Source organism: Amblyomma mixtum, chromosome 7 (genome assembly GCF_055824585.1).
Source record: "Amblyomma mixtum isolate Tamu chromosome 7, ASM5582458v1, whole genome shotgun sequence".
Classification (NCBI taxonomy): Eukaryota; Metazoa; Arthropoda; class Arachnida; order Ixodida; family Ixodidae; genus Amblyomma; species Amblyomma mixtum.
Genome location: NC_143018.1, coordinates 105,181,036 through 105,252,891, shown reverse-complemented (window position 1 = coordinate 105,252,891; position 71,856 = coordinate 105,181,036). Strand labels below are relative to the sequence as shown.

General features: G+C 50.5%; 1 protein-coding gene and 1 pseudogene across 1 annotated transcript; both read right to left on the bottom strand.

Annotated features, from left to right (window-relative positions):
* Positions 1-26,719: 26,719 nt before the first annotated feature.
* LOC149337094 (uncharacterized) lies at positions 26,720-46,850 on the bottom strand. The gene is made up of 5 exons (XM_089553313.1): positions 46,747-46,850; positions 43,302-43,357; positions 42,789-42,881; positions 39,763-40,052; positions 26,720-26,811 (listed from the first exon to the last, which is right to left on the bottom strand). The coding sequence occupies exons 1-5, from the start codon at positions 46,784-46,786 to the stop codon at positions 26,808-26,810; spliced, it is 483 nt and encodes a 160-aa protein (XP_089409439.1). The 5' UTR covers positions 46,787-46,850; the 3' UTR covers positions 26,720-26,807.
* On the bottom strand, positions 33,266-35,259 carry LOC149337095 (uncharacterized; annotated as a pseudogene).
* Positions 46,851-71,856: the final 25,006 nt, after the last annotated feature.

Sequence of the window (71,856 nt, the reverse complement as noted above, 5' to 3'; positions counted from 1 at the left end):
TACTCTAAGCATGGCAAGCTTCGCACAAACATACATAATACGTAGATGACGATGTATGCAATTATACTGGCATTTTTCACGTGGGTTGGCAAGTACCGGTACCGACCGAACGAACGCGGCGTACGTAGGCGAGAAGTAGCATTCAGCAGACTAAAACACGCACTTTCAATCGTGTAAGCGATTTCATCTTCGTAGAAGGTGAGGTTGCCACGGTCTTTCACGTGTGGTTGCACCGCCCTTATGCTGCTGTCGTCCAGGCGGACGAACTTCGGACTGGCGAGGCTGCGCTGCAACCGCTCGATGTATTTTCCGTCAGAAAATGGCGTTGTGCATTTGAAACGCGCACCTTCTTTTGTAGCGAGAGCTACACTACGCAACCCAGTCGAGCATTTCACCGTGAACCTGGGAGGCCGATAGTGCGCATGCGCGAAATCAGAGAGGATCTGCCGCAGGTGCGCGGCGCATGACGTCAGAGTTCGCGGCGGCGAACCCTGACGTCATGCGCCGCGCGAGGAGCCGCTCCGGCCCGAATAGGCCCGCCGGCGCCGCGCGTGAATGCGCATGCGTGGCAACCGGAGAAAGGCGGCGCTGAAGCCACAGGCCGTCGGCGTTCATTGTACACGGTTCACTGGCGTTGGAATTGACAACGTTTTACACTCCGATCATTTTAACGAAAGGAAGTGCGCATAACTGGCTCCCTGTGTCAGTGGACGCCTGAATCGCGCCTATTGGTACAGTACGTGGGGGTGATGATTCACCGAACACTTCTTCAATGTTTAACATCATAGTCACAACAACAAGCTCGACAACATGCGTAACTAAGGGGGAACTGTAACTCTCGCTACATGAATCCTGTCAAAGCTGAGCTAAGCCGCTGCCAATTTTTTTCGCCTGCTAGCGTACACACACAAAGAAAGCGGTGTAGAAAGTGTAGTTCTCGCGCTACACTACGCGTAAAAGAAATGCGCCCGTGTAGTGGGGCGGAGCTACACTTTTTCTGCCCGATGGCAAAAAATTGGAGCTGTCCTACACTGGCTACACTAGTGTAGCCAGTGTAGGAAAAAATTAGGTGCGGTTGCAGAAATCCGCCAGCTGTACCACGACGCCACATTGAAAGGTCATGATATAATTTCCAGGGGCTGCTAGGCCACTTAGAGATTCATGGGAATCACCGGCAGACGAAGCTGCGCGTTCAGCCTACAATGATGGAATTGCTGTCAATATCCCAGTAACGAGAGCTGACGCAGCGTGTGGGCTTCGTTCTTTGAGGCTGGAGCTCACACTTTCAGCGGGGAACACGGGAGAGTTCTGCAACCGTTGCTTCAGGGAATTGGATCCTGGACTTCGCCTCCGTAAACTATGTGATATAGAGCGTCGTGAAGCAATATTAGTGTGCCGTCTATAGCTCGGCGTTGCTTTTACAAATCAATATGCTATCCGGATCACGATGGCCGACAGCCTTCTAGTGTAAACTGTGTGTGCGAAGAGACAATCAGTCGTCTCCTGTGTGAGTGCCCTGTTTTGTGAACGAAAGGCGCAAGCTGCGTTGTGCTCCCCCGCCCTTTCACAGAGGCCAAGATCCTCGATCCGTGGCCACAACAGTCGACTGCCATCAAGGCTTACAAGGCACTGTTTTGTTTTTTGCGAGAGACTGCCTTGATTGACAGATTGTGACTGTTTCCCGTTCCTTCTCTCTTCTTTCTTTAATCCCCTCATTCCCTTCCCCAGTGCATGTTGGCGAACCGGATACCTTTCTTCTGGTTAACATCCCTGCCTTACCCTCCTCTCTGTATCTATCTATATCTATAGGTTCGGTTTAGCAACTGCTTAACCTGGTACAAAGCGAAAGCTATGGCGTATGTGCACTTACACGCGCCATGGCGTCTGCAACGTTGAGTGCGTTCCAGACACTGGAAAGGCAGCGCGCCCACCCTGCCACCCTAACAGGAGGCAGTTAATGGTTCATCGCAAGAGTTCGCTCACCCTCTGAACGCTGCGGCCTATTGCTACAGTGCCGGGTGTCTGCCACAACGTTGTCAGCGCTAAAGCATGCAGCCTACATCGCTCTCACCACTCCACGTACCACAAAGCGCGATTCAGGCGTCCACTGACCGAGGGAGCCAGTTATGCATCCTTATTTAAAGTCATCGGAGACGGAAACGCTGTCAACGCCAACGCCAACAACACAATGAACACCGACGGCCTATCGCCTCGGTGCCGCGCGTGCGCCACAACGCTGTCAATGACAACGCATGCAGAGCACATCTCTCACTGCCACGTAGCTACGACTGAGCTGCCCACTGTCCCAGGGGGCCAGTCATGAGCGTTTCCTTTGCTTTCGAAGCTGCCGCTCTTCATTGGTTTCGTAGCTTAAACCGCGATTAAGGTGTCCACTGCCCCCCCTCCCCCCGGAGGGGGTGGGGGGGGGGCAGTTAGCTCCTTTACTTTGGCCCGCCGCGCTAGCTCAATGGTTAAGGCTCTCGTCTACCGAGCTGGTCTACTCGGAATCTAACCCTACCGCGGCGGCCGCGTTTCAAAGCAGGCGAAGTGCGAAAATAGCCCGTGTGCTGTGCGATGTCAGTACTCGTTAAAGATCCCGAGGTGGTGAAAATTATTCCGGAGACCGCCACTACGGCACCCCTTCTCTGTTTTTTCGTTCACTCCAACCTTCCTGCCTTCCTTTATGGTGCGGTTCAGGTGTCCGCCAAGGTATTTGAGGCTGATACTGCGCCGTGTCCTTCACTCAAAAACCAATTTACCTTTCCTTTGCTTTCGAAGCTGCTGCACTCCATCGGTTTCGCAGCTTAAAGCGCGACTAAGGTGTCTCCTGTCCCAAGGGGCCAGTTATGCGCCTTTCTTGAACTTTCGAAGCTAGCGCTCTTCTTCGGATTCGTTAATACGCTTACAGAGCTCGCAGAAGCAGTCCATACATCACAGCTAGAGAGACGCAGCATAACACATGCGGGAAGAGCCACACTAGCCAAAGTCGAACTCAAAACAGACAGGGGAGGTAGACAGAGGGAGGATATCGACATGGAGATTAGGAGCAATCTAAGGATTCCCCCCCTTACCCAAGAACATGCACCCAGAAATAAACAAAGAAAGAAGACAAAAACGGGCAGAGGTGATAGAACGCATCTACGGTGACAAGCCTCAGGAGGAGGTCGCCTACGTAGACGCAGCAGGCGATAGACATAGTCAGTACACGACCGTCGTGGTAGTGAACGGAGCCGGTAGCCCCATCACTGCCGCAACTATTCTAGGGACAAACACTGAGACGGCGGAGGAGGTCGCAATAGCACTAGCTTGCGTCGGCTCCAAAGCTAAATACGTCATAAGCGACAGCAAAGCTGCAGTCCAAAATTTTAGTAGAGGGAGAGTCTCTCCCCTCGCTACCAAAAGTTTAAGACAAGCGACATTGAATAGAACAATCAATATAATCTGGACCCCCGCGCACGAATCTGTCCGTGGCAAAGAGGCGGCCCACGAGGTAGCTCGAGATCTCTACCACCGAGCTGCACAAGACGGGTCACCGCTCGCAGATCACGGGAGAGAAGGACGACTAATTTCCTGTCAGGAAGTTACAGAATATTACAGACAACATCGCAGGTACTTTCCCCCCCCTTGCATAACACTCAACAATCAACAGGCGGTGGTGTGGAGGCGTCTACAGACACATGTCTACCCACACCCAATTCTATGCAAACATATCATTCCAGAAATAGAGGACGATAAATTCAAGAAGTGCGGAGCTAGGGGGTCCCTCGACCACATAATATGGGAGTGTAGCCAATCTCCAGGCAGGACAAACAACATTAATAGTAGAGACGCCTGGGAGACCTTGCTCCGGAGCTCGGACCGCGAGCTCCAGCTCACCGCCGTCCGACTGGCCGAAGAGGCCGCCGGAATACAAGAGATCCTGGACAGCATCTGACGCGACTACCCCATGCGGCCAGATCTCTCCCGATCCTCCTCCCTCAACTGAGGGTATAGGACAGGGGAGGTCTGGGTGAGGTAGTACAATAAAGGTATTTCACTCACTCACTCACTCACTCACTCACTCACTCACTCACTCACTCACTCACTCACTCACTCACTCACTCACTCACTCACTCACTCACTCGCTCACTCACTCACTCACTCACTCATCGGCTTCGTAGCTTAAAGTGCGACTAAGGTGTCCCTGTCCCACGGGGCCAGTTATGCGCCTTTCTTTTGCTTTCGAAGGTACCGCTCTTCATCGGCTTCGTAGCTTAAAGTGCGACTAAGGTGTCCCCCTGTCCCACGGGGCCAGTTATACGCCTTTCTTTTGCTTTCGAAGGTACCGCTCTTCATCGGCTTCGTAGCTTAAAGTGCGACTAAGGTGTCCCTGTCCCAGGGGGCCAGTTATGCGCCTTTCGTTTGCTCTAGAAGGTACCGCTCTTCATCGGCTTCGTAGCTTAAAGTGCGACTAAGGTGTCCCTGTCCCACGGGGCCAGTTATGCGCCTTTCGTTTGCTCTAGAAGGTACCGCTCTTCATCGGCTTCGTAGCTTAAAGTGCGACTAAGGTGTCCCTGTCCCACGGGGCCACTAATGCGCCTTTCTTTTGCTTTCGAAGGTACCGCTCTTCATCGGCTTCGTAGCTTAAAGTGCGACTAAGGTGTGCCCTTGTCCCACGGGGCCAGTTATGCGCCTTTCTTTCGCTTTCGAAGGTACCGCTCTTCATCGGCTTCGTAGCTTAGAGTGCGACTAAGGTGTCCCCCTGTTCCAGGGGGCCAGTTATGCGCCTTTGTGTTGCTTTCGAAGGTACCGCTCTTCATCGGCTTCGTAGCTTAAAGTGCGACTAAGGTGTCCCTGTCCCAGGGGGCCAGTTATGCGCCTTTCGTTTGCCTCTAGAAGGTACCGCTCTTCATCGGCTTCATAGCTTAAAGTGCGACTGAGGTGTCCCTGTCCCACGGGGCCAGTTATGCGCCTTTCTTTTGCTTTCGAAGGTACCGCTCTTCATTGGCTTCGTAGCTTAAAGTGCGACTAAGGTGTCCCTGTCCCAAGGGGCCAGTTATGGGCCTTTCTTTTGCTTTCGAAGGTACCGCTCTTTATCGGCTCCGTAGCTTAAAGTGCGACTAAGGTGTCCCCCTGTTCCAGGGGGCCAGTTATGCGCGTTTCTTTTGATTTCGAAGGTACCGCTCTTCATCGGCTTCGTAGCTTAAAGTTCGACTAAGGTGTCCCCCTCTCCTACGGGGCCAGTTATGCGCCTTTCTTTTGCTTTCGAAGATACCGCTCTTCATCGGCTTCGTAGCGTAAAGTGCGACTAAGGTGTCCCTGTCCCAGGGGGCCATTTATGCGCCTTTCGTTTGCTCTACAAGGTACCGCTCTTCATCGGCTTCGTAGCTTAAAGTGCGACTAAGGTGTCCCTGTCCCACGGGGCCAGTTATGTGCCTTTCTTTTGCTTTCGAAGGTACCGCTCTTCATAGGCTTCGTAGCTTAAAGTGCGACTAAGGTGTCCCCCTGTCCCACGGGACCAGTTATGCGCCTTTCTTTTGCTTTCGAAGGTACCGCTCTTCATCGGCTTCGTAGCTTAAAGTGCGACTAAGGTGTCCCCCTGTTCTACGGGGCCAGTTATGCGCCTTTCTTTTGCTTTCGAAGGTACCGCTCTTCATCGGCTTCGTAGCTTAAAGTGCGACTAAGGTATCCCCCTGTTTCAGAGGGCCAGTTATGCGCCTTTGTGTTGCTTTCGAAGGTACCGCTCTTCATCGGCTTCGTAGCTTAAAGCGCGACTAAGGTGTCCACTTTCCCAAGGGGTAAGTTATGTACCTTTCTTTTGCTTTATCTGAAGGTCAAATGAACCTGAAATCACGACACGGTGACCTTTGCTTTACCTGTAAAGTTCTCGCTTAAACAAATTGTCGTAATATATAAAGTAATGACTTCAAGCCAAGGACCCGTCACAGGAGGAAGAACATTTTAGAGAGTGAAGATGTCACACCCAACCTGAGTCACATTTTCTGAAACGTGGAGACTGGAGAGAGGAGGAACGGTGCAAAAAGACGCGCGGCGCAAAACCGTGCACCCTGATGGGACGACACTGTTTTGAGCAGCAGATATCGCTGGCGCGGACGTTTATTTATTTATTTATTTATTTATTTATTTATTTATTTTTTGCCCCGCCGCGGTGGCTCAGTGGTTACGGCGCTCGGCTGCTGACCCTAAAGACGCGGGTTCGATCCCGGCCGCGGTGGCTGAATTTCGATGAAGGCAAAATTTCGATGAAGGCCCGTGTGCTGTGCGATGTCAGTGCACGTTAAAGAACCCCAGGTGGTCGAAATTTCCGGAGCCCTTCACTACGGCGTCCCTCATAGCCTGAATTGCTTTGGGACGTTAAACGCCAATAAGCCAAAAAAACTATTTATTTATTTATTTATTTATTTATTTATTTATTTATTTATTTATTGAATGAGGGATTGTTTGATTGACATTTATTTCCGTCTTGAAGGACGTTTATCCCCGCCCCCGGCATGCAGGCATGGGAGGCGGGGAGTTTCGCGCCCGCGTTTAGAGGCTGGCTGGCAGTCCTTGACAGGTAGCGGCTTCCCCAGATCGACAATGCAGCAAGCGCACACGCTCAAGGACCTGCGCCCCAATAAGGAGCGCCGGCCGGCGGCGTAATCGTATGCAGGTAAAGAGAACAATGAGCTGGACACCCCCTCCCAGTTCCACCACCTCCGGGCGGCCTTAAGCAAGATGAAGCGGGGCACTGCACCCGGGCGCGACAGTGTTACGGTGAAGCTCTTGGCCAACCTTCCCGGCGCAGCCTACACCGCGTTCCTCAAATACCTCAATAGTATTTGGAACGGAGAGACTCCACTCCCTCTCGACTGGAAGTCGGCTCTCGTGACTTTCGTCCCGAAGTTCGGCAAACCTATTGATGTGGAGAACCTTCGCCCCATCTCCCTAACGTCGTGCGTTGGCAAGCTGATGGAGACAATGGTGCGCGACAGACTCTCCGATTTTCTCGAAACACAGCACATTTTCATGGACCCCATGTTTCGTTTTCGCCCTCACAAGTCAGCACAGGATATACTTCTGCAGCTCTACCGCAACATCTTAGATCCTGTTAAATGTCCCCACAACGACAAGGTGGTCCTGGACTTAGATATTAAAGGCGCATTCAACAATGTCCACCATGATGTAATCCCTAACCACCTCAGTCACACCAACTATGGCCGCAAAACATTCTATTACAAAAGACAATTTATTACAGACCACCAAGCCTGTATACGCACACTAGTTGCGGAACACGAGCCATACACCATCGGCTCGAGGGGAACACATCAAGGCGTAGTCCTGTCTCCCCTACTCTTCAATTTGGCAATGCTGCATTTCCCCTCCAAATTGTCTTTTCTGCCCGGCCTACATCACGCTCTTTATGCAGATCACATTACAATCTGGGCCACTCAAGGTAACCGGGGCCGCATGGAATCCTGCCTGCAAGCAGCGGCGACCCTAGTGGACGACTACGCGGCCTACAGCGGACTCCAGTGTGCCCAAGATAAATCAGAATTTGTTCACGCACGTCCCTACCCCCAGGGACACAACTCGTCTTCGCGTCAGTCTTCCCTCGGGAATAATCCGGGAGGACAAGCAGACCCGCGTCATTGGCCTCTTCATACACCACCAGCGCAGGGTCGACACCACCCTGGCCAAACTTCGCACGGTAGGCGACCAGGTGGGCCGCATGGTCCCCCTGCGTGCAACTGCGGAAACACGATGATGGCCAACTGGAGGTCATCAACCGGAAAGTCATCAAGCGGGCTCTTGACATCCCAGTCTTCACGTCCAACCAGAGAATTCTCGCCTTGGGCGTGCTGATCACCATCCGGGAGTTTCGAGAAGCCGACTTAGTCAACCAATACATTCTTCTTGCATAGACCACGTGCAATCGCCGCCTCTTGGACCGGCTACATATCAAACACGACTACCACATTGAGGAAATGGAGAAAGTGCCAGAACCCTGGAGGCGTGCCCTCCGGGTCCGACCCCTTCCCCGCAACATGTCCAAAGAAGGCTACAGCGGTCGTCGCCAGGCGCGTGGGGAAGCGTTGCCGCGACACTATGTTCACCAACATTCCGCGTATTACGTGGGCGTTGCAGGCCCACTCCACGGGGGGTGGTACACGGCCGCAGTCGTACATAACACAAACACATTTAACGGGCTCACTTTCAGAGCCTACAGCGCCACACACGCGGAGGAGATTGCCATTGCTCTGGCTCTCACTAATCCCAAGTAGAAACACATCATCACCGATTCGCGAGGGCACTGTCGGAACTATGAGCTGGGCTGGGCTCCCCCGCTTGCCTGGCGCATACTGCAATATAGCTGCCGATGCGAAGATACAACTCCACGCAACCTGGTTTGGGCCCCCGGCCACTAGGGACTCCAAGGAAACGATCACGCTGATCAGGCCGCCCGCGCACTCTCTCCCCGGGCTATCTCCCTGCCCTTGGAAGCTTACTCCCAATCAGAAAATCTGGCCCTTACAATCAAAGACATCGCCGATTGCTACAAGGAGGAGCACCGGCGCTACGCGGCCGCTTGTAAGGGACTGGATCGCGGTGACGAGCGCCTCCTCATCAAAATTGTCACTGACACTGTACTGTTCCCGGCGGTCCCTAACCATTTCAACACATCCTTTGATGGCACGTGCCAGTTCTGTGCGGAGGTGGCTGACACCTTCCACATGGTTTGGGCGTGTCAATCAAACCCATCTATCCCCCAACCCCACCAGAGAGCTGGGAGGCGGCCCTGCTCGGCTGTCAATACCTTAATATCCAAAAGGCCATGGTTCAACGGATGCGGGCGGCGCTGCTTGCCAATGGGGCCCTGGAATAGGGGCTCACGTAGTATTGTGAGGGAAAGGGCCAAATGAGCCCTACCCCAATCGCCTCTCTGTAAAAATATAAAGAAGAACAATGTGTTTCACCACCACCAGATGGATGGTAGCCAAAATTTAAAACAAAAAACCTTAGAGATCACTGCAGCATCCGCATTGGAGGAACGCGTAAGCAGGAGCTCTCAGGCTTCGCGCCACGCTTCGTTTTCAAATTTGGCGCCATTCGTTGGCTTCGCCCACACTACCGGTCACTTGGTGGCACACTTACGGTGTTTTCAAATTTGCCGCCACTTTTTCTCCGGCTCCACCAACTTTTTAGCCATTATTGGCTTTAGCCAGATTACTAAATAACCCACCTGCACCCCCGATTTCACGTACGAGATTTATTGATGCTGTATCCGATGGTGCCATTCTTTTTCGCATAAAACCAGTCATTCGGACGTAATCGTGTGGAGAAGCTCGTGATGGCACGACACCGCCCACTTTTTGGACAATTTTGACTCTAAATAATTAACTAATTAACCCACCTCAACCCCCCGAATTTGCCTAGAAAATTGTTTGATTCTCTATCTGGTGGAAGTCTTGTTTTTCACATAAACAGATTATAACGAACGCAATCGTGCGAAAAAGCTCCTGATGACACAAAGTGGCCAAATGTTTGGACAGTTTTGGCTCTAATTAATTAATTAAACCAACTCATCCCACCCATTTCCCGCACGAGATTTTTTTATGCTCTATCCGATGGTACCATTTTTTCGCATAAACGCATTCGTTCGGACGTAATCATGTGGACAAGCTCCACAAACATAGCCATAGAATACTTACGCATTAATAATAGACAAGCTATCGCGTGGAGGCGGCTACAAAGTAATACACTCATAAACCCGGTATGGCATACAACATACAACGTGAAGACAGACCTGAGGTAGCACGTTAGATGCATGCACTGCGGAGCGAGAGGGACCGTCGGCCACATCATTTGGGAGGGCCCAAATTCACCCCGGGTGGGCAAAAATATTGACAGCAGACAAGCCTGGGGGACCCTGCTGAGAAGCCCGGACCCTTAACTCCAGCGCTGGCACAGACAAAATATCAGCGATATCATCACTGGTTGACTTCAATGTGGTAGTGGGTGGTGGTGAAAACATTTATTAGGAAGGGGCAGGAGGTATGTTTGGATCAGCCCGTAAGGGACCGATCCTTAGAAGCGCTAGGTGGAGGTCCCTAGTTTGGGACCCCAGTGGCGGTGGCCGCCGCCCGGGCGCATCCGACTAAGGCTTGTTGTGTCTGTAAGTCGTGGTTGCCGACTAGGGTCGCCTCCCAATCCTACTGAGTTCGCTTGGGGATTGGGGGAATAGCCGGTTTGGAGGGGGAGGCCCACATCATGTGATAGGTGTCAGAAGACACCCCTTTACATGCGGTGGCAGCATCCCCAAATGCATTCGCCAAAATTTTGAGCAACCGTTCGTCATACATCATGCTGAGTGGTGTCGTAGCATTTCTCTTTGCATATAGCTTACATATTGTAGTCAAGCTGGAGGCTAAGACAGGGGTTCGGACGGATGACCTATGCACCTTCAATTGCATGCTTTAAGGAATTGTTGACGTGTCCACTGGGATGTCGAGATCATTGCGGTCTACTATAGAGTAAATTTCATCATCATCATTACAGCAGACTCTGATGTAATTGTATAAAAAATTCATGAAAATTTTGGTGAAGAAAAGATGGTGGTTTGGTGGTTCGCCAGAAAAGCACTTGGCAACAAAAATACCGTTCCTTGAACTTCTTATATTTTTGGTGTGGCCAGAGAAAAAGAACTTGCAGAGATAATGACACAACAGGAGTTCTTGAGCGCAACGATTACAAGGCATGGTGGCTGTGGTTAAGGCGCTCTTCTAATGACCTGAAGTACCCGAGCTCGAACCCGATCGCTGCGGCGCCGTTGCGATGGAGATTGTCAGGTTGCGATGTCAGTGGAGGTTGCGATGTCAGTGCATGTAGAAGGTCCAAAGGTGGTCGAAGTTTTTCAGGAGACCTCCACCTGTTTCTTCCTTTCTTCTTTCACTCCCTTCCTTATCCCTTCCCTTAAGGCGCGGTTCGGGTGTCCTCCGAGATACGTGTGACAGTTACTGGGCACTTTCCTCTCCTCAAAAGAAAAAAATTTTCAATTTTCGTTTTGATTAAAAATGAGAAATTGCGTGCAATCAAATCCGTGTCAAATTTCTTTTTGTCCATCTCCAATTTCTAAAATATTAATATTAGTGAGATGAAGATTTTGGCCTCATCAGTAATGCTTTGTGTTGAGCAAGGTGTGGTTGAGGGTAAATTGGTAAACTGGTTTTAAGAACGTTAGCCAGGGTTTACCAGGAAACGAGGCCGCCCAAATGGGCCACCCGCGCACTCACTAAGCGCGCCCCCGACGTAGACCCTCCCGATCTAGATCAGGACACCTGTTCTCTTTGAACATTAAAAGATACATCTGCTCAACACCGGTACTCGCACCGTCAGTACCCGGTCCCTGACAAGGGCCTGGGAAAAGCGGACGAAGAATACTTCTTAGTCTCTTTACTAACACTGTACCGTGCCCGGCAGTACTTAAAAATTTCGATCCTTCCTTCTCTGGCCTTTGCTCTTCCTGCGGGTAGGAGGCTGATACCTTTCACATGGCCTGGGCATGCCAGCAAAATCCTTCTCTTCCACCCTTAACCCATTCCCCTACTCGAGAGGACTGGGAGGCGGCCCTGCTCGGCTGCCTGGACCTAACGGACCAGCCAGTCCTGTTTCAGCGAGCTGTTATGGCGGTCCAGATCAGTGCGGTCCCTGAATAAGGGACTCTACCTAGTTTTGTAAGGGGAGCAGCCCATTAGAGGCTGCTTCGCTGTCAACCTCTGTAAATATTATATCATCATCATCATCATCATCATTTATTTACCCTTAAGGGCCCTTGGCTTAGGGCATTGTATAAGGGGGGGGGGGAAGGTCGTTTCATAATCAGTGGTCAGTGAAATCAACAAGAAATACAAAGTACAGGGTACATGGTCAACATTAACATATGCTCTTCAGCATCCATCCAAAGGCGGCCGCCGCGGTTGGGTTCGAACCCGGGTACACCGGCTCTGTAGATGGCCGCCTTAACCACTGAGCCACTGCGGCGTTTGGTTCAGGAGCATTAGTAGTGTTCGGGAATTTCCGCTTTTCATGTTGCAACGTATTGAGCGGAGTATAATATTGGCCAGAAGATTGAGACAGGCCAGGCAGTAATTTCGTGGGCCCGTCCACTAATGAAGTCATTTCCCTCTGTGCTCCCGCAGCCAGGACAGGGATAGGAAAGCGCTGTTAGTTTCGGTTTCAAGTTTCTAATAGATCTGGGGTTTAAAAAATGGCTGCGTGCGTGAATTTTAATTAGGTTTTCTAAATATTTTTAATTTTGATTGTCAATTTTTCTTGATATTTGCATTGTTAGTGTTCTGTTGGTCCATCAGATTGGTTGAAGTCAGTAGAATGATATTTGTTAAAGGTGAATAGTAGAAATTTTCGTAGGATCTTTTCCAATATACGGCCACGATGGTGTAGTGGTTCTGGTGCTCCGCTGCTGATCCGAAAGACGCGGGTTCGATCCCGGCCGCGGGGGCCGCACTTTGATGGAGGCGAAATTCTAGAGGCCCATGTACTGTGCAATGTCAGTGCACGTTAAAGAGCTCTAGTTGGCCGAAATTAGCCGGAGCCCTCCACGGCGCCATGCCTCATAGCCAGAGTCACTTTGGGACGTCAAACCCCCATGAACTGAACGAAAATCTTTCCAATGCCTCCCTGCTACTGTATTTGTGACTGGATTTGTTGTTGCAGGGCTTCTTGGCATTTTGGTTTGATGTCAAAAAGAGAGGCGAATTGGTTCATGCGTGTCTCAAGGGCCTGCGTTCAAGTTGAAGCTGAGGTAGGGTATGTGGTTTAGCGGGTTGTTGTGTGGAGGTGACGCAGTAGCCTTGGTGCGGCAGTGGTCGCTAGTTTGGGCGCCAGAGAGCATTGTGTTGATGGCCGTGAAGGTCCTTGCGTGACATCTGCATAGAGTCTTAGTGCCAGTGTGAATGGTGAAGGGAAGATGCTTGCGAGAGGAGTGGTTTGGAGTGTTTGCGGGGGTTTCAGAGCTGTTGCCCGAGAGATGGCTTTGCGGTGGGTCACGAGGTTTTGCCTTTGTACTGGGTACGGAGCGCTGTAGGTACTGCAAGCAGATTGACAGTGTCCGTTGGGTCGTAATTCTTTTTGTAGGGGACACCATCGCGCTAGCAAAACGATGACAGTCCGCGCTTGAAGAGGTCTAGGAGGAGATGTAGAGGTTCCTTCGATGTACTCAATGAGGGGAAACAGTTCGGAATCGGCTCTCTGTTGGCGGGCAAGAGCGGACGTGGTGACAGCCCCGGTGAAAGCGGAATCGTCGTTGAACTCGCCCGTGGGTCAGGGATTAGGAGCGCGGGATGTACAGTCGACATAGCTGTGTTTCCGGCCGGACTTGTGCCCGATGTTGACAACAAATTCTTGTAACCGAAGGCTTCATCGAGCAAGCCGCTCCGAGAAATATTTCAGATTCGCCAGCCAAAACAGTGAGTGATGATCGCTTACAACCCGAAATGGGCGGCCATACAAGTACGGACGATATTTCGTAACGCCCACAGCCAACACCACCTAGCCACAGCAAAGCCAGACATTCCTTTTCGGTGGTGGAATAGTTAACTTCGGAACGGGGTAAAGTGCGACCGGTGTAAGCAATCACGCGTTCTAGAGCATCCTGCCACTGAACAAGGACCGCACCGAGACCAGCGTTACTGGCATGAGTGTGTAGTTCCGTGCCGGCCTCCTCGTGGAAGTGGCCAAGTACAGGCATACATTGGAGACGGGACTTGAGTTCCGTGAAGGCTCTTTCTTGAACCTGTCCCCAGAAGAAGTGTTCAGCGTCTTTCCTCAGGCGAGTCAGAGGCTTAGCTAGCTTGGAGAAATTATGAAAAAACTGGCAATAGTACACGCAGAGGCCGAAGAAACGACGCAGGCTCCGTTTGTCTGGGGGTTGGAGAACACAGCCACTGCGGCCGTCTTTTCGGGGTCTAGACTAACGCCTCGAGCGCTGACAATGTGACCAAGAAACTTCAACTCGTGAAACGCAAAGTGACATTTTTCTGGCTTGAGAGAGAGACCAGCAGAACGTATAGCCTCGAAAACAGCATGTAATCGTTTCAGGTGCTCATCGAACATGTCGGAAAAGATCACGACATCGTCGAGATATACGAGACATGACGGCCACTTCAGGCCAGACAGCACGGTGTCCATCATTCGTTGGAATGTGGCAGGGGCCGAGCACAAGCCAAAAGGGAGCGCCTTAAACTCGTATAAACCGTCAGGGGTAATAAAGGCGGTCTTCTATTGGTCGCGTTCGTCGACCTCTATTTGCCAATACCACTGCGGAGGTCAAGGGACGAAAAATAGGTGGCGTGGCGTAGGTGGTCAAGGGAGTCATATATGCGTAGCAGAGGGTACACATCCTTTTTCGTGACGTTACTGGGGCGCCTGTAATCCACGCAGTACCTGAGGGTGCCATCTTTCTTCGTGAAAAGGACAACAGGAGATGCCGAGCGGCTCGTGGACGGTTGTATGACGTTGTCCTCGAGCATTTGTGGAATTTTGCGGCGGATGGCGTCACGTTCTTTTGAAGAACCCGTGAAGCACGCTGACATAGTGGTCTTTGGTCGTCAGCAACAATAATTCGGTACTTGGTAAGCGGCGTCTGTCACACCATGGAAGTTGATGAAAAACAGTCGCGAAAGGAATAGATGAGGTTTTCTACGCAGCGTATCTGACTGGCCCAGAGGTGCGGGTTTACGTCGGTCGGAATGGCTGTAGACATCGCCTCGTCGAGGTCTGACGCCGTGGACAATGAGCACTGCCTGGTGCAGACTCCACGCTCCTCAAAATAAGCGACGACCTTTGCCTTCGTTAAATGTTGGGGTTCACGGGAAAAGTTGGTGACTAAGATGTTCTACTAGGCTCTAGATGTTCTATTAGGCTAAGATGCTAAAATGTTCTATTAGGTGACTAGATGTTCTACAAGTTAAACTAGGCCTACAGCTACACAAATTTGCCGAGCGAGTAGCAGCGACATGTTCGCTTTATCGTTTCCAAGAGTGCCGGTGCTGTCATTACACTCGACTGTGACGAACTTGCTGGCTCGCGGAGGGATCGTTATGTGGTCGACACATAAGCGCACCATTACTCTGCTGGGCTCGGTGTTGGTGTCAACGGCTCGCTGGGCGCGAAAAGATACCATGAGCTCCCAAAGGTCGATGACCGCACCATTCTCTTGAAGAAAATCCGTGCCCAGAATCAGATCTTTGGAACAGTCACGTAATACGGCAAAGGAGCCCGTCAAAGTAAGACCGCGGATCTGGATGCGAGAGGTGCAGATGCCGATCGGCGTCACTACGTGACCACCGGCGGTGTGGATCACGGGTCCACACCGAGGTGTCAGAACCTTAACGAGAGTCGTGGCGAGGTGGCTGCTCGTCACAGAAAAATCAGCGCTGGTATTGACGAATGCGGTCACTTCATAACTGTCGGCGGCTACCAAAATTTCGGCAGAAATTTCGCATCCTGTCGGTGAGGTCGTCGGATCAGGTCTTCGCCGCTGAGCCGTCGCGTCGAATCGTCGGGTGGAGGCTGTTGAATTTGTACAGTTGCGGTGGCGCTACCCCAGGAGAACGCCGTATTCAGTTTTCCCGGCGAGGGGACGTCCGTCTGAACTTACCAGAGGTTGAGGGCCCACTGGGCGAAGCAAAGCGCCTCGGGGATGGCGATCGCGATTGGCGCTGCTGCATGGTGGGGGCAGCACGTGAGCGGCGAGGGACTCCTCTATGTCCTGCGGTCTTTACCGTAGCGCGGTCGAGGCGCGTGCGGTGGGAATCCTCTCAAACCCATATGCCGGTATGGGCAATTCCGCAGAATATGGACAGGCTCCCAGCAGTGATAGCAGAGCGGGCGATCGTTGGACGTGCGCCCCACGTGCGCTTTGCTGATAGTAGGCCGCAGGTCCTGCTTCTGCCCAAAGCGGTGCAGGTAACGGTGGGGTGGTCGTGGTCCGGCAACGGAGCGAAACGCTTGCGGCACGGGTGCAGGTCAGCGCAGGGCATCGCTGTAAGACATGACGTGCGGCTCCGGTAGTAGTGCTGGCGGTGGCTGCCCCGCTCACTGGACTTCGTCACGAATGACGTCCCCTGTAGAAGGTATGCTTGCCGACGGAGCATCCAAACGGAGGTGTCGGAATTCTTCGCGGACAATGCTCCGTACAAGCTCTCGCAGCGCCTCATCCTCGAGGCCTGGCCAAGAGGCGCAGTGGTGAGTGGCTGCTGCATTTGCCCGAGGCCGTATTGGGCACTCCGTTCCTGCAATAAACGTTCCATGCTTTTAGCTTCCTTGGCGAAGGCGGCGACGGTTCGCGGAGGGTCGTGCATGAGGCCAGCAAACAGCTGATCTTGCATAAGATGCCGTACCTTTGTAGCTTCGAGCATGGCAAGGTCGGCCCGACTGCAGGGGCGTGTCATGTCCTCTATAAACATGGCCACGCTCATGTTGGACCGCTGTGACCTGGAGCGAAGGGAAATTTAAGAATTTTCCTTCAGCTCGCTCGAGCTGCATGTGGCGAGCAACCCACGGCGAAAAGCTGCCTAGTTGGAGAAGGACGCTGGTTCTCAAACCAAGTTTTCGCCGAGTCATGCAGTGCGAAATACACATTCCTCAGCTCCCGCTCGTCGTCCCACTGGTTGAATGCCGCCACACATCCTCTACATCCTCTTCTACATCCTCGAACCGGTCGCCGTGGAAGGATGGTGGCGACCGAGATGCGAGGAGGACGAACGGCGGGGCACTGCCGGAGTACTGACCTCTCTGGCTGCTAGTGGTCGACGTCATAGTTCTCACAGGCCTTGTCAGTGGTTGAAACTCGGGTTGCAGGCCTCGCAGGTGACGGCTGGCTTCCTGGACGGATGTGCCGTCCGTGCGTCGGCGAGAAGCGTCACGGCTGTCGCCGGGGTCAGCGTACATGGGATGGTACAACGCACGGCTCCACCAAATGTCACCGACAAATGCAGCAAGAAGCGGGAAGCACAGCGAACCACCAAGCTCGTTTAAGACAAAGACGCTCGGCCACGCGTTAGGAGACAAGGTTCGGCCACCAGGTGACGCCGGCAGGGTGTCAGCAGTGTGGCAATATGCAGCGCATCAGAGATAGTTGAAAACACCTCGAGTCTAACGCATGCCTGAAAACGCAGCCTCACTGCTGCAATGGAGTGCGCAATTGATAAAAAAAATTAACCGTACCGGCAGCGAGTACGTCACTATGGTCATGCTTCCACTTACACCGTAAGTATGGCGCAATTAATGAACCCCAGTGCCGCCGAGTGTCCACCAGTGACACATTGGGTACAAGCTGTACCATGGCCCTGGTGCTTGGCTCTTTGGTGGAATGATTGCAGAATGGGCCTTTTAACACACCTGGAGAAGTAAGAAATACATTTTTGCCATGGCGCTTTTTTGCGAAGCGGCACTTACGCCATTAAATCCATCATCATCATCACCATATTTGTTAATGACCACATGGTAATTCTAAGAGAGATGGAATTTCCCAAATAATTCAGATTTTTAATATTGCTGATATTTTCCATAACAGCCTCATTATCAACCTCACTACTCCCACTGCAGCGCAAAGGCCTCTCTCATGTCTGTCAATTAACCCTGTCTTTTTCCACCTGGGACTACCCAATCCCCGCAAATTTATTAATGCCATCCGCCCACCTAACTTTCTGCCACACAGGCTACGCTTGCCTTCTCTTAGAATCAACTCCGTTACCCTTAAGGACCAGCGGTTATCTTGCCTTCGCATTACATGCCCAGACCAGGCCCATTTCTTCCTCTTCATATGGACAAGAAAGTCATTAACCAGCGTTTGTTCTCTCACGTACTCGCGCCCGCTTCCGGTCTCTTAACGACACACCTACCATTTTTCCTTCCATTGCTCGCTGCGTTGTCCTTACCTTAACCAGAACCCTTTTCGTTATCCTCTATGCTTCTGGGCCATAGTTGGGTGCCGGTAAAATATAACTGTTGTATACTTTTCACTTGAAGGATATTGGTAAACTGCCAATCATAACCTGAGAGAACCTGCCATACCACTCCACCTCATTCTTATTTTCCTTGTTAATTCCCTCTCATGATCCGGATCAGCTGCCAGATGTGCACATTATTAAGACGCCAATAGTGGATTTCGTTTTCTGGAAATGCTGTGTTCATTTCAGGAGGAAATAATCACAAACGACGTCATGGCAAAAGGAGCGTTTTCGCGCACTCGCAACTTTATAGCAACGTAAGAGTCGAGATATTGAACCCATGATGGGTATGATTTGGCGTGGTAAGGGCAGAGGCAAGAAAAAATATGTCAGGTTTTTTTGCGCCATTTTAAGAAAGCTGCCGCTTCCTAGAAAAAAATTCTATTACGACGAGAGTCTGAAATGAGGCAATATTCACGAATTTTTTCTTAGCAAATGACACCTCCATCAAATTCGCAGAACAAAAGTATTTAGGTTCTATAGGAGTGTAGCGAGTTTCGCTTTTATATAATATGGCCAAGCTCAAGAAACGTTGGCCAAAATTAGGCATTTTTAACAGAAATGTTTTTATTTGTTTTTTTTTTAGAAAGGAAAGGGCGGAGTATTTGTCTCACATTTTCGTGGATACCCGAATTGCATGGTAAGGCAAGAGAGGAAGGACGGAATGAAAGAAGAGACTGAAAGAGATGCTGTAGTGGGGGTGCGCTCAATAATTTCCTCCACCTGGAGATTTTTAACGTGCGCTGACATCGCACAGCACACGGGCGCCTCTTGCTTTCCGCCTCCATCGAAACGCACCCGCCGCAGTCGGGTTCGAACCCGGGTACTCCAGCTCAGTAAATGTAGTAGTTTTTTCCACGCACCAAGGAAACAAAATACATCTCCAATCATCTTGAACACTTTCTTGAAAAGCATCTTGAGGCATCTTCGCCTGAAAAAGGCTCTACTTCCTCCCTAGAGGGGGCCACAAGGTACAGCCGGCCAAACCTTCAGCTGGCGTGCGTGGCGGCCGCGTTTTCCTTGCTCCTGTAGCTTATGACGGAGCAAACTTGCGAAAATATCCAATCTAAGCACAGGCTCACTAAGCCCGCGCTAAATATTGAGCTTTCCGCAAGTTTGCTTTGTCCCAAAGCACAGGAGCACCGAAAAAGCGGCCGTCGCGCACGCCAGCTAAACATTTGGCCGGCTGTACATCTTTACTTGGCTGGCACTGAACTCATTCGGGCTCCCGATCGACCGTACTTTTACTAGAATTAGGCGATGCCGCTCTCTGGCTCCACTCGTAGGAGCCACAATAGGGCCTGTCCCTAATCCGAAGAATCCCCACCGCACTAGAGGTGTTGGCCTACGCTCAGACGGAACCTCACACTGGCAATGCTCATTTCGAAGGCACGTTACGGCGCAACTATCTGCCATCTCACAAAGGCCCAACTCGAGAAAATCGAGCGCCTGCATCCGGAGAGACTCAGAGAATCAAAAGCAACTCATCGAAAGAGTCCGGACAGCAGCCTACGCCAATGGGGTTCCGGACTGAGAGCTCCAACCGCCGCTACAACCTTCTAAACTGTTTCATTAAAATGTTTTCACCACCAGAGTGGCAAAGGGGCTCACGAAACGCATACGCATTGAGGAACTAATTACTCTTGAATCCCAAAGCTGCAAGAGATTATAATGTGCTAGCTAAGAGTCTCACGTTACCGCACCTACCGCCGGTCTCACATTTTGCCAACTGCAAGATGGCAACTGCCATTTTAGCAGGTGCGAACAGCCACCTGCCAAGAACACGGAAGATCCAGCTGCGAAGTGCCACGGTTGGCAGTCGGCAAGGTGCCTGCCAAGGTGGCTGTCACCGGAAAAACCTGCTAAGGTTGATACACAGAAGAGTCACCTGCGGCCTGCTATGGTGGAAAAGTGGAGAGAGAGAGAGCAAACTTTACGTTCTCTAAAACCGCCTGCAGAGCTCCCGTGATTGGATTCTCATTCCAGAACTCCCGCGATCTTTATTCCCGGATAGCATGTTCGGCCAGCCAGAGTTCGCCTTCCGATTCCCAGCTGGACAGCGCAGCAGTCTCACACTGCTCTGGCGTGGCATTGTGGATTACGGGTGCTGCATCTACTTTCTGAGAAGCCCATGCGGTGGGGTAAAGTGTGCTCCTATACGCACCAGGGACACGTGTCCCAGGTGGCTGTATCTTCTTGCACAGAAAGACACATGGGTATGAGTTTGAATCAGGCTATGATGGATGGATTTAAAACTTTATTACGGAAGTGAGTTTGAACCGTGCAAGGTCTCAGGGCCACTGCACAGCCCTCACATTGCGCGTATGTGTCCAGGCCACGTAGGGCCATGGCAATCGCACCCCGGCTCACACAGCGAAGTTCCGTGTCCGGGTCCTGCGACGCAAGGAGGGCCTCCCATTCCTCCCATGTACCGATGGCGGGCTGTCTCTGCGGGGAAGGATCGGCAGGGCAGCCGAAGAGGATGTGGTCCAGGGTAGCGTGCGATTCTCCGCAGAGAGTGCACTCTGGGGAAACATGGCGGAAGTAGGATAGAAGCTGAGGCGTAGGAAGATTCGGGTCTGTAGTCGCCTCCAGATGATTTGTTGGGAGTGGGATAGGCGGGGGTGGGGAGGGGGGTAGAGTCGACGGGCAAGGCGTGTTTGTCGAGCCAGTTCTGAGAACGTGTGTGCCCGCTCCCTCGAGAAATCCCGGATGGGGTCGCCATTTGCCCGGCAAATAAGTCCTCGGGCTATGTTATCGGCGGCCTCATTTCGAGGATTGCCAGAGTGAGCTGGCGCCCACACGAGCTCAATACACCTTTCGGAATTCAGGGTGCACATTCTGAATATCTGCCACGCGGCGGGATGGACGCGTCCGCGGGCGAAGTTAAGAATGGCTTTTTTTGAATCGCTAACTATATAAGCCGCATTGGTTTCGGCAATGGCTATTAATATAGCTGCTTCCTTTGCTTTTTCCGGGGTACAAGGGGGGTCTATGAAATGGGTAAGTGGTGGGGCTGCTGGATGGTAAGCCACAGCTACTGAACGGCCTGGACCACACGCGGCGTCCACCCAGCGCACATCCTCTGAGGTGCCATATTCTTTATGGAGAGCTTGGGCTCGCGTGACTCGGCGGGATTGGTGGTATTCAGGGTGGACATTCTTAGGAAGGGGTTTGAGGATAAGCGCGGTGTGTATGGCGCGAGAGAGAGAGAGAGATGAAGTCTGTAGTGTGTGCGGGTAAGCGAATTCCCAAAGAATCCAGTATATACAATAACAACTAAAAGTGTTATATTGCCTTTTGTTATTGACCTCTTGTGACTATCAAGTGTGCGTGCATTAATTTTGAATATTGTTCTTTCTGTGAGTTTTTTGTTGTTGTTGTTGTTGTTCTATTGCTGCCTGCTTTGTAGGGAGGCTGCGGGCTTCAGTCAAGTCGCTTGTTGTCAAGCGGCTTTTATCCGCAGTCTCCCCCATCACTGATGGAAATAAACAAAATCATTATTAATTAATATTGTCCGCTTTCCGTTCCAGCCAGACGAAGGTACTGTGTGTAGCGATGTGCATCTATTAGTTCTTGTATAGTGTTGTGCATTCCTAACTTTAAGAGTCTGTCCATGCTAGTGCTCTTTGGTAGGTTTAGCGCTGCTTTGGTAGCCATACGGATTAGAGCATTGATCTTATCTTTATCCGTACAGGAGAGGTTCAGGCAAGGAGTGGCGTAAAGAATGCGACTAAGCACAAAGGCATGCAGCACCTTGAGATTGTCTGCTTCGTCTAGACCGGCTCGTGAATGTGAAACCCTTCTAAGATGGATGACGGAGTAAGTGGACTGTTTTAGGGCTTTCAGGGTAAGGTTGTTTTTCCCCGTGCCCTGTAAATGTAGGCCAAGAATGCGGAGGGTAGGTGTTTGCGGAATGGGAGTGTCATGCAGGTAAATCGTGATGGGGGAGGCAGGGACGCTCCGCGGGCGGATTATGAGGAGTGCTGACTTTGTGGGGGAGTATTCAAGTCCAATGTTTGCCGCGTGAGTAGCTATAGTTGTGGCGGCTTCCTGAAGGGTGGATTCTATGTCGCCACCCGAGCCGTATGTGGTCCAAACTGTTATATCATCCGCGTAAATTGCGTGTGCTAAGTGCGGGATGCGCCTGAGAGCCTTGGCCCGGGGGATGAGGGTGAGCTTGAAGAGGAAGGGAGATAATACCGCCCCTTGCGAGGTACCAATGTTACCAAGCGTGAAGGAGGGTCAGGCTATGAGAAACGCCGTAGTGAAGGGCTCCGAAAATTTCGACCAGACTGGGGTTCTTTAATGTGCACTGACATAGCACAGTCGGGCCTCTTCAATTTCGCCTCCATCGAAATTCAATAGCTAAGGACGGCATCGAACCCGAGTAAGCAACCGAGTGGCGTAACCACCCATCCACAGCGGCAGCGGATAGGCGCTGCCATACACAGACCTGCCAGGTACTTACACTTGCACAAAGCAAACAACACGGTTCAGGTGCCCCCAGAGATGCGATACAGATACAGCGGCAATTCCTTTCCTCAAAAACCATTTTTTTTTTCAGTTTCCATATATAGTTCCCATTCTAACCTTGTTCGCAGTCTAAACCCTCTCGGTTTTGAGAAAAGAATAGGCGCATAACTAGTTCACTTCGTCGGTGGCCGTCTCTAGCGCGCCACGAACGTGGACTAAAAGCTTGAAGTCTGAATTCGTGGCGCGCTTGAGACGTCTGCCGAGAAAGCGAACAAGTTATGCGCATTTCATTTTCTCAAAAGCTAGAGGGTTAAGGCGGCCACTCATGAACTGCTGGCGAGTATCTTAAAGAACAAGATAAAAAGAATGGGTCTTTTGAGCTGATATCTGTATAAAACATTTTTGTAAATGTCCATTCGGACGCCGAACACAGCCCGCACCAGCTGTCGATCAATGGGGTATTTTGTCGAACAGAAGAAGGTTTAGGAGGTTGTAGCGGCGGACAGACGCACCCCACATCGGCTCCGCACAAAGACAGCGGAATTCGCCAATCGCCAGCATCATCGGCCCAAATTTCACCATCCACTGATCTACGAATGTGAGTGCCGCACGCCATCACTTTTTGGCCCGCCTAAGCCATTTTTCGGGCACCCACGGCCCTTTCTTTGTGACCTCTTCGCCTGAGCTAGGCCTCGCTCCGCTGGGAGCTAGGCCTACTGCGTCGGACGCTTCCGCCACCAACACCATCATGGAGGTGCAGGTGCAGGGAGAGGTTCTTAACCCCCACGACTACGACCCAAGGGACTGGACGCACATTCTTAGTGTGCCTGCCCGCTCCAAGGACGTCCTTTCACCATCCCGAAGCCAGGAGGCCGCAGCCTCTGCTACCGGTGCCCCCAAGTCTGCGCGCCTTGACAAGTCAGCGCACCTACAAGCAACGCGCACAGCTGCGCAGCGTTCGCGGCAGCAGCCGCCGCTTCCTGCTGCAGACTACAAGGTCGTGTTCAGATCACGAGGCGGGCTGCAGCTGGACCTGCTTCCACCCCGACAACTACGGGAAGCCATCCTTCAAGCGGCGTCCCAGCTACACGAACCAACGCGTACCCAAATCAGGGTACACCCCGTAAACAATACGTGCACCGTAAGCACGCCCATAAAAGCTGACGCGCTTGCCCTGGTTAGCGTAACCAACATCAAAAACCAAGGCAAGGACTTCGCCGTCGCAGCTTACATAGCCCCGCCGGATGGAGCGGTACGCGGAGTCATCTCCAATGCTTATTACAATGAGACCCCGACAGAGCTCCTGCAATACCTGATCACCGGCAACCCAGACGCCCTCATCGTGGAAGCCCGCCGAATGGGCTCCACGCGTTCCATCCTAATCACTTTCCGAGCTGGACCTGTCCCACGCGCCGTCCTTTATGGAGGAGCCCTCCACAGGTGCACACCCTATCGAGGGCATATAGACGCTTGCACTAACTGCCGCGTCCCTGGTCACCGGGCAGACGTGTGTGTCCACCCAAGATCCCATAAATGCCCCCGCTGTGGCAGTCCCACCCAAAGGAAGATGTGCCCTCATGCACCCCCAGCTGCATTCTCTGCGGAGGCCCTCATATGACCGGCACCGGGAACTGCAAGGGACGGGGCCGCAAACTAGCGTCCCCGAAGAACGCTCTCTCTCCTCCGGGTACATCGCGGCTTTCCCGCTGCGATCAACCAGGCACAGCCAGCAGACGCAGCTCGACGGCTTCCCGGTCGCCTTCTACAAGCCGGCAGAATGGCAGCAAGAACGCCACGCGTCTCACCTGGGCAGACCGCGTTTCCGGCAAAACCACCCGTCAACCCCCATCACCCCAGTCCTCCCAGGCAGACCCGAGAGACCAGGAACTCAAGGCCTTGCGTGACGAGGTAAGCCGCCTTTCCTCTCTCCTAAGCACCCCCGCCCCCTCCCTGCCCCCTAAACCCGCACCCCTGTCATTAATTCGAGCTCATCATCCACAGACACTTCGAGCACCCCTCCTGCAAAGAAACAGCGCACCACAGACGCCACAACCCTTCCCGTGCCCCCAGAAATAGACGCTAAATTAGCAGCACTCGAAGCAAAATTTGACCATAAACTAAAGGAGCTAGACGCCCGCCTCGAGGCCAGATTCAATCACCTTGCCGCCGCCCTCACCGAAAAACTTGAGCAGCGCATGGACGCTCACCGTCCCACCATGAGCAGCGCCGCAGAGCCCGTGCGAAGGCACTCCATCGAGCGTACGGCCCCCAGCCGGACGCCGTATGGGTGGACGCTGCCTGCACGGGTGATGAAGCGACAGCAGCTGTGGTGGACTCCTCTTCATCCACCCTCCTCACACTACCTCTCCCTCCAGATACGTCCCCAGAGGCTGCAGAGGAAGCCGCCATTGCACTTGCTATAACCCGCACGGAAGCCCGGTATATTTTAACTGACTCTAAAACTGCGATTCTAAATTTTGCTCGAGGCCGAGTTCATGTCCCTGCTTTTGGCATACTGGACTCGCCCGATGCACCCCCGCCCCGCCAAGTGGAGCTGATATGGGTGCCTGCGCACTCCGGGAATCCCGGAAACGAGGCCGCCAACCTTTTAGCCCGAGGTTCTTTAAACCGGGCTCAGGTGGCCTCGGATCGGGGATTCACGAAGGATCGCATGCACTCATTCAGTGAGCTGACCCAGGCATACAGAGCCTCTCGCCAGCTCTACCCCCCGCCCCACCCCTCCCTAGATAACAGACACGCAACACTCTGGCGCAGATTACAAACACATACTCTCCCCTCACCCCTTACCCTAACCCACTATCATCCCTCCTTCCCCACTCCTGCTTGCGCCCTATGCCCAGAACCCTTCGCTTCTTCCCTCCACATCCTTTCCCTCTGCCCGGCGGACCCTCCCCCGCGGGGCCTAGAGAACCTCAAGACCTGGGAGGACTGGGAGACCCTGCTGCACTCGGAGGACCCGGCCGTGCAGACCATCGCCACCGGCCGTGCTGCCAGTGTTATGGGCCTCAGGAACATAAACACTTGAGTGCAGTGGGGTCGTGCGGGGACCCTGGGGCGTGCCCCGAATTCCTTTGTAAATAAAGTTTTCTCTCTCTCTCTCTCTCTCGAACAGAAGCTTCTAGAGGAGTCTCAAATGCTGCCACGTGCGCTACATTTGATAATAAAGTCGTTGAAAGAAAACTGCACACAGCCGTTCTCAAGCACTGTGACATGAAAACGAAAGCACTGCACGTTTAGGGTACCACTTAAAATGGCTCGCCTTACATGTATATGGTAACCTTGGCATGTGTACCTATGTAAATAATTTTTTTTAGCGTGAGCTACATTGTTCACAGTCTCACCGTTTCGCATGCTTTCTTGCACGACCATACTGCGCATGCGCGAGGGTCACGTCACTACGCAAAGCTGGCGTGTCTCGCCGCACGTGCTCGCCGCTGCGGGCTACCCACCCTGCCACCCTGGCAGGTGGCAGTTAACTGTTGATCGCGGAAATTCGCGCACCGTAGTCAGCGCATGGACGCTATGCTTACCAAGATGATGGAACTCGTGGAACATAATCTCACCCATCGCTTCACCCAACTTCAAATCCCCTCCACTACCCCCATCCTACCTCCGCAAGCACAAACCACATTTCCTGAACAACACATACCAATTGACACCCGTCTTATTACCATCCTCAATCCCCCCACTATCCAATACGTCGGGGGGAGCACTAATTATCTCCCCATTTTAACATGGAACTGCCGCGGCTTGCGGGCCAAGCGCGCACCTCTGCAACTTCTCCTTCCCACCATAACACCCACGCCCCACATACTTCTTGTCCAGGAGACTGCACACCGGGCAACCCTCCCCAGCTACACATCTACACACTCAGATACCACTAAAACACCCAGGGCGTCCACACTCATCCACCGCAGCCTCACCTACAAAACTCATCAAATCACGTCTCGGACGCCCTGTGTGATACTGAACTTATACATCACACACATTCACTTCCTTCTATATTTTTAGCAAACATATACCAACCCCCGTCCCAGGCGATGGCCTCTCTAGAATCACTTCTGCGAAACATACACCATCTAGCCGGGAAACATCCCCTTCTCATTGGTGGGGATTTCAACAGTCAGCATACTGACTGGCGATACACAACCACGACACATCGAGGTCGCGGGCTCTGACTGCTCCTGCAGAACCTCCAACTCACTTTGCACAAGACGTTTCAGACGCCTACGAGGATCAGCAACAGTGTCAGCATGGACACCAGTCCCGACCTGACGCTGAGGCGCTACATCCGCGGTGTTACCTGGAACAGAACACAACATACACTGGGCAGTGATCATTGCATTATACAAATCACTGTTCCATATAAATCACCCCGTCACGCAAATGAAGAAGAAGACTTTATTTCCACCATGTGCAGTACACAGATGGAGGACGACGGAAAAAAGCCGTCAATAGGCGGCTTGACGAGTCCGTCGCCCCACTTAATGAGCAGCGTTTGGTCAACAGCAATCAATTCACACAGTCAAACAAAGAAAATAAAAACACTTGATCAGTGCAGAACAGAAGCAAAACAGAGTGGTCCGAAAAATGAAATCCCAGGATAAGTAAAATCAGTTATTCATCCTCAGTAAACATAGAGCGAAGCTTAGCAGTGGAGCAAATAAATAAATCAAAGTTAGTAGACAGATAATGGTTTAACAGTGATGGTAAAGAATAGCATAGGCGTTCCATCCCAGAGTTCAAACGGGGTGCAACGATTTTCCAACATTCTCCATGTCTTGTAGCATAATATTGTTCATTCTTTTCTAAATATGCCAGAGTACCAAGGTTATGTATGTTATATCTTACTTCATATTTAAATCTAGTACTCAGACGGTAGAGATATAGTTTATGAGCCGTAATGACATTCGCTCTATGAAAAAAACCTGCAGTTGTTGCATGATAACCAGCGTTGTACACATGACGTAGGTATCGCTTCTGCATGACATAAATTTTTTGTAGATTAGAGAATGTAGTTGTACCCCAAACAAGTTGGCAATAGTTAACATGTGAATAAAAGAGTGAATTATAAACCAATAGTTTAAGTTTTGTAGAAAGAATGTATCTGAGACGACCAATTGCTCCAGTTATCCGAGCTAAATTCGTCACTAGTAAGTTCACATGAGTTTCCCAGGACATGTGAGCAGTAAATGTCACACCAAGGCTTTTGAAATGGTCAACAATGTCAACAGGACGAGAGTTAAAAATAATGTCGGCATGAGGAAGGAGTGGCTTATTCTTTGCCCGAAAGATAACAGCTTTTGTTTTATTTGCGTTAATTGTCATAGAATTATAGGACGACCATTGTTGTAGTTGAACTATTGTGTCATTGCAACTAGAGATAAGTTGATCGATATTATTACCAGAGAAAAATATGCTGGTATCGTCTGCGTATATGATAAATTTGGCATCCTGGTTAATATTAACAATGTCATTTATATAAAGGTTAAAGAGCAAAGGCCCCAATATGCTGCCTTGTGGGACACCACAAGCCAGTGGTAGGACTTGTGATCGAGAGTTATTAATTTGGACTACTTGTTGCCGGTGGGACAAATATGACCGTAGTAAATGTAACGCACATCCACGTACACCATAAATATCCAACTTATTCAATAAAACTTCATGATTGACCAAGTCAAAAGCCTTGGAGAAGTCAACAAATAAGCCAACCACGATTTTGCAATACACAATACAAATGCAATACACAAACTCATTAACTGGGATGCCCTTCGCACTGCACACACTGCTCTTCCGGACACTCCCATCGCAGACATCGATGCATGGGTGCAATCACTTAGGCATGACGTTCACCACAACACGCGACACATTGAACCTACAACAGAAACCCCTACCCTCAACACACGCCTAGCCCACCTCTGGGAGGCTTATCACAGCCTCTTGGAACGCTGGAAAGGCAATAAACTTAATATGGCACTTAAATAATAGGGCATTTAATAGGGCACTTAGGGCGGTTGGCCGCGCTGCAGACACAAATCCAACAACACACTGAGGAACTATGCCGGTCCAACTGTGGCCAGATATTGTGACGGCATCGCCGGAAATCTGTCCAGCAAACGCGCATGCCAACTCCTGCGACACCTCATTGACCCCACACACACCAGATCAGCTACACAACACCTCGTGACACGCCTCATACACGTACACCTTGACGATCCCGACACCCTTCTAGACACACTTCAAACCATGTACACCTCTCCAGGCGCCCCCACACCTCTACCGCACTACACAGGACCAGCAAATCCCGCACTCGACACCGAAATCACGGAGACGGAAGTCAGAGCGGCCCTCCTGATTCTCCGCGCCAACTCCGCACCTGGTGCAGACCAGATCACAAACTCCATGCTCCGTAATCTGGACGACCAATCGATCACCCAGATTACGGAATACTTCAACCAGTGCTGCTGGAGGGATGGTAACACCCCGCAGTCCTGGCGCCACGCGAAGGTAATATTCATACCCAAACCCCACAAACCACTTACCATTCAAAACCTACGCCCGATTTCGCTAACCTCATGCCTCGGGAAGCACCTCGAGCATGTTGTGTTAGCGAGACTCACAAGTCACATGGCGCACAACAATCTTTACCCGCATAGCATGGTGGGATTTCGCCCCCATCTATCCGCACAGGACGCCATGCTGCAACTCACGAACGACCTTTTCGACCCCCTTCTTCCAGGTCACACCAAGGCAGTCTTAGCTTTAGATCTTACCAAAGCTTTTGATCGCATTGAACATCAGGCGATCATGACTGCCTTTTCCCCACTCAATGTGGGTATGCGCACGTACGCCTACATTCAAGCATTCCTCACTGACCGCGCAGCTGAGATACACTTCGGCCCTCTTTGTTCCCCCTCCTGCACGCTTCAGAGCAAGGGACCGTCCTTTCACCCTTTCTGTTTAACATTACCCTCATCCCCCTCGCTCGAAAATTGGCAACTTTTCCTCATCTGAAGCACACTCTTTATGCCGACGATATCACCCTGTCGACCACCCACGGCAGTGACGGCGGCATAAAGAACACCTTACAAGAAGCAGCCACACTCACCCAAAATTCCGCACGGACACTCGGACTGTCTTGCTCCCAAGAGAAGTCGAAAGTCTTCCTCATCCGGCCTAAGAACACTCCCCCGCTCCCCCATTGCCATTGAACTGAATGGTGACCCGGTACCTGAGGTTGGCACCCTCCGTGTATTGGGCCTGCATATCCAGAACGATGGCAAAAACACCACCACCCTCAAGAAACTCAAGCAGGTTGTAGGCGCGATATCGCACCTCATCCGCAGGGTTTCGGGACGTCATAGAGGCATGAAGGAGCGCGACCTATTTCGCCTCCTTCATGCCTTTGTCCTCAGCCGTGTGCTTAAAACTATCCCATACAACTATATCCCACTATATATATCTCATACAACTATCCCATACAACTATATATCCCATACAACTATCCCATACTTACAGCTAAACAAACATGACATAAACGCTTTGGATGCTTTGATTCGCAAGGCATTCAAAGTAGCACTTCATCTTCCCCTACACACACACAGAAAGATTACTAGCCCTGGGCCTCCACAACACGACCGGGGAACTGGTGGAGGCCCACTGACAGGTCCAATACATCAGGCTCACACAAACTTCGACAGGTCGGTATATCCTGGACTCCCTCGGCATGAGAATACTGGCCAACGAACCAACCCTCCTCGCCATCGCACGACCCCTTCACCGGGAGCTCCTCATCAGGCCGCTCCCGAGGAACATGCACCCGTCCCACCATCAGCAGCGCCGCAGAGCCCGATCGAAGGCACTCCATCGAGCGTACGGCTTCCAGTCGGACGCCGTATGGGTGGATGCTGCCTGCACTGGTGATGAAGCGACAGCAGCTGTGGTGGACTCCTCTTTATCCGCCCTCCTCACACTACCTCTCCCTCCAGACACCCCCCAGAGGCTGCAGAGGAAGCCGCCATTGCACTTGCTATCGCCCGCACGGAAGCCTGGTACATTTGAAGTGACTCTAAAACTGCGATTCTAAATTTTGCTCGAGGCCGAGTCCATGTCCCTGCTTTTGGCATACTGGACTCACCCGATGCACCCCCAACCCGCCAAGTGGAGCTGATATGGGTGCCTGCGATATGTAATGCCGGAAACGAGGCCGCCAACCTTTTAGTCCGAGGTTCTTTAAACCGGGCTTAGGTGGCCTGGGATCAGGGATTCGCGAAGGAGCGCATGCACTCATTCAGCGAGCTGACGCAGGCCTACAGAGCCTCACGCCAGCACAATCTCCCGCCCCACTCCTCCCTAGATAACAAACAAGCAACACTCTGGCGCAGACTACAGACACTCTCCCCTCGCCCCTTACCCTAGCCCACTATCATCCATCTTTTCCGACTCCGGCACGTGCCCTATGCCCAGAACCCTTCGCTTCTTCTCTCCACATCCCTTCCCTCTGCCCGGTGGACCCTCCCCCGCGGGACCTACAGAACCTCAAGACCTGGGAGGACTGGGAGACCCTGCTGTGCTCGGAGGACCCGGCCGTGCAGACCATTGCAACCGGCCAGGCTGCCAATGTTATGGACCTTAGTAAAATGGCAGTTTGGGCGAGTTGGTTAAGCATCTTGTAATAAAAACAGCGCAAGGACACAGGACGAGAACGGAGAGTAGACACACACGGCGCTGAACTTGCAACTACGTTTATTGGAAAAACACGCTGCTTTTCAAGGCAGGGCGTCAAGAAAGCGCGCGCATGCGCTTTGTCAAAAATACACTTATCGGGTAATAAAATGTCTCCTAAAGGCACGTGTGATTATCGGTGCTAACCACTGTTTAGCAACTTCATTTCCTTAGAGGACAATGCTACTGAAGGCATGCTGACACATCTGTTTCCTTTCCTCAAGATATGAAATGCCTCTGCTACTTCCCTCGTGCTACGATCGTTATGTATGAACAAGATTTCGGTGTCAACGAAAAACGGGGTGCACTTACACTCGAGACAATGCTTGGCCAAGTTTGTTGAACACTTTCCCAAAGAATTTTGGTGCTCCAAAAGCCGTACATTAATGCAGCGACCTGTCTGGCCAATATAAGTACGGCCACAGGACAGAGGAATCTGGTAGACCACAGCAACCTTACACGAGACGAACCTGTTTGCATGATTAATTTTACACCCTGTTTTCTTTCCCATTCCATCCCTCTTCCTTTGAACAGCTGCCCCCACTTTGCCTACCTTATTAGGTGCCGAGAACACAACGTTGACACCATACTTGGCCCCCACTTTCTTAAATCTGTGCGAAAGAGAATGTACGTACGGCATTACAGCTATATTCTTTGTTCTATCGTCCACACTGGCGCGCTGCTCAGAGTCACGTTCGGGGGTTTTCAATTTTTTCAGGATCTTTTCCGCACACGACACAAGAACTGAGTCTGGGAAACCGGCCTGCGTACAGCGGTGTACCTGGGAGCAGAGGCTAGTCTTCATTTTGTGAGAACAGGATTTCTTTAACGCCATACTCATGCACCCGGTTACTATCCCGTTTTTTACTAGTTTCGAGTGGCATGACCTATAGTTCAGCAGGGGCTTCTCACTCCGAGGGGAGTATTGCCAGCACACGTGGTCTTTTTCGAAGACCAGCAGTAAGTCCAAAAATTGTAATGTGTTATGCTGAGGAATTTCATGCGTAAATTTCAGTCCGGACCCATTCTTTACACGATCCGCTGGTCTACCAGATTCCTCTGTCCTGTGGCCGTACTTATATTGGCCAGACAGGTCGCTGCATTAATGTACGGCTTTTGGAGCACCAAAATTCTTTGGGAAAGTGTTCAACAAACTTGGCCAAGCATTGTCTCGGGTGTAAGTGCACCCCGTTTTTCGTTGACACCGAAATCTTGTTCATACATAACGGTCGTAGCACGAGGGAAGTAGCAGAGGCATTTCATATCTTGAGGAAAGGAAACAGATGTGTCAGCATGCCTTCAGTAGCATTGTCCTCTAAGGAAATGAAGTTGCTAAACAGTGGTTAGCACCGATAATCACACGTGCCTATAGGAGACATTTTATTACCCGATAAGTGTATTTTTTACAAAGCGCATGCGCGCGCTTTCTTGACGCCCTTCCTTGAAAAGCAGCGTGTTTTTCCAATAAACGTAGTTGCAAGTTCAGCGCCGTGTGTGTCTACTCTCCGTTCTCGTCCTGTGTCCTTGCGCTGTTTTTATTACAAGATATATTATGGACCTTAGAAACATAAACAGTTGAGTGCACTGGGGTCGTGCGGGGACCCTGGGGCGTGCCCCGAATTCCTCTTGAAATAAAGTTTTACAACGAAAAACTCTCTCTCTCTCAGCGCTAACGCCCACGTCTCTATCTCACCCCCGTAGTACCTATAAGCGCGAGTCAGGCGCCCACTCACCCAGGGAGCCAGATATGCGCACTTCCTTTCCTTAAAATTATCGGAGTATAAAACTTTGACAATGCCAACGCCAATGAACATAATAAACGCAGAAGGTTAATGGCTTCAGCACCGCGTTTCCGGCACAACCTTGTCAATGCCTGCAGCCCACATCTCTCTGTCATCACCCTATGTACCTGCAAGCGCGATTCAGGCGTCGACTGACCCAGGGAGCCATTATGCGCATTGGATTGGATTGGAGCAAACTTTATTTGTGCCTGCAGTTGGGCGCCCGCGCGCCCCGGCGAGGACCTACGTCGTCTACGAGGCTGCCGTTACTCGGCGCGGGTCTCCGCTCGCCGTTGCCGGCTCGCTGGGTCCCTGCCTTTCGAGCGCCCCGAGGACCTGCTGGACGGCCCATAGCTGTTGGTCATGGTCGTTGCTCTTCGCGGCTGCCTCCAGCCGGGGCGGGATTGTTCCTGATCTTGCTTCCTTTGGATTTCTGATGCAGTCCCACAAGATGTGCGTGTGATCTGCCGGCTCCCTCCGGCAGACTCTACACGTATCGGTCGGGTAGGTCTCGGGGTACATGCGATGCATCAGTCCCGGGCTCGGTAGCGATCCGGTCTGGAGCTGTCTCAGTAGTACCGCCTCCGCTCGACTCAGCCTCGGGTGCGGGGGTGGGAGAGTCCTGCGATCCAGGCGGTAGACCTTCGTGATTTCGCTGTAGTCGGTCATGCGGTCCTTGGCTCCGAACCACGTCGGACGGTGTGTTGCCGGGGCGCGGTTGGTTAGCGCTCGCGCCGCTGCGTGTGCCGTCTCATTGTGGTTCGCACTGCGTTCCGACGCGTCGCCCGCGTGCGCCGGAAACCACTTGATTCTTACTCTTATGTCTTGCAGTTTAGTCGCTCCTAGTACGCGCTCGGCCTGCCTGCAGACTTGGGCTTTGGCGAAGTTTCGCACCGCCTGTCTCGAGTCACTCAGCACCGTTTAGCAGTCTGCGTCGGCGATGGCCAGGGCGATGGGCACCTCCACCGCTTGTTCCCCTCCGGCGCTTCTCGCGCTCGGTGCCGTCCTCGAAGGCGTTCCGTTGGTATTCGGCCGCGTCCACGTACCGCGCGTGCTCGTCGTTGGCGTACAGGTCGATGACAGCCTTGGCCCTCGCCGCTCTTCTTCCCTTGTTTTACTCGGGGTTCATGTTCTTGGGTATGGGGTCGATTCTGGTCTGGCGTCGGACCTCTTCGGGGACGGGGAGCTTCGTCTCCGCCTCGTTCGAGTGTCCTATTCCCAGGTCGTCCAGTATCTTTCTCCCGGCTTTGGTCGTGGACAGCCGCTCCAGTTTATAGGTCCGTTGCGCTTCGGCTATTTCTTCGATCGTGTTGTGCATCCCGATTTGTAAGAGGCGGGTCGTGCTCGTGGACTCGAACAGGCCCAGCGCCGCCTTGTACGCTCTTCAGATGAATACATTAATTTTGTTGGGTTCGTGTTGCAGCCATCTGTGGTAGGCTGCAACGTGCGCGACGTGGCTGATAATGAAGGATTGGACAAGCCTGGTTAGGCTCTCCTCTCTCATGCTAGCCTTCCGGGAAGTGACTCTTTTGAGGAGTCGCATAGCGTTGTCCGCTTTTGCCGTGAGACGGGCGATGGTTACGTCGTTTCTTTTATGCTTTTCGATGACCATGCCTAGGATCCTGATTTTGCTGACCTCGGGTATCACGGTGCCGGATTTGGTTACGATTCTGATTTTTTCGCATTCGCGTTGTCTGGTCTTGTATCTGCCATTGTTGGTAGGAGGGAGTATGAGGAGCTCCATTTGCTCGGCGAGCATCTCAAGCCGGTGCCTTCCAGGTGGTCTTCTAGCTCGTCGACGGCGGCTTGCAGAGCGCCCTCGATGTGGGCGCTCATCACACCCACAGTGTGATGTCCGCGTAGATGGTGTGCCTGAGTCTTCGATGTCCGGGAGCTTCTCGGCCACTCCGATCATTACCAGGTTGAACAGCATCGGCGAAATGACCGATCCCTGCGGTGTGCCGGTGCTCCCGAGCTTCTTCTCTTGCGTTTGTAGGTCGCCTGCTCGTAGCTCGGCGGTCCTGTCTGTGAGGAAGTCCTTGATGTAGTTGTAGAATCTTTCGCCCATGTTGAGCTTAGAGACTTGGGACAGAATCGCCGAGTGTTTCACATTATCAAAGGCGCTCTTTAGGTCGAGACCCAGGATTGCCTTGCTGTCGCGGGCGCTGCCGCCATTGTCTATGATTTGGTATTTGAGCTGCAGCATCGCGTCCTGCGTGCTGAGGTGCTGTCTGAAGCCGATCACCGGGGCCGGATACAGCCCTTCTCGTTCCAGGTAGTCTTGCCACCTGTTGAGCAGGACGTGCTCCAGCACCTTGCCCACGCAGGACGTGAGCGAGATGGGCCGAAGGTTGGCCGTGTCCGGTGGCTTCCCCGGCTTGGGTATCAGGATAGTCTTGGCTGTCTTCCACTGCTTTGGTAGCGCGCCTGCTCTCCAGCACTTGTTGAAGTATTTTGCGAGGTTCTCAATCGAGCCGTCGTCGAGGTTCTTGAGCGCCTTGTTTGTGACGAGGTCCGGGCCAGCTGCCAACCGGCTGTTGAGGGCGTGCAGAGCCGCGCGGACCTCCTCGACGTCGATGTCACGATCGAGCTTCGCGTTGGGTAGGCCGCCGTACGGCGCGTGTTGTTGGGTCGGTGTAGTGGGCAGGTATTTGTCATTGATTCGCCTAGTGACTTCATCGGCGCCGTATACCGAGACCGCCCGATGTATGAGCTTGGCGAGTCTGTCCCTTTGGTGCGACTTGGTCTTGGTTTCGTCAAGCAGGTGCCGCAGCAGGTTCCCCGTCTTCCCGCAATGCATCTGCCCGTCTGCCGCGTTGCAGATCTCGATCCACTGTTGCGTGCATAGAGCGCGGCAGTGCTCCTCGATCGCTCTGTTGACCTCCGCCACCTTCTTTCTGAGTCTGCGGTTGAGCCATTGGTTCTTCCAGCGACTGAGTATTGACTGCTTGGCTTCGATGAGATGCGCTAGCCGGCTGTCTACCTCATCAATCGCAGCGTCCGTTTCAATTTCTTTGGTCGCGTCGCGTACGCTCTTGGTGATTTCGGCCGTCCACGTCTCTATGTCTTCGATCTCGCCGTCAGCGTCTGTCTTCTGGCGTCTCGGAAGGCATCCCAGTCTACCCATCTGTGTGTTTTCACGCAACAACAAAGGCGGAGCGAGAGCAAGCCGACTCTATTCTCAGGAAGGCATACAAGATTGCTCTACACCTGCCCAGAAACGCATCAAACGAGAAGCTACTCCAACTCGGAATCAGCAATACCTTCGATGAGCTTGCCGAGGCTCAATTGGGGGCACAACTCATCAGACTCAGAGGCTCCTCTACTGGAAGGGCACTCCTGAGAAGGTTGGGTCGGAACACGTGCGGACTGGTAGACAGATACGCGGACGTACCGGACGACCTTAGAAAGACCTTTAATATAGGACCCCTGCCTAAAAACATGGATCCTAACCTACACGAGGACAGACGAAAAGCAAGGGCCCAGCAGATAGAAAGGAGGCTAGGCCGATCAGAGAACACAGTCTATACGGACGCCTCCATGTACGTACATGCAGGGAAGCGCTTAGCCGCTACGGTGGTAGTTAATAGCACAGTGACATGGCCACATGCGCCTCAGTGGAGGTCGTGGGCATAACGGAGGCCGAGGAAATTGCCATCGCGCTGGCGGTAGCAGAAGGCTATAGGAAAGGCCGATCCCTAAACATATTAACAGACTCGAAAGACACGTGTAAAAACTATACGAAGGGCAGAATTAGCGGCATGGCCCTCAGGATAATCAGTGGGGCAGCAGCCTCTGCTGAGAAGACACCCATACAACACATAATCTGGGTCCCAGGCCACGCAGGCGTAGCGGGGAACGAAAGAGCAGACAGCCTAGCTCGAGGGCTTACATACCGAGCAGGCATGTCAGATGTTCTGGAGCTTCAGCTACTAGCATGCGAGGGGGGATACACAGAGACATTACAACTATACAGGGGGACTAGATTCAAGTACCCACCACCACACAAAGCCGTCATGAGGGAGGAAGCAGTCGGCTGGCGTAGGCTACAAACAAACTCCTTCCCCAACTTGTACATCTATAACAAGATGTCACCAACACAATACAGAGCAAACTGCCCCTGGTGCGGCGACACACCCACACTATACCACATCACATGGGAGTGCGAACGAAATAAAGCATTCCACCAACACGAATTCCCGAGTGCGGAGCAATGGGAGAGCCGGCTCACCAGCAGCGAGCTCGCGGCCCAAAGAGCCTTAGTGCGGCACGCTACTGATGCAGCGCGACTCAGTGGAGCCCTGGACTAGGGGCCCAAACTTGCTGAAGAGAAGCCTCAAGTCGCCGGCGCTACGAAAGACGACGGAGGCTTCGAATCCGCGAATCTCTTAAAAGATCTCAATAAAAGTTTTCTACTACTACTACTACTTGATGCACCATTGTGCGCACTTCCTTTCCTTAAAAGGATAGGAGTGTAAAACGCTTTAACGCCAATGAACACAATGAACGCCGAGAGCCTATGGCGTCAGCGCCGCGTTTCTCGAATGCAGCGCACACTTGTCATTACCGCCACTTAGCTTAAAGCACGGTTGAGGTGTCCGCTGTTCCAAGAGGGCAGTTATGCGCGTCTTTCGGGTCAGCTGCCGAGCGCCGTAACCACTGAGCCACCGCGGCGGGGCTCATTAATTAGAAGTTAATAATTATTTAGTCATTATTCAGTAACTGCCATTAACTAGTAATTTGACATAATTGGTAATTGCTCATTAATTATTTGTGGTGTCATCCAAGTTTTGAATTTATTTTGTCGCAAAGGTGAGTTTCGTTGAACTGTACACCGGCTCTAGTAAAAATTCAAGGAGGCACTTGACAACTTACGTGCAGTAATGCGGAAGCATTTCTGCTTAAACCCCTCAATGAAGCAAAAGTAACAAGACCTTTGAGCTTTCCGGCTCGTCCTCTCCTAGTACTCCGCCGACAATCGAAGCGCCGTGGTCACTTGTTAGCGCCCGTTTTTTTGGCTCCACAGCGGACGGAGGCGCCACTGTCGGGGGCAGAAATGGCGCCTCGTTTTTTTTTTTTTGTGCGAGAATTCTGGTGGTAAGCGTTTCGCTACCTTTGCGGACGTCTACGCGCTGCGGCGACGGCGAGCTGAAGTCACTACTCGGACGCGGAGCTGGGCGGACGTGCCTCGCTGGGCTCCGAGCTTTTTGACTCCCTTTCACCTGACTTCATCCTGTCTTTGCGAAACTTAACCAACGCATCCGTGAAGGTAAGAGTATCCCTTTCACACCTTCGAAGCCCGATTCGGTACAATTTCGAGTATTTTAGTCCATATTTCGGCTGCTCCACGCCGCTGACGCGCTAGGCTTAGCGCGCGATGTACTGCTGCGCTCTTCGCCACACCCAAGGCCATCGCGGCCCTGCTTAGCCGCCTGCGCTGCTGCAGTGCGCAGACCTTCAAGGAGCCAATATGGCCTACCAAAAAGTAGGCGTGTCAATCTCCCCACCCAAACTTGCAGCCGACTCACACTGGGGTGTGCCGCTAAGGCACACCGTGCAGCGGCGGTACACCAGCCCACCTGCCAATCTCAACGCATCCACGACCACTCCTCCAACGTCTAACACCACCTCCTGTATTGCCACTCTACGTCGCCACGCTCCCCTCCCTCGCCTTCCAGCGAAGGGCTTCAAACTCGTCTTCAGACCGAGAGGGGGGCTTGACTTCCGCACTACCACCAACGGAGCCCTGCTGCAAGTCTTCTCGTACCGTTGCCAACATAGACTTCGGCACCGCTCGCACCGCCCACCATGTACGGATCAATCCGTACAATAACTCCCTCACTGTCAGCACCCCATCTGAGCAGCGCGCTCGTCTCTACCTCCGGATCCCAGAACTCCACTTGGGTTCTAATTCTTACCCTTTGCGTGCCTACATAGCCGCACCCAACAACGCTCTCCGCAGCATCATATACAACGCCGTCGACACGCAAACACAGGAAGAAAGAGTACAAGATCTCCAAGCCATGAATGTGAAAACCTGAAGACCCCCTACGCCATTTCCTAGGCGCGTCAGATGGGGCGCTCCAAATCCATCCTCATCACCTTCGTCGGTACCACCACCCTCCCCAGGACCATCGTCTTTAACTATGGGATCTATCGATGCCACCCGTTACGCCCTAAAGCTAAGGCATCCGCGAACTGCTGGGCTCCAGGTCACAGCGCGGACGTCTGAATGAAGTCCAAGTCTGGTCTCTGCCAGCGCTGCGGTCAGGCCCACAAGGCAGTCGAACCCGCGACCTGAGTCTCCTTCTGTATCTTGTGCAGGGGGCCCACATCACGTGCTCGCGCTCGTGCAGGCACCCATTCGACTGGAACGACCCGTCCACCCCGGAGAAGATCTCCCCGGCCCGCACAAGATCTGTGGACACAACTGAGCTATATAAAGCTTTCGCATTAATAACTGCAGACAGTCATATCGATATCAGCGGTATCATTCATAAGCATCCAACATGCAGCATAGCAGCGCTGAACCGAGTAGTCTTAGGATTTGTGAGATCAATACCACATTTCTGACAACATGAGCTTGGCGCATGATATCCTTAGCCGCTTATGCGCCATTTAACCCAACACAACACAACATATGCGATAACACCTGATATTCGCGAAACTTTTCTGGCAGAAGTAAGGACAGATGTTGCTGATTTGGCGTATACTCTAAGGAAAGGCCATTTATTCGCACAATTCCTCACCAATCGTAAGAAGGCCTAGTGGTCTTGGTCTTGGGTTTCTTTTTCTTCGGATCCTTCGGTTTCTTTGTCTCCTTCGGTTTCTTTGTCTCCTTTGGTTTCTTTGTCGACTTCGGCTTTTTGGTGCTTTTGGGGTTCTTGCTACTTTTAGGTTTGGACGTTGCCAGAGTTGGTGGCATGGTGTGGCCGGTTGGAGCGTGCCCGAAAAAGTCGAGCACATATTGGCTGTTGTCCGGATGGCATCCTTCGTTGTCGGGTACTTCTACGCAGTAGCCGTCTTGTGTGTCTGAATACTGCAGAAAAAACAAAACGGTCTTTGATGGGTTTAAGAATTCTTTCCCGTCTGCTGCGGAAAAAGTCAATTTCCTGTTGATTTTTCTATTCAGAAGACAAGTAAGAAAAAGAAATTTGGATCTAAAATCGCGTCTTTTTAAAGCGTGTGCAATGACGCATAATCCTCGGATTGCGGAGAAGGCTAACTGAACACTGGGCTCAAATAAACGCAAGAACCGAAAGAATGTCACGCCGACGCAGGCATAATACGCGTGTCACTATGTGAAATCTAATCGCCTTTGATGCGTTTCAATCCGTGAGAAACATGTCAGCTAGCCCCCACTTTCTCTCATGCATTCCTCTGCCTTTCCAAAACCCGATTTCCTGGCCCGCTCTACATCTGCCCGGGCGATGCTGATTTGACGACGTTGCATTCGATATTCCTAAAGAATTTGAGATAGGAACGCCACTGTACTGCATGTATGCGTGCCTGTCTCCAATAGTAATTTTTTTGTTCCAAATTTTCCTGCTTTGAAAGCATGTAAAGACAGTAAATAGGGGGGTGGGCAAAGCAGCACTGTGTTCCATCTATAAATTTGTTTTTTTCCGATCCCGTGTATTCTACTTAGCATTGTATACCTCAGATCATCATTTAACTGCTGCATATTGTTATTTTTTTCCTATTTTTCTCCTTTAACCAATGGTTCTTTCTCTGTTTTGATGTATTCTTGTTGTCACAAAAAACATGATTTTGCTTCCCCGTTGTGTAATGCCTTCGGACCTTTAAGGCAAAAATAAATTAAACAAAAAGTAATGACAGGCAGCTAAAAATTTCCGGAGCACGCAAAAATTGAATTATCTGTGAGAAAGTCTTCAGCAGCGATAGATACAGAGCAAGGTTACAATTGTTTCTTTTTATGTTTTCCTGCTCGTTGTGCTTTCGTCAATTACCGTTGGTCTTTCCTGCCCGCATCTCTGTTGTGTTTTTCTAATTTTTGAGTTTTCACCTGCCTGCTCAGTGCTGCATTCTTTCACCTACATTCCTCGTCTTGGATTCTCGATACTCACTGCAGTATTTTCCATTTTGTGGACTCGGATGACTCGGCGACATGCGCCAGGGCTTGTCTCTTTGTTTGTGTCTTTTGTTTGTTTTTTAAACCTCTCTTCCTTTACAATCTATTTTTTTTAGCGTTTCACTCTTTTTTGTTCATCTTTCAATGGCTTGAAGCCCGACAAAGCTCTGCCGGTTCGGTCTCCCTCTCTCTTTCAGTCGTGTTTGTTCTCTTTTGAGATGACTAATAAAATGGTAAAAGGGCCTCGGATACTGTTTCAAATTCGCCGTCAGGTTCGCCGCAGTTTGCTGACGATGTTGGCCGGAGTTCGCCAAGGATGGGAGCAAAAAGTACCTATTTCTGCCCGATTTTAACTGCAAGCTGCAGCGTCGCTTAAAATCAGAACTTCATCATAGAACTGGGTTTTGTGCCCTATTTCATTTCACATTTTGCATAACGATGTGGTGAGGGGCCAAGATGTGCCAGGTTTTGCAGTGGTAGCAATTCATGCGGGCTTTCTCCGTAACTCACGCAGGCGTCGGGCCCCGTGTGCCACCCTAAAGTACGTGAGTATTACTGCTGGAAAGGCAGAATGGTTCTAGGCGGCGCGAGAGGGTTTGCCTTCGACGAGTTGTCTCTGCGTTGAGGGAATATGCTCCCCCGACTCAGCTTAGGGCAGGAGGCGGAGGGTGGCTACGAGGGTTGTTATTTCTTCGCGAAGAAAAGAGACTATGCTCGAGATAAGTGTCGCAGCTGAAGCCGCGAAACCCTCTGCTATTGTTTTGTGGCACCAGAGAAGGTTTGGAGAGTAAATAGAGATCACAGAATAATGAGCACTGTTGCTTAGAGGTTGCTCTCAAGCGCGTCTACGGAACACCGATAACACCTTGCAGCCATCATCATCATTGTGATGTGCACTCCAGCACAAGTTCATTTTATATTCCGCTCTGCCGGTTACTGATATAAATTTGATCGCGAGCATTCCAAAGAGCAACAGTTCATCTTTTAAGTGCGTACGGAGGACAAGCGAGTGGCGGTATTCTGTTTTTATGAACGCATGGGAACGGTTGGTATGTTTTTCTGTTCTACACTGCACCTTGACTCGTTTGCAGCAATCTGGCAGGTAGAGCATCCGCCTCGCGTGCAAGAGGACCGCTGTTCGAATCTCGGTGTCGCGCAGTTCTCCAACGAGTTAAAAGAAAAACTCGGTGTGTCGCTGGAGTTTTTAAATCAGGCCTGGGGTGCGGCCTGATTTCGGTGACCAGAACCGACAACGCACTTCCTCACCAGAACAGGATTTGGCCTCCCTGGTGCAGTACTTGGCCACAACCTTCTATGAACAAACCAATTAACCCCGGGCCTTCAGTCTCCAGCGGCTGCGGATCAACTGACCAAGGCGGCGGTCAGACCTGAAGGTTCTAATAATCACTGGCTCCGGACAGGATGCCATTGGAACCTGAACCTGGCAACCTTCAACGCTAGAACCTTAATCAGTGAGGCTAGCTTAGTAGTGCTGTTTATTCGAAGAGACGGCTAGCGCAGCAGGGGGCGCCAGAAAGTTAGTTGGGCGGATGAGATTAAGAAGTTTGCCGGGATACGGTAGCCCCACCTGCCAAAGAACAGGGTTAATTGGAGAGACATGGGAGAGGGTTTTGCCTTACAGTGGACGCAGTCAGGCTGATGGTGAGGATCATGATACCTCACCTTGCATTTCGTCCCGTTCGGGTAATATCCCATCATCCATTGGTCATGATCGTTCTTCCCGCAGTAGAAATTGCAATTTTCAACGGTCGTTCCCTGTAACATAGAGGGCAGCCAAGTTTACTGGAGTACGCTGCGCCGAAGATAATATTAAAGAGCACTCTAAAGCAAGCAGAAGCACGAAATTTTCCAAAGGTTGTTGGTAGATAAAATCCGACTCATTTATAGCATATTTCTACAGCTTGTTTGGTACCTGCCATAGCTCAGAAATATCTTGCAGCATAAACATTGATAGCAAAGTATGCACTCGATTAGCCAGTTTTGCATTGTAGCTACAATGGTTTTCATTTTATCGTTATGCAGAAATTCTCTTCGGTTCCGATTTTTTTTTGTCTTTTGCAACTCAAACGTTCAAATTCAATTTTTTGGAACGTGCCATTCTTGCGCTCTTTCATTTACTTTGTGTTTTCAATCCACGAAAATCTACGTCTTGAGGTTTGAGTGAATGGAGCTTACCTCTTGAACTTGTTTTGGAGGACAACCGCGAACGGTGTCCGCTGATGCGTGCAATGCTGAAAAAAAAAACATATTTAGAATTTTATGGCTGAATGATTAAGTGTCAGCTATAAGCCAATAATTGTACTACTGGTACCCTGCTTCCAGACCCAATTCTCCCTTTAGTTTTATGACGCAGTGTTCACCGAGAAGCACATAAACTAAAAGTAACGCCCACTGTCGTCGGTAGGCTTTCCAGCGCAACGTTTAACACTTAACACTGACTGAGCAATAGACGGTGCGAATGCTGTGGTTGCTGCGCGCTACGTGATATAGCTTAAATCTTGCTTTGACTAAACCTATGCCAACGCTGCGTCTCCTGAAGACAGGGGCTTTTAGATATCATTCGACTGGACTGCTAGTGCATACATTTACATTTCAGCCTTCGAAAGTTCTTACGTATATTTTTCGCACAGATTGCACCATAAGTAAACGCGCTGTAGAAAACGTTTAAACATGGCAATTTTTTTCAGGCTTTGGTCCCATTATCAAAGGCGTATTAAAATATATGAAGTGAACCACAGAACAAAGGCTTCCGCCTGATGTCTCCCGTTTGCCCCCGTCCGCCATTAACCACTGCAAGGTCATGCTAGTTTCTTATTTTCTAAGGAATTCTTACTTTCATATATTCGCGATTACATTTCGTTTCTTCTGTGTTGATGGTAAAGAAAAAGGACAACCGTGCAGCAAGAGAGACGAATTTTGCGCCGCCTAAAGCGCATAAGAAGCTTCTTGTTTGCTGGGGCCAGCTTTCGCTTGCCAACGTCTCTTTGTGGTCTCCAAGCAGTGGCGGTCCCAGCTATTGCTTCTAGGAGGTACGGATGGACTTTCGTATACGAAAAAAGCAGAAAAATAGAAACAACGATTTTTTATTTACACTCTGTTTATACAACAATCTTTGTGCGCTTTGTTGTTGTTGAGATGTTGCACTATAACTCATGCATTGAATGCTAACGGTTACGTGAACATTGTTATGTATTTCATATCTATTTATGACTTATATATAAATATTGCTCACGTAACGATTAACTTATATAATTCATCTATATTTACGCCGCGGTGGCATTTCGATCGAGAAAAATTTCTAGCGGCCAGTGTACTGTGCGACGTCAGTGCACGTGAAAGAACCCCACGCGGTCGAAATTTTCGGAGCCCTTCGTTACGGCGTCCCTCCAAGCTTGAGTCGCTTTGGGACGTTAAACCCCCATAAAACAAACAAACGAAACAGATATATTTATATCAGAATATTTCAAACTGAATGACAGAGCCAGTCATGAAGCGCAAAAGTAACTGCGGGGGCACGGCAGGATCACGATACCTCGACTGTCATGTACGAATTGCGCTCGTATGACTACCAACCTGTTGTATAACTAATACTGTTATAAGAGAGTATTAGCTTACAACATGACTTACTAGAAGTAGGAAATTGGTGTGAAAAATGGCAAATGTATTTATATATAGCAAAGTGTAAGGTCATACATTTCCATTTTCATAACTTAATACTGCACAGCTACTTTATCTCCGCTTCTCGTTTACATGCTACTAAAACATACAAATATCTTGGATTGCACATGTCTGAAAATCTCTCTTGGTCTACGCACATCAACCACATCACAGCAGCATCCAGCCGGTCCCTTGGCTATGTTCAACACTCAATGAAGTTTGCTCCAGCATATGTAAAATTACTAGCCTACACAGCATTAATCCGCCCAAAATTAGAATATGCAGCCGCCATTTGGAACCCACATGAGGAATACCTTTTTTGACACCATAGAAACTATGAAAATCACGCCATTACATTTGTTCATCCAGATTATTCCTCCCACAGAAGTGCAACCGATCTGAAGAACCTATCCAGCTTGCCATTATTTAAGCACCGTAGAAAATAAGCCAGTTTAGCCCTCTTTCATCGTCTCTACTATTCATTTCTGTTAAGCATTAACGTCACAAAACACTCTCCGTTTTCAGCTCATCAGAAAAACACTCACCATGTGTCATACCATGCCCAAAAACATAAACTTTTGCGCCGTCTTTCTTCATCCGAAGAGCAAAAGATTGGAACGACCTTCCCAATACCGCTGTAAACTTGCATTCAAAGACAAGTTTAAATCTTTAGACACATTTTAGGTTTCTTTGTACCTTCCTCTCCAACGTTGACCTAGTGGAGTTTGTTTTACTAGGCAGTTTTTCATGTTCTCTAATGCGTCATTGAATTCTTAATCACCATTGTGGGCTTCTTCCTTTCTTTTATTCTTGTTTCGTTTTTTCTTTTGTATTCTAAAGTATATAAGCGTTTTGCATTTTGGTTTTTCTGAGCTGTTTGCCTGTTACATTTGTAGATTGAGCCTTGATGTTGGCATTGTACAGAATATGTTCGTTTTTTGTTGATATTTCTGTACAACCCACCCGTCATGTAATGCCCCTTGTTTGGGGTCTTTGATCTACTAAAATAAATAAATAAATAAGCCTGTAGAACGTACAATCGTGTGAAATAAGGTAGCGCACAACAGGACGGTGGCACTGCCACTTGAGCTAGATTGCATGGGGTTAGAAAAGGTGCGTAAGGAGGGTAAGAAGTAGTTAGTGCTCTTCAGTCTTATTTACTCATAGGTGTGGTTTTCATTAATGATTAAAAAAAAAGAGCTTCTACCTCTTTCTTCATGTTATACCTCGTGGCGTACTGCCACACAAGAAAGAAAAATAAAAACAGAAGAAAGAGGAGAAAAGGGTAGCCAGTGAACGAACCTTTGGTGATGTGTTTTCCTGGTCCTAGAAACAACTATGGATCGGGCAACGCCTCTTACTAATAAAATTTCAGAGCTCCTTTGAGCGTTTCCCACATCACTGGTGACAAACTCAAGTAATAAATTTTGATACCTATGCGTCATCACTGCCAGTACTCTCTAAGCGAGCACATAGCGGCAAAGAGTGGGGTAAGTACAACACCGCAACACAATTTATTTACTGCAGGCGTATGTATACTAACCAATATTACTCTGCTAGTACGTAATAAGTAAAAGCTTATACCGGGAGCGTCAGAAGATATGATAAGCTATGTGATGGGTAAGGAAAAAGTCACTAGGAGTACAGCATATGGGCAGAAATACCAGCGTATGGAGAGGGCGGCATCAAACCGCGCACACCTTTTTACTGTAAGTTGTAGCAGATGAAATAGTCAAGAAGACCTGTGCGCCGGCCATTGTCATTGTACAATGTCAGAGCGGGCCATGTAGCACAATCATTTGTAGTGTTTTTGGTGTAGGCGCTCCACGGGGCTTGAAAAAAAATTTAAACAGAGGCAGCAATGACGGGCGGAGAATGTTTGTTATTATCACTTGTGCAAAAATAAATTAAGGCGAGCATCTCTGCCAGTACAGTATACTAAAATGAGCCTAAATGTCCTTACCTTGAAAGAAGAAGACGCAAAGCAACCCTAGGATAGCCATTTTTCCTCTGTTGCTGTGTTTCCACTGAAGCTGCGTGCTTGTATAATCCGTTTTATACACCGCGGAACCTATTTGAAGAACTTTTCTTAATCCACAGTGTTGACGTCGTACTTTTTGAGAAACTTCGATGTGCGCGTCAATAAAGGTCCGAAACACGAAACTGGCTTCAAAATAACAGTGCCCTTCGTGTCCTTTCGCTCGCACCTGCCGATAGGTGCTCCGATGGAGGGCGCTCTTTCGATGAAGAGGGCATCTTTCTTTTGGAAAATTAAAAGAACTTCTGCGCGTGCGAGCTGTCGTACCCTGGCCACTGACCCTCGTTCATCCTGCATATTGTCAAATTGCTACAGAAGTTTGGTCATTTTGTAGCCGACACTGACCTCTGCGTTTTTTTTCATTAAAAGTAGAGTGAATCCTTAAAGGCGCCTGGCGCATTGACCGACTGCGGCTAATCGACGGTTTAATATCATATGGTTGGGAGTCTAGTAGCTGACATGAGCGGTGAGACATTCAAGTCAAGTAATGGCCGTCATGATGGATGCCAACCTCCTTGGCTCTGGGCTTGCCGTAAAGGTCGGGCCTTGCTTCGAACCATTTGTAAAGCTAACGTTTCCCCCTCCCCATATACAACACCCCAAAAAAACTTTGAAAGGGAATGTCAGGCATACGTTACCTATAGTCTGCGCAGCGTTTATTCATTTGTGCAAGGCCTTGCTGTCTATACTTTTACATTGAAAAAAGCACTGAACCTTACAACAGCCTTATTCGTACGAAAAATTCTTGAAGCAGGATGTCGTTGACATGGGCAGCGCTTAATGAAAGGATGCCAGTTAAACGTCTGCTCACGGTAACATTGTTTTTGCTTCCACCTTCTGAATCGCACTTTTCACACATCTTATAATTGAGCCGCGTAATGAACAACGAGCATTCTAACTATAACAATGTTTTTTTTTGAAGAGCTTTCAGAAGATGCCCTTCCGTTATATGCGGAACATATTCCCAGATTTTTATATTGCTTTTTTAGCTTCCTACACTACGTAATCGACGATGTGTGGAAACATTTTAGTGTAGAAATGTAAGTTTACCCGAATGTTAAACATCTCATCAGCGTGCGACAATAATGGCAAATCGGGTTTTGTCCAGAAGTGATGGGTAGTATATATTCTGCACCAAATATTGCGTCGTACTAACCCTAAAATCCCATTTTTAAATGTACGAAGTGTTTGGTGGCACACATTTCACAGGGCCACCAGGGCAAAAAGGTTAATAAAAGGCGATGTTTCATGGAGATGTTTTATTATAATGTGTGCCTGTAAAGAAAGTGGAATGTAGGAATATGCGTAAATCTTTTCATCGTTGGTAGCGAAGACTACGTGCTATGGATGTGAAGCGGATGAAGCGATATTCGAATGGTTTGTGCGTGCCACAGGATTTGTGAACAAGCGCTCGTTCGGCTATTTGTCGTCCTGGGGTTGTCATCATTGTCATCATCATCAGCCTGACTACGGCACCTGCAGGGCAATGGCCTCTCCTGTGTCTCTCTAGTTAACCCTGTCGTTTGCCAGCTGCGCCCGCCGTGTCCCCGCAAGGTTCTTGATCTCATCCGCCCACCTAACTTTCTGCTACCCCGTGCCAAGCTTGCTTGCAGCCACGATCACCTGCAATATGCGCTCCACCTCATTCTAATTCTTCAGGTTATTTCAGTCTTGTGATTAGGATCGGCGGTAACAACCTGCCCTAACCAGACGTATTCCCTTGCCACTTCCAGCACCTCGCTACCAACTGTGAAATCGTGTTCCCTTGCTAAACTGCCCGCCGTTACTTTGTTTGTCTGCATGTTAACTTTAGATCCATCGTTCTGCCTCCATGTCTAACTCATTGATCATGCTTTGCAGTTCATCTCATGAGTGACACAGCAAGACAATAACAGCAGAAAATAAAAGCGGAAATTACTTAGGTATATATACTCCATTCACTCTTATCCCCAGCTGTTCACAATCCAGGCCTCGGAACACCTACTGTGAACAGGCGGTGAATACATTGGCGAGATCGTGTCTCCCTGCCTGACGCCCATCCTGATTGGAATTATATTGCTGACTTTATGGAGCACCATGGTATCTGTGAAGTTTCTGTAGATATCTTCCAGTATTTCCACACAACACTCTTCTGCACCCTGATTCCGCAATGCTTGCATGACTGCTGAGGTTTCCACAGAATAAAATGCTTTCTCGTAATAAATGACGACTATATACAGGGGTTAGGTACCTACCATTTACCGACTGAGTGAAATGAACCTTAGCAAATCTCACCTGAATTCAATATAAGGGGCTGTAGAAAGTTTGATTCATTTCTATGAACGCAACACGACCATAGCCGTTTTAGTTGAGTCATAAAGTCGAAAGTATGACGGAATCCCGTTTGGCCGGAGGGATACAATTAAAAAACAGAGACGTCGACGAGAAAATTTTGATGTTGACGTTTCTGCGCCCAGAACGCGGGCCTTGTTCGCAATGGTTATGGCGTTAGCTTTCTTTAACCCTACCCCCAAGATCTTCCTCGGTTACATCGACAATAGTTTTGGATCATTCACAAGGACACAGTGAGCCAGTTTTTGACTCTCGAAGAGCCTGGAGGACGCGAACCAGTTCACGTTGTGAAAAGAGGTGGACGGCAGACTACCCTTCCTGAACGTGCTCGTCTTATACGAAGAGGCCAAAAGTTGTCGTTTAGCATATACAGAAAAAATACACACACAGGGCGCTACCTACATTTTAGTTCGATTCACGCTGCCGCCCAAAAAAGAGCTGTGGTCAGCGGTTGAATCCAGCGTGCCAAAAGTTTATGCGCAGGCACCAATGATACAGCTGCGGATGCAGCAAGGGTACGGAAAGAACTCGCTAGCTGTGGTTTTCTAAGTCATTTCATAGGGTCAGCATACCGACAGCTTGACGACCTCAACAACCTGACGCCCCTTTCCCCCCAGGAAAAACGAGCGGCTATTCCATATGTTCCGAAAACAAGCGAGTGTCTCGCCCTTGTATTCCAAGAATATCATGTGAACGTAGCCCACGTGCCTGCCAAAAAAATGCGACAACCGCTGATGAATATGAAAGGCCAGTTCCCGAAAGAAAGATTAACAAGAGTTGTCTACGCCATCCGTTGCGAAGATTGCAACGTCGTCTACATCGGCGAAACTAGAAGTTATAAGAAACGCTCTTCACGTATACCTAGGGTTTAACGTGTCGAGTATGCACGGGGGCTATATGATGGGCGCTGTAGCGTAGGACTAAACCAGCCCCGTGCATACTCGACACGTTAAAGCCTAAGCATTTTTACTATAATTGTCAAATAAAGGATGGATGAATTGGCGCAGCTTCTTGTTTTTAAAATCTATGTATGCTTTGTTTTCATGCGACGGAAAAAAGCAAAGGAATGCGGGCCCTTGGCAGCGCTGGAGATATGATAAAAAACTTAAATACCGATTACACAAAAGGGCAATGCTGAAATGTTAGGAGAAGGTAAGTGACGCCAACCAAGTAAAATACAGGAAAAACACGACGTTTCGGGACCGGCTCGGCCCCTCGGGCCGAGCCGGTCCCGAAACGTCGTGTTTTTCCTGTATTTTACTTGGTTGGCGTCACTTACCTTCTCCTAACATTAAATTTCCCAACCAGACAGAGTTCTGTCGAATGTTTTCTTTTTTTTTCAATGCTGAAATGCATGCGCTCGCTGGCATATCATAGTGTATCGACACTTCTTTTTGGGCGAGCTGGTGCATACTTGATTTGAAGAAAATAGCGCCAGAGCATGCAAACCACGAAAAGACAAGGACGAGACACAAAGCGCTAACTCACAACTAATTTTATTGAAACCAGGCAGCGCCTTTATATGGCGAAGTTTCACTGAAAAAATCTTTACCTTTCCTGCCCTCATCCTTGTTTTTTCAGTGAAACTTCGCCATATAAAGGCGCTGCCTGGTTTCAATAAAATTAGTTGTGAGTTAGCGCTTTGTGTCTCGTCCTTGTCTTTTCGTGGTTTGCATGCTCTGGCGCTATTTTCTTCAAATCAAATATCATAGTGTATAGGCCAAGAAATACGCTACTGCAATGAAATGTAACTGCGATGAAATGATTTCATTACTCCGATCCGCTGAATTGTACTGGTTATAAAAAAAATTGCTGCAGTTGCTAGCGGGCGGCTTCATCACGCCGGTCTCGGACTGCTGGATTTAGAATTCTCTGTCGGGCGGCTTGCATTTACTTCTCGCTGTCATACTTGCGGTTCTTGCATGGTGTCTGAGACGAGAGGCTTATGCTTGGCGTTTTTTTCTTAGAACGGTTGGGCGACGGCACACGTTGATCCACAACGATCCGCCTCGGCTACTTCGGTTACAGGTGGGTGACGAGGGGTGGGGGCATGGGTGAAAGTTCTTAATGTGATTTTACCGCTGAGTGTCTGCATGTGGGCCCACCAGAGTGCATCATGGGTGGAGGCTGCACGCACGCACGCACGCACGCACGCTCGCACGCACTCACTCACACAGCGTTGTTATTTTTGGAAAGGAGACTATACTGGTAACGCAGTAAAAAGAACAACTAAAAGAGTATGCTTACTCTGCGTGGGATTCGTACCTGTGGCGGCGCACGCAGAGGAAAAGCTGCATTCACAGATGCCTTAGACTACTCTGCCATCTCCGAGGCTTCTATTTAGCGTTGCCGCATGAAATATTAGGAACCTCTCTGACCATCCTGGTACCTTGCTTGGTCTTGTAGAATTCAGTGATCGCGGCATAAGGCGTCGCACGTCAACGTGACTTCCATACTCCACCCGGACATCAAAATTCCGGAACCAGTGAGGAGGTTGAACTTAAGCAGCATATTTCTCCTGCGTTAAAGAGCGCTGTTCTCTGAACAATGGCCTCGTTGAACGCGGCGGTTCTGCGTGTTCATCCATCATGGGTGTTTTCCACATGCTAAGCGGTCCTGTGAACACGAAGAGTTCGCACCGAATTCCGGAGTCTTTCATCGCAGACAGAAAGGTTGTAGTGAAGTGCATGATCTCAATGGCTAAGCGACTGCTGAAGTATATAAACACAGCATGTCGACAAAAAATAATAATTTTATTGCTCAATGATTTATCGTTGCTCGCACAGGTAGCAATGCATTAACCACGACACAAACGCCTCATTGGCGCGAAGGTACGGCCTAACGCGTAAAGTTCAAACTCCAAGGGACCTTCCTATGCGTACGCGCCCAGCGTCGACAATCTTGGCGTCCGCCGGAAAGGGCGTCCAAAAGACATGCATCTCCATGTCCATGGTGCTGGCTCGCGCCCCTCTCGAGACGACCGAAAGAATTTCAAGCCATGAAGAAAAGGGGTCGAGGGGCGCTGAAAGGACAACTTAAACTGCGAAGAAACTTGGGGGGAACCTGAAAGAGATTCAAACTATGGAGAAAAGAGTCACCGAGCGCCCCGCGGTCCTCTGATTGTACATGTACTCCGGCAAGCCAAATCAGGATTTAGACGCCCCTTTTGAGTAGCATGACCTTAAGGCGGCCCTGGCTAAAATGCGCCGAGGTGGGGCACCGGGTCGGGATCGCATAACAGTCAAACTGTTGGCGAACCTCTCCGACTCTGCATACCTCCATTTGCTACAATACATAAATCAGATCTGGGATGGGTGTCCGCTCCCACTCGAATGCAAAACATCGCTTGTAACGTACATCCCCAAAGCCGGTAAAGCCGTGACTACGGACAACTTGAGACCCATCTCATTGACCTCGTGTGTAGGAAAGCTCATGGAGACGATGATTCGGGATCGCCTCTCTCCATACATGGAGGGTAAGGGCTTCTTTGCAGACACTATGTTCGGGTTCCGCCCGCACATGTCTGCAAAGGGTGTCCTACTCCAACTACACAGGGACATAATACAACCCACAGCCATGCAACAAAACGACAAGGCCATTCTCGCCCTCGATCTTAAAGGTGCACTGAAGAGGAATCTGAACTCGTCTTTTTTCCGCGGGAACTCGATCTACACGTTCCTAGCATTCTTAGAAACTGCGACTTATTGCCCTGTGTGGCCGGTTTCCCTAATTAAATCGCATCAACGCCCGGCTCCCGCCTTTTTTTTTTAATTCTCCCTCGTACGGTGGGCGGAGTCGACCAACGCGGGGAGTGCCTTTCAGCCAGCTCCGTGGAGGCTTTGCTTTCGCTTCATTTTGTTTTTTAGGTTGTCGCGAATAAATAGTTTCATTTGCAGATAATATAACCGCAAAATAAGCCCGCAGAAATAAAAATACTCGTGGACTATTTGCTTCTACGGACTACTACGTATTACACCGCCGATGGCAGAGCGGCAAGCCGCCACGGGACTGGGTGAAAGGCACTCCCCGCGTTGGTCGACTCCGCCCACCGTACGAGGGAGAATTTAAAAAAAAGGCGGGAGCCGGGCGTTAATTCGATTTAATTAGGGAAATCGGCCACACAGGGCAATAAATCGAAGTTTCTAAGAATGCTCGGAACGTGCAGATTGAGTTCCCGCGGCAAAAAGACGAGTTCAGATTCCTCTTCAGTGCACCTTTAAGGGGGCGTTTGACAATGTTAAACATGGTACCATACTGTCTAACTGAACACCACGAACTGTGGGGCGAAGGTCTTCGCCTAGACTTTCTCTCTGCGCGTCAGGCACTCCTCCGGATCGAGGAAGAGGAATACGGCCCGTACTCTACGGGTACACGAGGCACACCACAGGGGGCGGTGTTATCACCGCTCCTTTTCAGCATCGCCATGCATCTTCCCGGCCGACTGGCTAAGGTGGAGGGCATAAAGCACGCGCTCTACGCAGACGACAATACAATCTGGACCACCGAGAAGAGCCTTGGGGAGATAGAGGACCGTCTTCAGCTGGCGGCCTCCATAGTCGATGCATATGCTGCCGACTGTGGTCTCCAATGTGCTCCCGCCAAATCAGAGCTTCTACATGTCAGGACAAACCACAAGGACAACACGTCTCTGCACATATCTCTGTCGGGCGGTCCCATCAGAGAAGTGGCAGAGCTCCGGATCCTGGGTCTGTTCATCAATAACAAACTTAGGCCGGACTCTACTATAGCGAAACTCAAGCGCATAGGTGAACAGGTAGGGCGCATGATCCACCGTGTTTCCAACAAGCGGGGTGGTCTGCGGGCCAGGGACGCGCTACGGCTCGCCCATTCCTTCGTGACCAGCCGGATCCTCTACGCCGTGCCGTACCTACGCACCACCAAACAAGACGAGCGCATTGACGCCATCATAAGGAAGGCAACAAAGCGAGCACTGGACCTCCCGGTGGCTACCTCCAACGCCAAACTGAAGGCGTTGGGAGTGGTAAACACCTATCTGGAGTTGCGGCAGGCCCACCTCGTGAACCAATGTACGCGGCTATCGCAGACGGTTCCTGGGCGCCGCCTGCTAAACCGCTTACATATCCAACGCACGTGCATACCAGAGGGAACGGAGAACTACCCGGTGCTGTGGCGCCACATGCTCTGGGTCGCTCCGCTCCCGCGTAACATGGACATGGCTTCACATGAAGGCAGACGACAAGCGCGGGTTCGCAAGCTTGAAAGGCAATATGAATCTAAAGAGGGCGTCTACAACGTGGACATAACTGGGCCGTCGCACGCGGGATTCTACACAGCTGCCGTAGTCCACCGGGGAATGAATGTCGATGGGCTATCTTTTCATGCCCCAAAATTCAACACGAGCGGAGGAAGTCGCAATAGCTCTCGCTGCCGCCGATCCAAAATCGAGAACGATTATCACAGACTCTCGCCGGGCCTGTGAACATTATCTTGCAGGGGAAATATCACCTCTTGCCTCCCAAATTCTAAGACGTGCTCCCGCCGATCCAACTCGCACAACAGTGATCTGGGCTCCTGGCCACCAGGGTCTACGAGGCAATGAGGCCGCTGATGCGGCCGCCCGAGCGCTCACACACCGGGCTCCTCATCCTAGCTCTCCTGGCTCAGAAGCTCAAAAACCACTTCTGCGGTTCCGCGAAATCCTAATTCATTATTGCGACAGCCACCGCCTCTACCCGGCACCTGCCAAGGGGCTGAGTAAGGTGGAGGAGCGAACTCTGCGGCTCCTGCAGACAGGAACTCTTCTCTGTCCTCCCATAGCAAAACAGTTCGACCCGAACACAGATGGGCGCTGCCCGCACTGTGGAGATATCTGCGATATCTTTCACATGGTGTGGGCATGTACTCAGAATCCTCACCTTCCCCCTTCCCCCCCCCCCCAGAGGCATGGGAGACTGCCCTCCTCAAATGCTCCACACTGGAGTCCCAAAGGGCTCTAGTAAAGCGGGCGCGAGACGGGGCCTCGTCGTGCGGTGTCCCGGACTAAGGATACCAACCATGTAGCGGGGTCTTCTGATCCCCAAACTCTCTCTGAGTATTAAAAATGTTTTTCACCACCACCACCGATTGTTGTAAGCCGGACCCCGCTTTCGATGCTTGCGCCCGACCGCTGGCGCCGATTTCTAGCATGGACAGATATTGGCACCTCGCCGAGGTTCGGTGGCGTCTCCTGCAGTGGGCATACGCAGAGCGGTTCCGGCGTACGCCAAGGGCGCCGACGCTGAGTGTGTACGCCCAGGAAGTGTCCTTGGAGTTGGGGCTAAAGGTCCATGTTTGAAGCGTGAAAAAGGTTTTTTGTGGCCGATTGAAACTGGAGTAGAGCTCATCTATAACGATCCTGACGGTCACGCGGATTCCGTTCGTTATATTGTCACGTTGTAGTGACGGCAGTCCAGCGGTCAGGAAGACACCAGAAATACTTTCAAACGAAGCTCTTTATTTGGGCTGACTTGCGCCCGCAAAAGGAACTGAATCACTCAGTGGCGGCGTAAGCAACAAGCGTGCTCGTCAATCGTCGAACTACGAACGCCCGCCGCTCGCGGCATCGCTCAATTTAAAGCCCGCAAAGAAACTTCCAGATAGCAGGGCAAGATCATCTACAGTAATCTGGAAAAACCTAGATGCAGCCTTTCATGGCTGCGATCAATCGAGATTAGTCTGGTCGCTTCTCGCGTCACAAACAAAAATGATAACAGCCCTTTCCTGCAGCCTTGAGCGTGAACGAACAAACCCATACAATGATACGTGGCATTACCCCCCTTCCAAAGAAGCATCGTCTCGATGCTTGAAAATGAAAATAAACACGGAAAATGAAACTTCGAGTCCTTTAGCGTTCATAATATGGCTTCAGGCGTACGACATGTACGACTTCCGGGCGTGGGCGGCGTCGCTGAGATGCTGTCGTGGCGTCGGGGATGACTTCATAGTTGAGGTCACCGATGCGACAGAGAACCCTGTACGGGCCAAAGTAGCGTCGCAGCAACTTTTCGCTCAGTCCACGGCGGCGAACTGGCGTCCATATCCAAACCCGATCACCAGGCTTGTAATGCGTGTCTCGTCGGCGCAGATTGTAGCGTCGGGCGTCGCTGTGCTGCTGGTCTTGAATGCGAAGCCGCGCAAGTCTTAGGGCTTCCTCGCCGCGATGAAGATAGGCGGCGACGTCGAGGTTCTCTTCGTCGGAAACGTGCGGGAGCATTGCGTCTAGTGTTGTCGTGGGCTTCCTGCCGTATACCAGCTGGAATGGGGTAAACCTGGTTGTCTCCTGGACGGCAGTATTATAAGCGAAGATCACGTAGGGCAGAATGGAGTCCCACGTCTTGTGTTCGGCGTCGATGTACATGGAGAGCATGTCTGCGATGGTCTTGTTCAGACGCTCTGTGAGCCCGTTGGTTTGTGGATGATAGGCAGTGGTCCTCCGATGACTTGTCTCGCTGTAGTTTAAAATGGCTTGCGTCAGCTCCGCTGTAAACACCGTTCCTCTGTCTGTGATGAGCACTTCCGGGGCGCCGTGTCGCAGCAGAATTTGTTCGACAAAAAATTTTGCGACTTCTGTTGCGGTACCACTAGGCAACGCTTTTGCTTCGGCGTAGCGGGTCATGTAGTCGGTGGCCACGATGATCCACTTGTTTCCTGATGAAGAGGTCGGAAAGGGGCCGAGCAGGTCCATCCCTATTTGCTGAAAGGGCTTAGTTGGCGGTGGTATGGGGTTCAGGAGTCCGGCTGGTCTAGCCGGAGGCGTTTTGCGTCGCTGACACTCACGGCACGTTTTCACGTAATGGGAAACGTCGGTAGCTAGCCGTGGCCAATAGTACTTCTCCTGGATGCGGTGCAACGTGCGAGCAATCCCAAGATGTCCTGCAGGCGGCTCATCATGACATGCCTGCATAATTTCTTGCCTGAGATTTTTGGGCACGACAAGAAGATGCGCTGTCCTGTTCGGCGCGAAGTTCTTCTTCAGGAGGACATTATTGTGAAGGACGAAGGACGACAGTTGCCTCTTGAACCCTCGGGGAGGCGATGCGGTCTTGCCTTTCAGATAATCAACTAGGCTTTGCAATTCAGGATCCGAGTGCTGCTGCTGCGCGAAACTGCTGGCGCTTACCGGTCCTAAGAAAGCGTGGTCGTCTTCCTCTTCGGGTGCTGCGTCGACAGGAGCTCGTGACAAGCAGTCTGCATCGGAATGCTTGCGGCCGGATTTGTAGACTACAGTTATGTCGAATTCTTGAAGACGCAGGCTCCAACGAGCAAGGCGGCCGGAGGGATCTTTCAAATTGGCCAGCCAGCACAGAGCATGGTGATCGCTCACAACCTTGAATGGTCGTCCGTATAGGTAGGGGCGAAATTTGGACGTGGCCCAAATAATGGCGAGACATTCTTTCTCTGTCGTCGAATAGTTGGCTTCGGTTCTCGACAGTGAACGGCTAGCGTACGCGATAACTTTCTCCTGTCTGCCATTTTTCGGAACGAGGACCGCTCCTAAGCCCACCCCGCTTGCATCAGTATGAACTTCGGTTTCGGCGTTTTCATCAAAGTGCCAGAGCACAGGAGGGGACTGTAAGCGGCGCTTCAGCTCGTTGAAAGCTTCCTCTTGTGGCGTTTCCCACTTAAAAGGCACGTCAGCCTTGGTAAGTTGAGTCAAAGGTTCAGCGATGCGCGAAAAGTTCTTGACGAATCGACGGTAATAAGCGCACAATCCAAGGAATCTGCGTATAGCCTTCTTGTCATTAGGTTGTGGAAACTCTGCGATCGCAGCCGTCTTCTGGGGGTCTGGGCGAACTCCATCCTTGCTTACGACGTGACCAAGGAACAGCAGCTCCTCGTAGGCGAAGTGGCACTTCTCTGGTTTCAGTGTCAGGCCTGAAGACTTGATCGTTTCCAGCACTCTCCGAAGACTTCTGAGGTGGTCTTCAAAGCTTGAGGAGAAGACAACAACGTCATCTAAGTAGACTATGCAAATCTGCCACTTCAAGCCAGCGAGCACCGTATCCATTACTCGCTGGAACGTTGCTGGGGCAGAGCAGAGACCAAATGGCATCACCTTGAACTCGAAGAGTCAGTCTGGCGTGATGAACGCAGTCTTCTCGCGATCTCTTTCGTCGACTTCAATTTGCCAGTAGCCGCTCTTCAGGTCCATCGATGAGAAGCACTTAGCGTTGCACAGCCGGTCCAGTGTATCGTCGATGCGGGGGAGGGGGTAGACATCCTTCTTCGTAATGTTGTTCAGGCGGCGCTAATCGACGCAAAAGCGAAGTGTGCCGTCTTTCTTTTTCACTAGGACGACTGGTGCTGCCCAGGGGCTCCTCGATGCCTGGATGACGTCGTCAAGAAGCATTTCCTCAATTTGCTTGCGGATAGCTTGGCGTTCTAGCGGCGATACGTGGTAGGGGCTCTGTCGCAGTGGTCGGGCGTGTTCATCTGTGACAATGCGGTGCTTGGCAAGCCGGGTTCGTCGCACATTCGATGGTGATGAGAAGCAATCGCTGTACTTTTGAAGAAGACTGCGTATTTGGTCTTGTCTGCTCCGTGGTAATGCTGGGTTGATATCAAACGTTGGTTGATGGCGTTGGTAAGATGGTTCTACGGGTTGGTCGGGTAGGGCAAATATGTCTCTGATGTCTGCCAGCTCGTCGAGGAAAGCTATCGTCGTACCTTTGTTTAGATGCCGGTATTCTTCGGTGAAGTTGGTTAGCAACACCTGGGCTTGGCCATGTCGGATTTCGGCGACTCCTCTTGCGACGCCCAATCCTCGATCCAGGAGTAACTGGGTGTTCCCCTCGATGACGCCTTCGGCATTTTCGGTGTCTCCAGTACCTATGCAGGCGAGGACACTTGATCGGGGCGGCACGCTCAATGCTTCGTCGAGGACGTTTAAGGCAACGTGATGAGTCGCGCTCGTCGCAACAGGTATGGCTTTGTCCGTGGAAAGCTTGATCGACTTAGATCGAAGGTCGATGATCGCTCGATGTTCATTCAGGAAGTCCATTCCCAAAATCACGTCTCGCGAGCACTGCTGTAGAATCAGGAAGGTTGTCGCATAGGTTCTCCCGTTTACAGTAACTCTCGCGGTGCAGCGTCCTGACGGCGTAATCAGGTTGCCACCTGCGGTGCGGATCAGCGGGCCATCCCAGGTTGTTGTTACCTTCCTGAGTCGGACAGCGAGTGGGCCACTCATGACAGAGTAGTCAGCTCCCGTGTCCACCAAGGCAGTAACCGCGTGACCGTCGACCGTAACTTCAAGGTCACTTGTTCGCGTTCTCATATTGTACGTTGTCTTCGGTGTCCGATCTCGGCTTCGTCGAGTAGTGAGGCTGCGGTGGGCGTACTGCGACGTTACTTTACTGGGCAGCGGTAAAAGCTTCAAGTCTGGCCGCGTCGTCGTCGTCGGTGTCGTCGTCGTCGGTGTCGTCGTCGTCGCCGGTGTCGTCGTCGCCGGTGTCGTCGTCGTAGTTGAGGAATGGTCTTGAGTACTCGTCGATGGAGGATCTTTGTTCTTGCGCTCAGAAGCAACCTCACCTCCAGAGGCTGCTTTATTTAGTTTAACCTTCGGGGGCTGGGGGAGCGTCCACGCACTGCGTAGCCTCGGCTAGGAGATACATAGCGCGGTGATGACGGCGACGGAGAACGCGAAAGGCGACTCGGAGATGAGTATTCTTCCCGACGCAAAAACGCCTCGATTTCGGCTGGTCGCTGGCCGGGTCGGGGTCGTGGAGCGTCGTGAGAGAACCCTCGGATGCCCTGTCTTCGGTATGGGCAGTGCCGGAGGACGTGACCGGCTTCGCCGCAGTGGAAGCATAGTGGGCGGCGCTGGTCGGGAGTTCTCCACTCGTCGCATTTCCTCGGCTGTGCGCGTCGCTCGTAGGACGGGCGGGTTGGGGCGAGTGGGCGGCGGTCCAACGCAGCTGGCTGAGGGCGATAGGGGCTTGGGTCCCGTCGTCGAGGGGCAGGACGGCGCACAGCTGCGGCGTAAGTCATGGCTGGGGGCTGCAGAGGCTGCGTGGGTGTCGGCGTCACACCCAAGGCCTGTTGAACCTCGTCCCGGACGACGTCAGCGAGCGATGAAAGCTGCGGCTGCGTTCCCGTTGGCAGCAATCGTCGGAGCTCTTCTCGCACAACTTGACGGATAACCTCTCGCAGGTTATCGTTGTTAACAGTGTCCAGGCAGTTTGCTGAGAAGACGCGCTGCTGGCGCTCATATTGGCGGGCTCGGGCGTCAAGGGTTTTTTCCATTGTGGATGCCTCTTCTACGAATTCCGCGACGGTTTTCGTTGGGTTGCGGACGAGGCCGGCAAAGAGTTGCTCTTACACTCCTCGCATAAGCAACTTCACCTTCGCTTCTTCCTTCATGTTCATGTCGTCACGCCGGAAGAGACGCTTCATCTCTTCAGTATACACTGCAACGGTCTCGTTTGGGTGTTGTATGCGAGACTGTAGCAGCTGCTGGGCTCTCTCCTTTCGCACGACGTTTGTGAAGGTCTTCAGAAGCTGTTCCTTGAAGGTTTCCCAGTTGGCAAGGCTGGCTTCCTCATTCTCGAACCAGACTCTTGCTGGTCCCTCCAGGGCGAAGAAGACGTACCTAAATTTCATGGCATCGTCCCAGTTGTTGAAGACAGCAACACGGTCGAACTGCTCCAGCCATTCTTCGGGGTCGGCACCAGGCGAAGCGTCGAAGGTTGGTGGCACCCGGTGCTGCTGCAGAATGATTGGAGTGGTCGTCAGGGGCAAGCTCATGGTGGACGTTGGTACTTGCTTTCGCTTCCGGGTAGGGTCCGGCAGGGTCCCGAACTCAGGTGCGTCGCCTAACAGACGTCGGCTTGCGCGGTGTACTGGAGTCAGGTCCTCCGGTGAATGACTCAGAGGGCTGGCGTCACGACTTGCTGGGGGTGTCCAGTACATAGAAGACTACCCAGCACCTCCACCAGATGTCACGTTGTAGTGACGGCAGTCCAGCGGTCAGGAAGCCACCAGAAATACTTTCAAACGAAGCTCTTTATTTGGGCTGACTTGCGCCCGCAAAAGGAACTGAATCACTCAGTGGTGGCGTAAGCAACAAGCGTGCTCGTCAATCGTCGAACTACAAACGCCCGCCGCTCGCGGCATCGCTCAATTTAAAGCCGGCAAAGAAACTTCCAGATAGCAGGGCAAGATCATCTACAGTAATCTGGAAAAACCTAGATGCAGGCTTTCATGGCTGCGATCAACCGAGATTAGACTGGTCGCTTCTCGCGTCACAAACAAAAATGATAACAGCCCTTTCCTGCACCCTTGAGCGTGAACGAACAAACACTACAATGATACGTGGCAATATCCGATGTTCGCATCAAGTGCACTGTATGTATAACAGAAAAAATGTTAAGGCCGCTAAAAGTAGCCTTTATTTTTTATACAACTGTGTCATGCGCGCCTACCTGTGCAAAGCAGAGGTTGCCGCTGCTTTTTCCTTCCTATCTAAGGATATCATTTAATCCTCCTGGACACCATGGCTGCGAGCTTTCGAATTTAGAGACCGGCATAAGTAATCGTGGATGAAGTGTCCACGGCATCTGGTGGCAGTTCGGCCCCATAAATAAGATTCCTGGCAGTACGGGAGTGCTCGAACTTGGTGTTCAACGTCTTAGAGCACACGCTTCTGGAATTTTGTGGTCCGCAAGAACGTAATTACCCGAGGAAACATCAGCCCAGCTATGGATCAGCGAAGCGTGGCCTCAAATCTACATGCGTCTGGTTACGTGTGTTTTCGAGATGCTTCTGTCGTTCCTGGGCTCATGCACCGAGGAAAGTAGTGCATTGCTCGTGGCACAGAGTGCATCAGTTGCGCTGTCCACTGTATGACGCTGCCTATACGTGGTAGCAACGCAAAAGATGGAGCCGACTGGGCAGGCTATGCATACCACGTGACCAGCACGGCTAGCACGACTTTCAATAACCTTAAATCACTGCTGTTACTTGATCCACGATCATGGTCGGCACCTTCGCTTTCGATGATGCCCCTTTATCACGCGCACCGCGCGTCTTCCACTTGGGATGCTCTGCCCAGCAGCCGGCGAACACGCCGGCAATGATTGGCCTCGTAGGCCATGGACGCGGGCTTGACCGGCGGTTTCTTACTGTTTCAATACAGAGTGATAGCATATCGTTATAGAGTTTACGTCACTGTTTACAGTGTTGCCGGAAGACAGACTTTCCGGTTAGCGCTGCGCACGGCAGTGCCGCCTTTTATTACATTTTTGGGTCGATATGTTCTTTCGGGGGCGGTGTCGTGAAAGTTGAGAGCGCTCTTTCATCTCCGCGATTTATGGAAGCGCGACCTCATCAACTTCGGGGGTAGTTTACGCGCCTCCTCGTTCGCTATAACTGAGTGGTGAGGCCAAAGTTGTTCATTGTATCTGGGACGAATTGCCATTGCCCTTCTGCATATTTTGACGGTAGCACCTCACCCGTTCGTAATAAGCGAGCGTTCGTTATATCCGCGGCCATTATAAGATGGCTCGAGTATATCCGCTGAATTCGCTTTAATACACTGGTATCAAGCAAGGATAGGTAAGGCTGCAGATATATGCGTAGAGGTAGTAATGATCGTTCACACCATTTGTCATCTGCCTTGTGGAGAGGTCGTACACGTATCGTAAGGAAAAGCGAAGAGTGAGAAAACTAAATGTATCAGCGCAAGTTTTTCGCACGACCATGTCCAGAAAAGAGAGAAGCACTTATTAAGCGCAGCTGCCGGAAAAGGGTTGTTTTTAGTTTTGAAAATAAATGCCCTGAAACAAGTTGGTGGAGAAAGGCACTACACAGATTCACCAGACTATCAAGGGCGCAAAAAATTCTGTAGACAAACAGACTCCCTTTGAAAGCACTGCAGATAAAGGAACAAAAATTCTATGTAGTGCAAGTATACCTTCTTTCTCGCAGAATGCTGCACTTGCAAGAATGTTGCAACGCAACATAAGAAAGAAGATGTTGCCAATTTCTGTCCGTGCACAACAACAAGCGTTCTCAGCCCATCAAAGCGCGTTCCAAGCCCATCCAGGGGCGATGGAAATGTGTCTATATCGTTTCACAGCTGGCCGAAGTGAAACGCGGACGCAGCCAGATAAGAGTGAACGAAAGGTTTTATTCAGCGAGTGTTTTTATAGCACACTGGGTGCGTAAGAGGGCGAGTTGGTTATCGCGCATCAAAGAGTGGCGTGCTCCCCAGAGCTTGGCTGGTGGTTAGGGCCCACGCGTTCGTCGCCGACTGAAGATCCGGTACAGTGTCTGTCTTTGTACAGGTGCCGATACGTGGCTGCTTCGTTTCTCAATAGTGCGCAGGAACGTAGAGGCAACGGTCATGTCGGCGCCAGTGTAGGTGCACTGCGTACGAGAAATTCCCGACGGACTCGTTCTCCAGGGGAGACCAATTACCAGGTGCTTGGTGAAATTGGATAGGGCAGATTTTTAGTCGGAGAGAATTTTGGTGGCACAGGTGAAGATGAGAGCGAGTGCAATGACCGCTTCCTTTGCAATTTCTGATCAGTCCGTTGTGACTGAACCTGATGCGAGTAATCGGGCCTGATTGTTAGCGAAGGTGAGGACCATGTGGGAGCCCGGTGAGTACGCTGCCACGCCCACGTACTTCGGAACTGTCGCCGTACAGCTTGTGCAGGACTTTGGCGTGGGCTGCCCAGCGTTCTCTGTCGTGCTCGGGGTGCATGTTGTTCTGGACGGGATGGATGATGAGATGGGAGCGTAGGTCTGTAAGTAGGGAGAACTCCTCGGCAGGATAGGTAATCGGGGCGATGCCTAGCTGACAGAGCAGAGTGCGGCCTGTCGCGGTACCCGACAGGCGAGTCAGATGTGCTGTTAGAGTGGCTTCTGCCAGCTCCTCAAATGTGTTGTGGGTACCGAGGTTGAGGAGCCGGGCAGTAGAACTACTGGAGGTAGCTCGGTGGGGGGGGGGGGGGGGGGGGGCGCAGCTCCTGTGGAGGGCGTTGATGCGGTCTCGCTCTTTCTGATTTTTAAGGGGAGGTAGGGGAATGAGTACGCCGTGCGGCTCGTGATGTAGGCTTGGGTGAGGCTGAGAGTGTTCCGCTCTCGCAGACCCGCGCACCGGTTTGCCCCGCGCCGAATTAGACGGGTGGCTTACTGAAATTGGGTCAGGAGAGTTTGGTTGGTGCCGCCATGCGTGCCGTTGCAACGAAGAATGAGTCCAGTATGCGAATCTTGGAGACTAGGGGAGTGGGGCGGTTGCCTAGCGCGATTGAGACAAGAGGATTGGAGGGGTCGTACGGCGGGGGGCAGCAGAGGAACAGTAATCATTTGGAAGAAGAGCAGGCTATGCCGCGCTCGCGAGCGTACGAGTCGATGTTGTTGAGGGCCGACTGTAGTTTGTGTGTTCTATGTCGGCATCACTGCCTCGATTGGTCCAGACAGTGATGTCAGCGTACAAGTTGAAATATTTGTCGGGGACTTGGGCGAGTTGCTGAGGGAGTTGCAGAAAGGCTATGTTCAAGAAGATAGGAAGCAGCACAGTACTCTGAGGCGTTAACCGTGCTTCCCAGTGAGATACCGGGGACCCGGTTGTCGCCCAGGGTGGCTGTGGCTGTGCGTTCGAAGAGAAAGCCGCAGACTTAAGTGTACATCCAAGGGCCTACGCTTAGAGCGTGGAGGCCACCAGTTTGTTTCTACTGAGCACTTGAGATAGCCTGGTAAGAAAATATCTAAAAAGGACCCTAGTTATTAAGGGCTAAAAAATGAGTTTTGTTATAGCCGCTAATGGTCTTGGAGCATTTGGACTATGGTGCATGCGATAAATCTAACGTGAATAACATACCGCGGGCTAGTTGGTTCATCACAAGGCAGAACAGCGCAAGCTACACACGGACAAGAAAGTAGACGAGACATACACAGCGCTGTTGCTTACAACTGAAGGTTTATTTTTCCAGACACTTCGGTATATATACAGCAGCATCAAGAAAATAAAAGCAACCGAGTCTGATAAACAGTCATCGCCACCAGAAATCACACAGGAGAACTCTGATCATCCAGCTACCGATAAGAACTGCAATTCCTTTTCTATAAGGGCTATGGAGGGGGTACTGACACAACTTTCTTTAAGATGCGCTATTTTCACGGCTTCAATTATTTCTAGCGTGGTTTGTCGTCGCACCTGCGCTGTGTGTGTCTCGTCTACTTTCTTGTCCATGTGTAGCTTGCGCTGTTCTGCCTTGTGAAATCTAACGTGAAATGCAAGATATCGTGATCACTCAGGACAGGTATATGTATTACGTGTGACATGGTATGTTCAGATGATGTGACTACAAGATGCATATAGGCGGAGAGGCTGTATACTAAAGGCCCCGCCTTCTAAAGAACGGGTCGGACAGCCATGGTATCTCCCGACGAGTGACAAATACAGTCTTCTAAAAACGCCGGTTTATGTTTATAGATGCATAAAAAGCAATTTACAGGGACACAACATTAGACGACATTTGCAGAAGATATGCTGCCCCCTCCCTCTCCACATCGCTCAGTCTCGGGGGGGGGGGGGGGGGTCTCGAGCCCTACCGCCCCCCCCCCCCCTCCCCGCAGTCGGCGCCTATGCGAGTGCGAGTATGAAAGGCAGGAATGGGGCGTTGTTAGATTGCCCTTGATCTCCATCTACCTGAGGCTGCTGGCCTTGTGATCGCATCGTAACACACTGCACGCGCACCGTGATGCTGATGCTATCCCTAGGGAAGCTACACAGAAATGCGACAGCAGGTCTTCGAGGCGTGCCTAACAATTTATATTTGGAGTCAACTTTTTCTGGGGGACACCGGCCGTGAGTTGAGGGGGGGGGGGGTCACCACATATTCCTTTTATGTGGCAATATCCGGTATATTTATAATGAACGTACGTAACTCCAAAATAAATTCGGCAAAATGCGCAATGTTTGGAATATTGATGCGTGCAGCTTTACTTACATCTTAAAGATTTAGGTAAAACGAAAACTGCATTGCGATGGCTCCAGTGAAGATGCTCCACCTGATGTTGAAATCTATATAAGTTAATGCAAATTGTCCGAATTACATACTTCCATAGGAATTGAATATCTGAATAGTGAACGTTCAGCGTGAAGCAAATATAAAGAAAATATCCTTCAATCGAAGGGAAAATATTGCGACTCTGTACGCATTTGTGTAAAGAAAAGGTAGTTCATTAAAGCGCAGTATCACACACTGAAAGGTGTTGTTTGCAGAATTCACACAGTGAACTAAAATAAGCAAACAAAATGCCGTAAAAGTAAATGCTTTTAAACCAGACTTTGAAAATGTAAAACCAGCAGCTGGCCAAATACAGCTAAATGTCGTACTTTCAAGCCTTTACTGAACGATTCTTGACATGCCGCTCATTTTCAATACAAAAATTGCCTGTTTCGAACGCAATTCAATTTCCAGACTTTCTAGATATACACAATTTCTGGACATAAAACGTTAGCTAAGCAATAGACAATAAATTCACTAGTGCATGCAAAACTACCAGTGCTTACACGAGGAAAGCCAGAACTTTACACAAATTATGTCAGTGATAGATACAATCCCGTAAAACGTCGCCTTTTCTGAACCTTTTCGCCCTGCGGAATGTGTGTTACCAAACACTTCGTAAATTTTAAAATGGAATTTTAGGGTTAAAAGAACTCTATCTTCGATACAGAATGTTTAGGGCCCTTAATTTTTGGATAAAACCCGATTTTTTCATAACTGTCGCACCCCTATGAGATGTTTTACATTCGGGTAAACTTACATTTCTACCCTAAAATGTTTCTACACATCGTCAATTAAGTGGTGCACGAAGCTGAGGAAGCAACATAAAAATCTGGGGATATGTTGCGCATATAACGGAGGGGCATCTTCTGACAGCTCATCAACAAAACTTTATTATAATGCTCGTTGTTCTTTACGCGGCTCAATCTGAGGATTAGTGTGAAAAGGTCAAATCAGAAGCGGGAGGCAATAACAATGGTTCCGCGAGCAAACGTTTAACTGCCATCGTTTCTTTAAGCTCTGCCCCGTCAACGACATCTTGCTCCAAGAATTTTTCGTATGAATATGGCCGTTGTAAGGCTCAATGCCTTTTCCAATGTACAAATATAGGCAGCAAGGCCTTGCACAAGCGCATAAATGCTGCACAGAATATAGGTAACGTACGCCTGACATTTCCTTTCAAGGTTTTTTTTTTTTTTTTGGGGGGGGGGGGGTGGGGCATGGGGAGAGAGGGAAAGGTTAGCTTTACGTATGGGCCGAAGCAAGGCCCGACCTTTACGGCAAGCCGGGGGCCAAGGCGCTTGGCATCCATCATGACGGCCATTACTTGCCTTGAATGTCTCACCGCTCATGTCAGCTCCTAGACTACCGACCATGTGATATTAAGCCGCCGATTAGCCGCAGACGGTCAGTGCGCTAGGCGCCATTAAGGATTCACTCTACTTTTAATGAAAAAAAAAATGCAGAGGTCAGTGTCGGCTACAAAATGACCACACTTCTGTAGCAGTTTGACTATGTGCAGGATGAACGAGGGTCAGTGGCCAGGGTAGGACAGCTCGCACGCGCAGTAGTTCTTTTAATTTTCCAAAAGAAAGGTGCCCTCTTCATCGAAAGAGCGCCACCCATGGGAGCACCCATCGGCAACGCGACCGAAAGGACACGAAGGGCACTGTTATTTTAAAGCCAGTTACGTGTTTCGGACCTTCACTAAAGCGCACATCCAAGTTTCTCAAAAAGTACGACGTCAACCCGGTGGATTAACAGAGGTTCTTCAACTCGGCTCCGCGGTGTATAAAACGAAGCTCACAAGCAAGCAGCTTCAGTGGAAACACCGCAACGGAGGAAAAATGGTGATCCTAGGGTTGCTTTGCGTCTTCTTCCTTCAAGGTAAGGGCATTTAAGCGCATTTTAGTGTACTGTACTGGCAGAGATGCTCGTCTTAATTTAGTTTTGCACTAGTGACAATAAAAAACGTCCTTCGTCCGTATTGGCGGCCTCTGTTTATTTTTTTTTTCAAGCCCCATGCAGCGTCTGCACCCAGAAACACTACAAGTGATTGTGATACTTAGACCGCTCGGACGTTGTACAACGCCAATGGCCTGCGTACACGTCTTCTTGACTATTTCATCTGCTACAGCTTGCAGTAAAAAGATGTGTGCGGTTTGATGCCGCCCTCTCCATACGCTAGTTTTCCTGCCGATACGCTCTATTCCTAGTGAATTTTTCCTTACCCCATCACACAGCTCTTCATCTCTTGTGACGCTCCCGGTATAAGCTTTGACTGATTACGTACCAGCAGAGTAATATTTGTTAATATACATACGTCTGCAGAAAATAGTGTTTTGCGCCGTTGTAATCACCCCGCTCTATGCTCACTTAGAGAGTGCAGACTGTGTTGGCGCATAAGTATCGAAATTTATCAAGTTTTTCGGTAAAAGCTCAAAGGATCTGTGAATTTTTATTAGTCGGAGGAGTTGCCCGACCTGTAGGTGTTTCTAGGACCAGGAAAACGCATCAGCAAAGGCTAGCTCAATTGCTACCCTTTTCTCCTCCTTTTTTGATTTTATTTTTATTTTTTTGTGGCAGTACACCACGAGGTATAACATAAAAAAAGAGGTAGAAGCTTTTTTTTCAATCAAGAGAGTATTAATGAAAACTGCGGCTATGGGTAAATATGACCGAAGAGCGCTAACTACTCGTTACCTTCCTTACGCACCTTTATAACACCAAGCAATCTTGGTCATGTGGCAGTGCTACCGTCCTGTTGTCTTGCTCAGTAACCAGTGAGGCTGCTGCCCAAGGCACATCTCCTGTGCCCCATAAGCGCTGCAAGCCGTCCATTTATCCCTTTATTACATTTCAGATTACAGTTTGTTTTCATTTCACGGTGCAGGTTTCTCTTTCACTCCACGGAAGTTTCCGGCTTGCCGTACGCAACTTCATCTAGGCTGTGGTAGTTATGGTCTTAAAAACTCCGCCCAATCCTTGGCAATATTTATTTAGTTATTTTGCCTTTATTGTCAAGCCTAAATCTTGGCGGCCCTTTCTGTGCGCATTTTATCCCTCGAAAGACATCTCATCAGGAATTTTCTTGCTTTTTCTCTGCTCTGAAAGGCGTGCAAATGAACATTGCATGTTGAGAATGCCTGTGCATCTGAGCCGCATGCCTGTATGGGTATTTCAGGGAACAATCACGTGCCGGAGTTGGGGAATCACTCCGTGACTCATTTCACTCGGGACGTTGTCTGCCGTCTCCACTGAAAATATCTCCCTTCCTATATTGTAACCCTTGTCCATCCGCCGCACTCTTCGCCGTAGGAGCACGTGTTTCACTCCTCCAGATTCAGATCAAAATTGCGGGAATTAGGTACACATTGTTGTTGCTTTAAAGCGCGCACCATGTACGAGGATGAAGCTGGACTAGAGCCGCCTCCTAAGCAATGTTATTAACCCGATAGCATTAAAGATCCCGCTCTGCAGAACAATCGGTGTCGTCTGCGGCGCCGTTGTGAGCGAAAAAGCAGGTGGCCGACCTATGACCAACCTCATGTGACCTTGTGACGTCATAAAAACTGGCCCACCGTGGCATGTAGTCATCTATCGACCGGTTTCTTGGAAAACTGCCCACCTCAGCAGGTGGCAGTTCATCGCTAGTCTCAAGGAGCAGCTTTGGTCTCACAAGCCCCAGCTGTGGCAGTGCTTGAAGGAACCGCCTGCCGCGGCAGCGGCGCCTCGCTTAACCGCTGCACCACTGCCACAGGAGTGCCATGAGGTCTCCCAGCGAGCTATGAATGTATAGTGGAGAACACGTATGCGTGCATTAGACCATTCAAGCTATCGCGTCAAACCACATAGGCGGAGCTTAAGCGTAGTCTCTAGTTTTTTCTGTTTGGACCTCCTACGGACTTAGGCATTTTCTTCTCAGTCATCGCTATTCTCGTCGCCTACAGCCTTAACACAGAAAAACGAACAGGTTCTGACACTGTTCTTTTTCTGACACACAATGGAAATATAATTCTTTAAAACGCTGCTTAAGATTCACTGGGACCGCCCTCACATCCACGACACCAGGCGACGTAGAGAGGAGTTTGTAACCCTTCTGCTTAAAAAGACTTTGGCAAGCGAAAGCTTGCCCGAGCGAACAAGAAGCTTCTTACGCGCTTTAGGCGGCGCAAAATTCGTCTCCCTTGCTGCACAGTTGTTATTTCTCTTTACCAACAACAGAAATGAAACGAAATGTAATCGCGAATATATGGAAGTAAGTAACCTTGGAAAATAAGAAACAAGGATGACCTTGCAGTGGTTAATGCCGGACTGGGGCAAACGGGAGACATCAGGCGGGGGCTTTTGTCCTGTGGTTCACTTGATATAACTTACTACGCCTTTGATTATGCTACCACAGCCTCATATAAATAGACATGTTTAAATGTTTTGTACAGCGCATTTCCTCAGGCTGCAATCTGTGAGAAAAATATAAGTAAGAACCTTCGAAGCCTGAAATGTAAATGTAAACACTGGCAGTCCAGTCGAATGTTATCTAAAAGCCCCGGTCTTCAGGAGACGCAGCATGTGCATAGGTGTAGTCAAAGCAAGATTGAAGCTATACCACGTAGCGCGCAGCAACCACACCACTCGCATCGTCTATTTCTCAGTCAGTGTTGAGTGTTAAACGTTGCGCTAAAAAGCCTATCAAGGAAAGTGGGCGTTACCTTTAGTTTATGTGGTTCTCGGAGAACACGGTGCCATAAAACTAAAGAGATAAGTGGGACAGGAGGCACGGTACCGGTACTATAATTACTGGCTTATGGCTGACAATCCTTGTGCCATGAAATTCTAATTATGTGTTTTTTTTTTTCTGCAGCACTGCACGCATCAGCGGACACCGTTCGCGGTTGTCCTCCAAAGGAACCTGAAGGCGTAAGCTCCATTCACTCTAACAGAGTTCGAGACGCGGATTTTCGTGGATTGAAAACACAAACTAAATGAAAGAGGGGAATAAAGGCACATTCTCAAAAATTGAATCTGAACTCTTGAGTTGGAATAGAAAAAAACGCAAACGAAGGGAATTTCTGCACAGTGATAAAATCAAAAGCCGTTGTAACTACAATAAAAAACTGCCTATTTGAATGGTTATTTTGCTATCAATATTCACGCTACAAGATATTTCTGAGCTATGGCAGGCACCAAATCAGCTGTAAAAATATCCAATTAATGAGTCGGATTTTATCAACCAAAAACTTTTGGAAAATTTCGTGCTTCTGCTTGCTTTAAAGTGCTCTTTAATATATCTTTGGCCGCAGCGTCAAGTAAATTTCGTTGCCCTCTGTGTTACAGGGAACCACCGTTGAAAATTGCAATTACTACTGCGGGAAGAACGATCATGACCAATGGATGATGGGATATTACGTGAACGGAACGAAATGCAAGGTAAGGCATCATGATCCTCACCATCAGCCTGACTACGCCCACTGCAGGGCAAAGGCGTCTGTCATGTCTCTCCAATTAACCATGTCCTTTGGCAGCTGTGGTCACCGCATCCCCGCAAACTTTTTACTGTCATCCGCCCATCCAACCTTTTTGCCGGCCCCTGCTACGCTAGCCGTTTCTTGGAATAAACAGCAGTGCTCAGTTAGCCTCACTGGAACGCTCTAGCATTCAACGTTGC

Coding starts and splice junctions, on each gene's coding strand:
- LOC149337094 (XM_089553313.1), bottom strand. CDS start 46,786: ATGGCTATCCTAGGGTTGCTTTGCGTCTTCTTCTTTCAAG. Junction 43,358..46,746: donor TTGCGTCTTCTTCTTTCAAG/GTAAGGACATTT, acceptor TTTTTTTTTCAG/CATTGCACGCATCAGCGGAC. Junction 42,882..43,301: donor CTCCAAAACAAGTTCAAGAG/GTAAGCTCCATT, acceptor TCTATGTTACAG/GGAACGACCGTTGAAAATTG.